Below are 60,948 nucleotides of genomic sequence, written 5' to 3'. Positions count from 1 at the left end.
TATAGTTGTAATTTAGCATATATTTTTATTGTAAATACCATCCAGATTTTCCTGGACTTTTACTTTTGGCCAGAAAGGAGTGGCCTCCTGTCTGTTTGAGATGCGCCCGAGTCAATTACACTTTTATAGAGTTCGACTCGTAACCGGGAAGAAGAAGAAGAAGAAGAAAGAAAAGAAGAAGAAGAAGAAGAAGAAGAAAGAAAAGAAGAAGAAGAAGAAGAAAACGGCAAAATTTCCTTAAAATTACCAGTTCAGGGGTTGTCCCATTCATCTGAAAATTTCAGGGCAGATAGATTTTTACCTTCTACCCCATGTCATATTTGCTCTTTCGGCTTTGGTTCAGAGATAAAAGTCAAAATCTACATTTTTTTTATCCATTGGTTGGTTGGCTTGGTCACCGGACACATTTTTAAAACTAGATATCCAAAATGCTGATTGTTGCCAATATTGGTTAAATTTGGCCTAGTAGTTTCAGAGAAGAAGATTTTTGTATAGTGAACGACGGATGGTCAGGTTAGGTTAAAAGCACGACCCATGAAAACAAACCTAAACCAAAAATATTCCCTACTTTGGACAGGCACACCATCATGCATTGCACTAAAAAATCTATTGAGATCTAAAGACAATAACAATCAAGGCCAAGGAGTAAACAAAGACTCATAAAACCAAAAGACATTTACATCAACAGTTATAAATAATAAATAAGAAGAAACAACACGAACTCCACTAAAAACAGGGAGTGAAATCAGGTGCTTCGGAAGGGTAAGCATTTCCTGGAAGAATATCAGATATGATTTCTGACACACTTTTGCCATAATGGCCAATCAGCTCATGATGGCGACCGTAAAATTTCTTGAGTAATGACCTTAATTTGATTGATTCATAGCCCTGTCTAAGCAACTTTTGAGAAAGCAGTATTCCTCGTTCAACAAAATCAACGTACTTTGAGCTAGCTCTTGAGTAACGTATCAATTGAGACACATATACTCCATATGCTGGTGCGGCTGGGATGTTGCTACACAGAAATGGAAAGTTGACTATAGGAAAATTAAAATCATCGCGTTTGTCATAAATTTTGGTATTCAACCTACCATCAGTAGTCATTTCGAGAACAAGGTCTAAATATGAAGCAGATTTATCTGTGTCGGTATTATCTTTAATTTCAAGTTAACTTGGATATATTAAATGTAAGTGATCACTGAATCTATTATTATTAAGAGACAGTACATCATCAATATACCGAAAGGTGAAATTAAAAGACTGGGCTAATTTCTTTTCTCATTTCTGTACAAGCCCTTGGAAAAATTCTGCTTCATAAGAATACAAAAACAAATCTGCAAGTAGAAGAGTGCAATAGGTACCCACTAAGATTTCAATAGTCTGTTGAAAGACCAAACCTCCAAATATGTTGTCAATTAAAAAGTCCAGCATGGCAGTGATATCCTCTTTGGTTTATTTTTTGCTTGAATCTGTATGATCTTTTACAAAGTAAGCTGAATTCCTGCCCAAAACTAGATATTTAAATTGTCTAGTGCCTTTTTTTGTTAAAGAAACATAAGCTGACGAGTTCTTTCAGTCGAGCTTTAAGTTTAGTATGTGGAATAGTGGTATAAAGAGTTGAAGAATGAAAGGTTTTAATGTTGGTACAATGTTTTAGTGATTGAGATTGTAAATTCACAGACAACTCTTTTGAATTTTTCAGTATCCACATCTGATTAACACCACTTCTTGAATATGTTGTTTCGGAATATTTCTGAAGTCCTTCTTTAACTGCAGTGAGTATGGCAGTAAGAACTTTAGAAAGGGGTTTAGTAGAACACGTGGAAGAACCTGCAATATACCTTTCCTTATAAGGATTCTTATGAAGCTTAGGAATCCAATATAAGGATGGAAGCCCTGGTCTTCATCCTTTGGATTAACACCAAAGGAGATTAGAACCAATTTGTGGTTTTCCAGGATTTCCTGCTTCGTAAGCGTACAGTGTATATGTAGGATTTCCAAGAGTGTTATTTATCCTGAGTTCCTTAATTAGGCAGTCAGTGAAGTGTTTCTTGCACACAAAAACAATATTGTTAGAGGCTTTGTCAGCTGATACGACAACATATTTGTCATGGAGGGAAGACAACTCCTCTATGACCTGAGGGTCTTTAAAGATGGAAGCAGCTTTGGTGCTTATTGACACTTTAAGCTTACTAGCACTTATCTGAATCAATGACCTCACTGATTTTACCCACTTGGAAAGGGTGTCAACCTCAACCTTTTCTCTTTTTGCCCAGTCTTTTGCATAATCCTCAACAGAATCCATTAGTAGTTTAACATACTGCTTCCAATTGATTGGCTGTGGCTCTCTGTATTTCAGACCCTTGGACAAAAGTTGTCTCAACTTGTAGTTATTGACTATGTGTAGGTCTCCAGAAATTAAACCTCTCTACTTGAATTAGAGAAAAATAGTTAAAAATAAAGATTTGAGATTAATTAGGTGCTACAATAAAAAGAAAAAGAGACTAAACTTCAGAGCATAAAATGGCAATCAATGGCAAAAAAAAAAAGAATACAAAATTGAAATAAAATTGAGAATGGAAATGGGGAATGTGTCAGAGACATCAACATGACCATAAAACATTCTTTTACAAAAATGTAGGAAGTATAAGGAATAACAAAGTACAGAAAAAATACATAATGCAAATCAGTGAAGAAAGCAACTTAAATTTATAAATTTGGTCCTATAACTGGTCAAAAAAGATAAAACATTATTTTTGGTGAATTATGTTTAAATAAAATAGGAACAATGGTTGTCACATTCAGACAAACCCAAACTAGATGTTGGATGAGTGAAGCCATGAATTTTAAAGAAGTTATCACTGTTTTTGTTATTGGGTTGCTGTCTCATTGGTGTATACAACACATTTCCTTTTCTTCATTCTCAAAACTTTCATATAATATATTTTGGATAAAAAAAAATCAGTGAATGAGCAAGCCAGCACATAGTCCTATATCTTTGTTGTATAAATTACACAAAAGTAATATATTTACACAATTTTAATAGTCAAGTACTTAATCATTGTAATTGCATATTCTGTATAACAATCAAGTTTCATAGAATTTTGATTTGATCATACAATTCTACTAATAATAAATTATAACCTGTAAAATATAATATAATGTACAGTAAGCTTGCAATTGGTTTCCAATATTGTCAATCTAACCTGTATCATGTGTATAGGCCAGAAATTACGAGGGTAATCTCAATTTGTATTAGAATGTTAATTTTTAATAGGGTTACAGTGAACATAACACAAATATCGAAGAAAACTAAACCTTTTGAAGGATCATGAGCAAGCTTGAATTACAGCTGTGAAATACTTCAGACTGGACCTTGGGAATGTGTCAAAGAGATAACAACTTGAACTAAATGCAGAAAACATAATTCTACTTTGAAGTTAATTTAATTATTAAATATCGCCATTATTATAATAAAATTATTATTTTGTGTCACTCACAACAATGGTCAATGGCAGGGATTTCTGGAAAAACCAGTCAATTGTTTTTGTTCATTTAGTTAATTGTGTACCATCATTTACCAAAGAATATTAAAAGTCTAGATCTGGTAAGTGCCAGAAAATGTGTCATGAGAAGGCAGACAGTGAACCAGAATGAAACTTATAGTATGCAATGTTTCTGACATTATTTACAAGTAATAAAAGATGGATTATTATGTACACATTTTCTATAGGATTTCAACTAGACATTCATGCTTATTTGAATTAATGAGAATCTGAAAAACCATTCAGATAGTTTTTATTTTACACATGATAACTGTTACCCTTTAAATTTTTAGTCAAAGCCTCCAAAATATTATGGTGTACCTACACGTTGACATTAATTGAAAGGTTTAGCCCACATTTGGATAGCACTGAACATTTAGTAACTGTCAATCAATCAATCACATTTGGATATGATCCAGCAAATCCTATCCCACTTCCTTTACCCATCACAACCATGCTGTGTTAGCCTAATTGCTATCAGTAAGAATACCTTGCATAATACGGCATTTGTGAAAACAATGTACACCAGTTACCTTCATATATTTGATATTTTTATCTTCATTCCTCTCAGTTGACATTTTGAACAAAAATCAAGCTTCGTATAAAACTGGTGACAAAATTGATGATATGTTGTAACTCTTAATGTATTAGAAATAAAATTCAACATGTGTACAAAATAAATGTTTCTGTTTAATACACAATTTAAAAATTTGTCAATAATTATGTTGACCACAAGTAGAAATAGACTTTCTGCCAGGCAGGTAGGTACTGTGCCAATGGACCTGAAACAAAAGTAAAATATTTAGTAAAAGTGTGTCAAAAACATTCAACACTAATCCTGCATATTCACAATTTCTCATAGCTGAATGGCCTAAGTAAATCATCTTGAATGGTGACATCCTAGTCTTGTCTAACTTCTGTCCTCTTGAACAGATTTACTTACAACTTGCCTAAACTGAGCTTCTGACATTGTACTTGATCATTATTGGAGACAGTATGATGACCCCCAGCTGAAAATATTTCGGTCACTGTTGTTGGGATGCTGTCCAATTGACATTTAACCAACATGATCCTTTTTCATATCGCATGCTACATAAATTGTACAATACTTTGTTAATTCCATAGTAAAATCAGGGTTTTAAAGCAGAATGCACTGGTCATTCAATTGTTTTTTTAGTCATTTAAATACAGCTGTTATTACACTTTTACTGCAGACCTCGCTCCTAAGTTGTACATGCTTTTGTTTTACATATTTGTACCCACATGTGACTGTTATTTTCAGATATTAATTAAACGAGGAATGCTATTTCTGTGCATCAGATGTTAACTTCAAATTTCTTAAATAAAATCATAGCTCTTATTTCTACAAAAATCCATAATACTTACGTAGAATTAAGCCAGTTAATGGAACATGGTCAGATATAAACTGTAATGTGGACAATATTTTGACTCTGAAATTAACAAGAAAATGTTATAGACATTGACATGATAAAACATTATAACTTTTATATTCTGACTTTTGTTAACCCTTTGGGGCAGGGTTAAAATTATTCAATTTAGCTTCTAATTAAATATTGTAGATGTTTTGATTTGCAGGTTTGATTTTTAATAATCATATCCAAATCATATACATTTTTGTACAACAAAGTTTGTTTTTTTCATTTAATTTCCTTACGTTTACTTTATCAGAGTGCAACTATTTAACTTTAAGGGAGAGGGTATGGTTTTTTTTGACTCAGAAAAAAATTTCACAAACATTTTTTGTAGTTTTTGAAGCTATCAATAAAATCATTTTTTTGTTTGTTATCTGCTCAACCACAATATATTTTCCCATCAAATTGGGCATCAGGATATATATTTACCCCCCTTGATTATCAATGGCCGTTCCCTATAGAAGTAAAAACATAATGAAGTCTAAAATATAATAATAGAATTTAACAAACTATTTTTTTTTGGAGAGAGGTCTTCTCTTCTACAAAAATTATTATCATGATAAATGTTAGTCCCATAAAAAGGACTCCAAGCTTAAATAAGTACATAAATCTGACCAAATGGATGAATATTCAACAGATTGATGCAGCTGCCTAAGTCAAAGCAAACAAGTTCTTATTGATCATGGTAATTCAAATAAAGCACTTATGAAAAAGCTGTTGTTTTGTCATCATTCTGACTGGTTTGTATCATTTTAACTTCAAATTCCTTCACTAATTTCACTTACTTGGTATGTCTATCATACATAGGAGACTTCAATAAATATAATAATAACATGTATGTCCTTTTCTTTATCTCCTGTTTTTCTTCTTGGTTAAGGTCTTGAGGGTCACCAATCATACATAAACTGTAATAAAAGAAATGTTTACTTCATGTATCAAAATGGTGAACCGAAAATTACAGGTATTTCAAATATTAGATAATTTAATAAAAGATTTCAAGCTGGAAACAAAATAGGGCATTTCCTTTTCAAGTAAATATTTTTGATTTCTTTTGTTTGCAGAACATGAGACCGATTTAAATTCTTCTAGATTATTAATTAAATCATCCCAATTGAATGAGAAAAAATGTATAAAGTTATTTAATCTGTGAATGGTTAAAACAGATGGAAAACTAAGATCAAATGCAATTATTTTGAAAAAAAAATGCTCCTGACTTGATATATAGATCTTTTTAAATATGTAAGAAAGTCATCAAACTATAAATTATGTTTTAAAAAAAAGACGATTTAGACTGTCTTATCTCTCAAACAGTAAGCATTTGATTGTCTTCTATGCTTTCTCAAATGCATACAAATATGTGTGATTTGAAAGTGATTGATGAAAAAAAAATATCAATATACCGGGAACAGTGTTCTCCCCAGAATTTTTAAATAGCACCATGGCATCTGAAATAGAAATTATTCCTTAAAATAATAAAACCATAATCACAATATTTTCTATCATAAAACCTTTCCAGATAGCATCATCTGAGGAGAACACTGTATAATATAATGCAATCATTAATACAAAATGTACCTTGAAACATCAGCAAATCCAGATAACAAGTAAGGCTTCCAAGACTCTATTCCAAATAGACGCATGCTACATACTACAGATATTTAAGGAAAAACTACAATGAACAACAATATTTTCCTGTAACTTAAAACAAGTGTTCATAATTTCTAATCATGTAAAATGCATCAACTTTGCGATCTTAATGTCAACAGTATGTACCAATAATCATGGCTGAAGTAAGTACAGGTAGAGGTGTTCCCAAAAACTAAACAAAATTGTTAAAACTGAAAGACACATTTTTCTCACAAAAATAATGCGAATTTAAGCTGCATATTAGCATCAAACAATACATTTTTGAAGGTAAGAACATGCTTTATAATTAAAGGATTATCACATGTTTTTTTGTTTTTTTTTATCTACAGCATCATTTACAGTACAGACAAATGTCTACTGCCAAAAAATGTAAGTTAAACTTAACATTTGCAAAAATAAAAATAAATCTTATGGTAGACCATATCAGAGGGGGGATATGACCTTTATCGGCACTCCGGGATCGTGTGTTTTTAAGCTTGGGATTTCGGGATAGACCCTTTTGTGATCCAGGAATTCTTTTTTCGAATTTCGGGATGTCAGGATTTAAATTTATTTAAATTCGGGACCTCAGGATTTCGTGTTTTTAAGCCTGGGATTTCGGGATCAGGACCCCTCCTACCACCCGTCATATCAGAGAAAGAAAAGTATTTCAGAGAGTATTCAATCTTTGACAAGATATATCAACTTGTTAGGGGATCTCCTTCAAAGCTTGGAGGTTTATACTACAGGCTGAATAGCATTAGCAGTGGTAACTTGAACTGCAAGGATTCACTTTGTACAATGTAAATCGTTTTTTACTATTATATAACATTTTGAAGGCAATGATGTAGTGAAAAGGATACAGTGTAACAATGGTTTGATTATATAAAAAGTTTCTGCATATAGTCTCTGCTTCGACAATGACGTCGGTGAAATTCCGTATGGTAATTTTTTGCTTTTGGAATAACTGGATTTTTCTTCTGAAGGTAACTTCCATGTTCTGAAGTTGATTGGAGGTGCTGACAAAAAAAAAGAAGATAATTAGGTATAGTGAGATTATAAATAAAATTCATGTACATTTATAGACAGAGTAACATCATTTAAGTATTAACAACTATCTTGGATTTTTACATTATACCATTTTATTAATTGTCCTTCTTTGGAGAGCAAATGAAGTCATAAAAATGTCTACAGGTTTTGGTGGATGGCTTATGTAATTTCTGCCTATCACAATTTCTCTTATTTATATAATGTAAGGTATGTTCATGATGAATAAGCTGATGCAAAAATGAGATCAGAAATAAGATGTAGAAAACACTGATATATTTAGTATTTAGTTATTTGTTGCATATGGTTTTATTTGCTCAAAGCCAATTTATCACTATACAATTATCTGTGTCACTTAGTAAGTTGCAGGTGCCCTTGACTCTCTATCTTAATTAAATAGGATTGTCAGTTTTCAAACCAAAGATTGGTGGTTTTCTCAAAGCACTCCAGCTTCCTCCATTAATAAAAACTGACTGCCACAAAATAGCTGCTGAAAGGGGCGTCAAACAAAAATCAATCAATCTATCAATAGCACAATCTTCAACTTACATGTTGAAAGACGTCTCATTACTTTGCCTGAACTTTTCAATGTAAAAGTAGGACTTTCATTTTCACCATCTAAATTTTCTTCCAAATCAAGTAGTTCCTACAAAAATATAAAAAATGTATAATACATGTAATACAATGTTTATACTAATCGAGGAATGATACATCACCCCTGGTTCAACCATCTCAGGCAATTTTTCAAGGGAAATTTTCAGGATTGGATTTTGAAATGGTGAATATTCCAAGATACCTGTTTTTTCTCTTACAAATAGCAATACATGGCTATAAATGTATTATAAACCCCATTGCTACCAATAGGCATTCTAACAAAGTTTTATAGATAAGATTGAATGTAAGTGATAATGATCTTGGAGATTGCATCTTAGGGAAATAATATAAATTATAGTTAATTTCTTTTTATCATGTTTATTTCGACAATACCAGATGCTTTTTTTCAAGACAAAACAAACAAGAGGCTGTCACAACAACAGCAAACCGGATTTATTAATATTTATTTGTGTCCTGGCAATATCACAAGAACCATTACTGATGAATGGTGAAAGTGAAAATCGTCAATATCAAATTTGACATCCATTTTGTCATCAGTATCAACATATTAAAATTTGAAAAGCTTAGATTGAATGGTTCATGAGTAAACGCAACAACGTGAATGGAAACACCATTTTACAATCTTTCAAGAACCGTAACGCCTGAACGGTAAAAGTCAAAATCGTCATTATTGAACTTGACCTCTATTTTGTCATCAGTAACAACATATAAAAATTTCAAAAGCTTTGGTTGAATGGTTCATGAGAAAATGCACGGACACGACTGGAAACACCATTTTTCAATCTTTCAAGAACCATAACTCCTGAACGGTGAAAGTCAAAATCGTCATTATTTAACTTGACCTCTATTTTGTCATCAGTTACAACATATTAAAATTTGGGAAGCTTTGGTAGAACAGTTCATGCGTAAATGCACGGACACGACTGAAAACTCCATTTTTCAATCTTTCAAGAACCATAACTCCTGAACGGTAAGGTCAAAATCGCCATTATTGAACTTGACCTTCATTTAGTTGTCAGTAACAACATATTAAAATTTTAAAAGCTTTGGCTGAACGGTTCATGAGTTAATGCACGGACAACATTTGATTGCCGCCCGCCCGGCAGCCTGACTGCTTGACCACCCGGCCGCCCGCCGTACATCCCCAAATCAATAACCGACATTTTTGTCACAAAAATCCGGTTAAAAACTTGAAAATCTCAGGGAAATCTTCAAATGATCAAAATTTAATCTTCTTATATTTAAAATACCCCCCCCCCCCCCCCAAAAAAAAAAAAACCAACAAAAAAACCAACAAAAAAACAAAACAAAATAAAACAAACTCTTTTGGTCTCTTTTTAAATTGCTGCTAAGAAAACAAAAGAATGTGATGGTAAAATCTTATCAGGATATCTATTGTTGATGTGGACTTCATGAGTAAAAACATCACAATATGGTTGTATTCATGCTGAATTTGGAATGTAGTGCATCTGTTCTTGTATTAACATAATTCAAGCATCAGTTAACGTTACTACTGTTTACCTTTGAAACACTTCTCTTTAACTTGGGTAAAAGTTGGTCCCTATCAAGTGGAGGCTGAGGAGGATTTGTCTGAAACCCTCCTTTATGTTTCCAAAGCAGCATCATCCTTATAACTGTCCTAAAATAAAATGAAAGAATATATAAGAATTTGAAAATCAGGGCTCACACTACTTCAGAATTATAGGGAGAAGTGACTTCTCTTTTTGAAACTGATAGGGAGAAGTGGTGAGATTTGAAAGAGAAGTGCTCATTCGCGCGGGTGGGCTACAATGTTTGGATTTTACAATAGTACAAAGGGCCATATGTAAATAATGTTCTTTTTATGTTGTTCAATTCATATGAGTAAAAAATTACAATTAAAGTAACATTTGAAATTAAAAGTTGTTTAAGTTTTACTAAGGTTCTTGTGAGAAACTACCAACTAAATATCTAGCACTAAAAAAAATAATTTTATTTTAAAAAATGTAAAGAAATTATATCAATTACAATTTAATTAAAAATTATCTTGTGTATGAAATTCAGTGTTTCTCATAAAAAAAATATAAAAGTTATTAAGCTGGGCCATAATATATTGATATTAGTATAATAGTCTCAGAGTTAAGCAACTTTAATCAATAGTTTGAAACATTCATAAAAAATATAGGGAATTATATACACCAATCAATTAGATGTAACCAAAAGTCTCTTAATGCGTGTGGGATGCGTAATTTTTCCCTTTGGGATCAATATTCTTCTGTCAGCTGTTCCATCCGTGCGTCTGTAGTAATTATTGTAAAAGTACGGATTTCGGTCATAGCTGGTCCGGTTCAGATCCGTAGTTTAGAAATCGGTCAATGGCGGAAGAATGCAAGAAAATTTACAAAAATAAACGATGTTTGACAAGTTATTTGGAAAGGAACATGACGGTTTTAATGCAATAAATGGATTAAACATTTACTGGAGGCAACTTTTATCACCTTTAAATGAAGTAACAAACTTATTTTGCCGCCAAAATTTAGGTTGATGTACGTTTTCGAGTAACAAGCACCGGAACTTGCGAAAATGCACGAAGTGATAAAAAGTTGTATTTTTATCAAATAACCTGATACACACTGCGAAGACAATGCTTCAACCTCTTTTCTAAAGATAATGAATAGTTTATGTCTGAATTTCTTTAATTATCAGTTAAAAATTAATGTTTCATCAACTTGGTAAAAATTGAAAATGTCTGATGATGGAAGCGACTGAAAGCGACTTTCGTCAAGAACAAGGCGACTTGTTTTCGCTTTTGGGGGTCGGGGAAAGCGAAGTGAAGGTCGGGAGGGCGACTTCTTCGCCCAAGTCGCCTGGTAGCGTGAGCCCTGAAAATCAACTGTTTTTTTAAATCTTCCAAATAATATATAGGGAAATGACATCAGTATTTTAATAACATTGTTCAATTTTGTTGTAAAATATAACAATGGGGCTTTAAAATTTTTACATTTAATGCAAAAAATCTAACTGTCAAATACTAGTAGTCAAATTAATATTCAAGAGCTTTACCTAGCTCAAAGTGACATCAATAAAATTAATATTATTCTGAAAGGCTTGAATAAGTTTACTATTATTGCATGGTAAGGGGCAATTACAATATATACCAATTATGTCACTTTTCATATCAAAGTTTTAACATACCAGGCCATACTACTTTTTTCTATGGAAATTTGGTCATTCTATATATATATCTACATAAAGCCGAAAAATGAGTAGAGAGATTGCCTGTTTACTTTGTGAGCTGTACAACTAATATAATGAACCATCTTCCTGTTTCTCCCCATGCTCTCTGTGCTGCCATCTCTAGAAAAACTTCTGCATACTGTAAAACTGTTAAAAATCTTTTCCATCTTTCTACTGGAACAGACTGAAATAAGAAAGAGCATACTTGTACATGTAAAACATTGATTTAATAGTTTAGCATTTACAAAAGTCAGTCATTTACTTTGCATAAACTTGAAAGTTGTAAACATATGACACTGTTTGACTCAGATTTATACATCCAATATCTGTCCAAAATTATTTTTTTTTCTCAATCTGGCCAAAAAAAATGGTATGTGTGTTTCATATTGCATCTTTAATAAAAATAGGGAAGATAGCTATAGGTCATGTAGGTAGGGATTTTTTTTTTTATTTTACCATTTGTTTTTACATTGAGTCTAAAGGAGAGGCATTCTGAACAGTGCGTATTAAAAAAATGGAAAAAAACAACAACTTAAGGGTAAGCTATTTCTTTAGCTTAAAAATATGGAGGGTAGGGTAATAAGAAAACCACATCTTTTTTTATTTGGCCTATAAGACTAGGATGTTATTCGCTACTTCTCAGTATTCAACTATGACGACCAACCACAACTTACTTCTAAAATCTTGATGAAGTAGTTAGTTACAATTTGACTAAATGATAAATACCAGTATAAAAAATTATATTCGATTAATTGTTTAGTTGGAAGCCCAGAGTGGACAGCATGTTTTGCTCTGGTTTGTGATACTTTCATTGGTTATTGAAGATAAAATGTATTACTTTGACATCACAGATTTTAATTGCTTGTTCAAATTCAGTATTACTATTAGCTTCAACTTTAAACATTAATATAAATACAAATGTACATGTTGAATATAAATTTGACAGACTTACTATGTTTTTTAAAACTTTGGCTGTCTGTCTGAAGATGGTATCATTTAGTAAAATCAGTAAATTGGATGCCAAGTAGACAAGCTCTGACAAAACCTGGGAATCTTCAAATCTACCTGAAAGACAAAAAGACTTAATTGGTTAAAAATGTATAAAAGACATGAAAGAGATCATAAATGACTATTTTTAACCTAATCACATTTAGGTGACTTTTTATTGTTCTATTTGGCATTTTAAGTGTCTGTCTCTTTTCATTCATCAAATGTTCATACATACACATATCTGATTCCATACATACATGCATTTATTATGTAAAAGTCCCCCAAAAAGAAAGGTTGCCCAGTAGCAACTATCAGATTTGGACCACACCAACTTACACTTCAATTCAGCCGATTAAGAGAGGGGCCCTCCCCCCTTTTTTGGAAAAAAATTGGTTGCTTATATAGTGAATCACTGAAGCATGACAATAGCAAGCCCCCTCTTAGGCAGTCAGTGTGCCCCCACTTATGAAATTTCTAGATCCGCCAGTGGTTGTTGTTCCAGTATTTTTTATGTTGGTAAAATTATCTTTCTACTGTTTCTTTTTAAAGCCCTCACAATTAATGCATGTAAAATAATTGATCTTAGTTCAAAAACAGTTTCAATGGTTCCAGGATCATCCTACGAACATGATGAATGTGACTTATAAGATATTTTTTGTTTGTGGGGGTTAAAATATGATTGTAGGTCTATTTTCCATATGCAAAGTGACCTTAGAGTGACCCCTCATAAAAATCAGGTGATGGCAATACGCATGGATCTGTCACTGAAATAAACTATTATCTTATTGTACATGTTAAACATGTTTCCATTATCCATGCTTCTTTGTTGATTGTTTACTATAAGGTGACAATCGGTAAACTTTGGCTTCAAAAACGACAAGTAATGAGCAGCTATATTTTCACATCATAACAAACAGAGAGAAAAAAAATGACAATTATACGATACATAATGTCATTTGTATAAATGATAAAATCATGCACAGAAGTAGTCCAAATAATTATGACGTCTTGAAAGGCTATTCTAATTTTTTTCTCTGACGCCGAAGGAAGGCGTCAAAGAAAAAAATTATAATAGCCTTTCAAGACGTCATAATTATTTGGACTAGCACAGAAGACTAACATGACTAAGTTGATGATATATACATGCATGGGTTCAAGAATTGGATAAATATTAATTTTCACCAATCTGATTAAATCACTCGTTTCAGATGACTTTAAAGTTGGAAACCAAGAAATGTAACAATGATAAAATCTGAACCATGACCTTTGGCTTGTTTAAAAAAAAAGCAGAATCATTCAATAAGAGTATTGTTTCATCCCTATTTTTAAGATGATATATATGAGAAGAATAAACCATTAAATAAATTATGTATGCATGATGTTGCCTATCAAAGAGGATTTTGTTGATCATATGAAACTGAAAGTAGGATTAAAATCTGAGTTATCCACCCCTTTTTAAGATTTCTTGTAAACATTCTTCATTAACAAGATATTTTACCTGCTATAACATATGACACAACTTTGAATGTGGATTCTAGTTGACTGACAGTTTCGGGATTTTCCCTCACTATCTTCTGATAGCGTTCCCATACTTCTCTCACAAAATCTGATGCAGCTGAGGCCATGGTCAACACAAATATTGGCAAAATGAATCTGAATACCAAAAAGTATGATCTTTTTATTAAAAAAATGTTAAATTTTCAATGTCTTGGCATCAACTGTAAGGTAAACGAATTGTTATAAAAATAGAAAGCATCTATAAAAGAGAATGACAGCTGTGTTTATAGACGGTAAAAAACTATAACCGTTTCGTCTTTTTTTTTGGTGATTGGTGATTTTCTTTTTACTGGTTACCTGTTTGTTGTTTTCCTTCTCCTTTGCCATAAATCTCAGAAAGAAGGTCCAGTTGAAAATACATTGAAAAAAAGTTATCTATAATTTTTCATAATGAACACATAGGTTTTATAAAGGTATTGAAACTGTAATCTAATCCTACAAAATTGAAGCCACTATGTACAGTAGAATATATTTGTATCTGCAAAGTTCTTCTTTATACGTTTTTTTTTGCAAAATGAATCACATTTGAAATTTTTGATTTTGTTATTCGACAGTTCGAGCGAAACATTTTCTAGGTTCTAAAATATTAATTCTCTATACCATTTCCCTTCTGTAGCATCAGTACAAGTTTCACATTTGTTTATGTGTAATAATCTAAGGGACAAAATTACATATGCAATACATATAGAAGACGAAAAACATTTTATCTTGCATTGCACAAAATTTTTGTGCAATATTATATCACAGGAGGTTGAAATCCTATCAATGAGGGTCTATAATTATGTCAACTCGACTATCACAGTAGAGCTTCTCTCGTAGAGAGAAGCGAAGAGAAGCTCTACTGTGATAGTCGAGTTGACATATTTATAGACCCTCATTGATAGGATTTCAACCTCCTGTGATTATATGAATCACAAAGAAATGTTCTTATATCAAAATTGTCCAAATTTAAAAATTATGACAAACAATCTAAAACTGAGGATGAATATATCAAACTATTACTTAATAACAAGTGTAGAAAAACACTTTGATTAATATCATCTTTTATTAATCAATCATTTGAATTAAGGAAAAATGTACTTATAAAGCTACAGTACGCCCAGAGAGTATGTAATCGCAAACTCTAATCACGGATTTCCGAGTGTAGCGGTGTGACACGGCGAATCAGGGATTATACTCCCAATTTCCTCCAAAGATTCTCTCCCAACACCGCGTGGCTGTTTATTGGTTTATTGCCCATCGGATGTACTGAAAATTAATGACGCGTGACAACATCATCGGATTAGCCAGATTTATTACCTTTGTAATAAGTTCAAGTTCAAGTTCAACTACGCACTGTTGATCACTGAGATGCGTATCGTCTTCCCACGGCAATTAATTGCTTTAAAAATATTTAAAGATCACTGTTCTAAATACAACACAAAAGTTTACATTCATTGTGCGTAAATAAATATTATGCAACGACGAGTTGATGCAGCTATAGAAGTATTCCTGTTGTAGCCGAAATGTATTATTTATCCTAAAGTAAAGCTAACAAATCGTGAAGAGAAAATGCTGTAGACTTATTAAGCATAAAGAATGGTGAAAAGTATTTTCTTTTTTTCTTGCATATACAAGTTTTAAGACACGTAATTTTCTTTCTTTCTCACATTTTATACCTTCAGCGTTAATTTCCGTTTATTTTCACGCAAGTATGTCTCTTTTCGTAAGTTATATAAATTACCGATAAAAAAAAACCCGAGGTCATAATCAAGTATAGATTTTTTTTTTATAAAACTTTAATGCAATTGAAAGCATTTAATAACAACAACCTTTTCCTTTTTAAAACTTTTATTTTGTAATTGTAAAATGGAAATGGCTTACTTATTAGCATAACAGATAGTGAATAATATTTTCATTTTTACTTGTATAAAAAACTTTGAGACGTGTCACTTTTCTTTAAACTACCCTAATTTATTCAGCGTTAGTCTCCATTTATTGTTACACAATTATATCTCTTTTAGTAAATTAAATAGTTATTTACTGATAAAAAATGGAAGTCAAAATCAAATATAGTTGTTTTTAAAAATTGATTTAGATGTACAGAGTAATTAAAAGAATTAACAACGTTTTTATTTTTATTTTAATCTTTCATTTGTTTCAAGCAATCAGATATAAACTGATAATCAATAGACAGGAAATACAATTGTTTAATTACATTAGAAATCTGGCATACCTTGACTGTCGCGTGCCGGCATAGATCAGAAGGATTAGGGCAATTAATTACCTGGTGTGACACCGCGTCACTCCAGACTGGGAGAGATGTCGCTAATACAATAAACAAAAGGTAACAGATTTACGCGGAAGTCGGAGGGAATACTCCCAAATTTCTCCGAGAATTTAGGGAGTGATGTCGGAGTTTCCTGGTGTCACACCAGGAAAAAACTCGGTGTATGGAGTTTGGGATGGCTTTCGCGAAAATTGTACTGTATAACATACAATATACTTATGTCAGTAGTCTATTCTTACAAATTAACCTATATATATTGATATTTATAACTGCACATTTCATTGTTCGAAATGTGCAAAATGATATGCTATGTAGTATTGTTTAATTGCTGCATCATTACTATTAGTATACTAGTTGTATGGGCCGTTGCCAATTATTGTAATTGAGTGTGTGCCAATAAATAAATATTTGTAAAATAAATATTTGTATCCAGATAATAACATTAGTATAAGTACATTTGGAAATAGAAATTAATAAAATTTTAATACAATGTTTATAACCTAAAAAGGAAGTTTGGGATTGATTTTGTGGGTTATGTTCCCTAAGGTTTAGGAAATTGTACACCATTGTTTAATACCATAAGTAGAAGGTTGGGATATATTTTAAGGGTTATGGGGCAAACAGTCTAGGAATAAAGGGCCAAAAAGGGGCCAAAAACAATAATTTTTGTAGTTTCAAGACAATAAATTGGAGTTATCTTTCTTTAGCCAGAATGGTATTTGAATCAACAACAACAACAACAACAACAACAACAATACTTTATTTTAAGAGGGTTACACAGTTAGCTATATAACTAATCTTCCCTGAGGCCCTCGTAATGAAAAATCAAACAAAACACAAACATATACTAGTACATTGCATACATACATTAGCATAAAAAGTCAAGTGTGATAATAATGTTCAATACAACTTGATAAAATGTGATGAAAAAATAAACATGATGACATGATCAGTTTTTTATATTATTTATACAGTTAGGTTGATTTCAATAAATGATCTGCTATTTTGTATTTGAAAGAATTAATATTTGTAATATTTCTTAACTGTATTGGCAAATTATTCCACAAGTATGGTCCAGAATACATAAAAGATTTTTTGAATAATTCTGTTTTTGGTTTAGGGAGTATGAGGTTTCCTTGAACAGCATTTCTCAAGGGGTACGGATTTCTGTCTGAAACATAATGAAACTTGTTAGTAAGATATGATGGGGCATCATTATTAATACACTTAAATGTCATCACTAACTTATGATATTTTATTCTCTGTTCAACTGTCATCCAGTTTAAGTGTTTGAATAAGGGTGCAGAAGGAGCGAATGGGTCTGTTTCTAGTATTAATCTAGCAGCCCTCTTTTGTAATTTTAATATCCTTTTTAAACCCTCACTGCTACAACTACTCCACACTATACAACAATAATCAATAAGTGGCAAGATATAACCATTATAGAATAATTTTCTGCAGTCTAGATTTAGAAATTTTTTAATCTTTAATAGTAGATATAGTCTAGATGATATTTTTGAGCAGATCAAGTCAATTTGGGTTGTCCATGTGAGGGAAGGGTCAATTTTAATGCCTAAAAGACTTTCGCATGTGGAAGATTGTATCACTTGATTGTTAATAGTTAAACAACTCTCATTGTAATGTGGCATTGCTCTTTGCTTCGTTCCAATAATCATATATTTTGTTTTATTTTTATTGATGAACATATTGTTATCATTGCACCATGCCTCTACACCATGTAAATCTTCTTGTACCTTTGACTGAAGAGTTTGATAACAATTACCAGAAAGATGTAAGGTTGAATCATCGGCATATAAATCAGTGCAACAATTTTTCATATAAATAGGAAGGTCGTTGATGTATAATATAAACAGAAGGGGGCCTAATATGGAGCCTTGGGGAACACCATACTTGATATGAAGTTTTTCAGAATGAGCATTACCAATTTGTACTTGTTGAGTTCTTTCATTCAAATACGATTGAAAAAAAGAAACAGCAGTATTATCAAATCCATAAATTTCAAGTTTTTTACAGAGGATATCATGATCTACTACATCAAAAGCTTTCTTAAAATCCAACAGGACTGCTAAGTTGATATTACCATCATTCATATCCTGTATCCATTTATCTATGATATTGATAAGGGCAGTTTGGCAAGAGTGTTCTTGTCGAAACCCAGACTGTGCTGGGTGTAAAAGATCTAATCTTTTAAGATAGTCAAACAAATGTTTTGAAACATGCTTTTCTAAAAGTTTTGATAAAACTGGAAGTACAGAAATTGGTCTATAATTTGTTGCCATGAATTTTTCACCAGCTTTAAAAACAGGGGTTACTCTTGCATTCTTTAAAACACAGGGAAATGTACTTGTATCTATTATTCTGTTAAAAATGTAAGTTAAAGATGAAGTTATGACAACTTAAACCAATGCTTTATGAAATCTTTGAAAATTGGAGTTATCTTTCTTTGTCAAGAATAATAGCTGAATCAACTTAAATCAATGCTATATATACAATATACAGTGCAATATTCACTTTTACTACCAACTGATAAATTAAAGCAATCTTTACCATTTAGTGATTACAAGCACTTTGATTATTATTCTAGGGTTATGCTCCTTTACAAGTTTTAAGTTCAATTTTTGGCAGCTTCACTTTTACAGTTCTTGAGCTATGTCCCTTTATAACATTATATGCTAGCAGAGGCATCATCTGTGTCCCTTTGGACATATTCCCCATTTATTTTTTTAGAAGTTACTATTAATTAATATTAATTTTAACCATGGCTGTATGACATTTTTTATTTAAATACTTTATGATGTATTTAAATGAGTAGTTATTGTTGTAAACTCCATTAGAAATTTGAATTGAGATCATTTTTGGAATAAGGGGAAGGGGGAGGTGAACAAAAAAATTGGGGGAGGGGGGGTTCAATTTTTCTCAGTTCAGATAAATTAAAAAGAAAATTTCTTCAAACATTTTTTTTTGAGAGGATTAATATTTAACAGCATAGTGAATTGCTCAAAAGCAAAAAAAAAATTTGAGTTCATTAGACAACATTCATTCTGTGTCAGAAACCTATGCTGTGTCAAGTATTTAATCACAATCCAAATTCAGAGCTGTATCCAGCTTGAATGTTGTGTCCATACTTGACCCAACCGTTCAGGGTTCGACCTCTGCGGTCGTATAAAGCTGCACCCTGTGGAGCATCTGGTTAGATTTATATTACTGAAATTATTTTGTAAAGCAAGTATGCAGTACTTTTTCAAGTTTATCTTCATGAATTACAACTTAATACAAGGGGTTTTTGTGACATCACTTTTTCTTGTCAAAACATTTAGAATACATTTCAATATTTTGTAAACAAAATGAATTTGCCTTTCTTCTGAAAACTGTTCTGATTTTCAGAAATGCCCTACGTTACAACTTTATGACGGTGATATTCGAAAAGTGTTTTGTATCCTTGCCATCCATCGATGAGCAAAAATACTGTTCTGTTTATACCTGCATCTATTATTAATTTGTGTTTATTTGTTATTATCAATCAAATAAACTATTTTAATGATATCATCATTGATCATTATCCAAATTCATATATATGTTGTAACCTCTCCTTCATGATACAAAATTCATGATAATCTGTCTATGAAATATTGTCTCAATACAATGAAATATTACCTCCCTTTAACAGGACAAAATTTCATACATTTTACTAAGTATTAATCTGTGAAATATTGTCTATATAAAAACCAAATTTCACAATGAAACTGTGTCCTTCTCTGGAATTTTTTTCATAGATATGGACAATATTTTATGGTACATATATTGTAGTTATGAAATATTTTTATGATTGTCTTGGTGCAGATGACAAAATTTTGCTTTACATGTACATATGAACATAATTATCAAATTAATGCATTTTTCGTAAAAGAAAATGAATGATGTCACAAAGCAAAGGTCTTTAGGCATGTTAGGTCTAAATGTCCAATATCATGTTTTCCTCAAATTACCTCAGGTCAACCAGGGCAGTTCATTCATTTAATAGTAATTAAAAGCTTATTTATCTATTAATAATCTATAACAAAGAAAAAAAGAAAAAGAAAACATGCTAATCATGCTAATAAAGTAAATTGTTAATTGATCATCAATGGTACACACATGTTGAATGTTTAAAACACATTTATAAATTAATGTAATCTTTATCCATCAAAATCAAATTAAGTTCAAAATTTTAACTTGTGAAAGGTTTCTGAATAAAAAATGTCCAAATATTACTTCAACAAGCATGACACATTATTTTGTTTGAGAAAACTCTATTATACATGTTATACTTCCAGGGGCGTAGCTAGATAGAAACCATGTGCAAGCAAATTCTGCCGAGCGGAGCGAGGCGAAAAATTTTTGGGACCTTTTTATGCAGAAAAATGTTTTCTTTTTCGGTTTTCGGTCATAGGACGGTTAAAAGAGGAGTTATCTGTAGATAGGACTTATAAAAAAATTATGAATGTAAAACTATTAATAAATCTTCTGAATAGAGTAATACATAAACAACAAAATTGAGAATGGAAATTGGGAATGTGCCAAAGAGACAACAACCCGACCACAGAGCAGACAACAGCAGAAGGTCACCAACAGGTCTTCAATGCAACGAGAAATTCCCGCACCCGGAGGTGTCCTTCAGCTGGCCCCTAAACAAATGTATACTAGTTTAGTGATAATGAACGCCATACTAAATTCCAAATTGTACACAAGAAACTAAAAGTTAAAATGATACAAGACTAACAAAGGCCAGAGGCTCCTGACTTGGGACAGGCGCAAAAATGCGGCGGGTTAAACATGTTTGTGAGATCTCAACCCTCCCCCTATACCTCTAGCCAATGCAGAAAAGTAAACGCATAACAATACGCACATTAAAATTCACATATTTATGATACAGAATTTACTCAAAATTGTCCAAAATCTGCTTTTCGTGTCTAGGCAGAAACAAACTTCTCTATTACTTTAACTGTCAATATTCACACTGAAATGCCGATGAATATGCAGTAATGCTAGTAACTGTCGTCGTTCATTGTTGATCGTACATTTGTTTTCAACATACGCAAAAAATAATGAGACTTTCCAATACTGTTTTGGCGTGTTTGCAGGATGATTGGCTCTGGTAGTCTGTCGACCACATCGCCTCGGCATATTTTCAACGATATCGAAGGGTTCTGATAATTCTAATGCCGATTGGTACATTTCATTCCAAACTGATGAACCGTAAACTGTAAAATGTGCTCCAAAAACTACATAGACTGAGTGCTGCCTGCCGAGTCATTGAAGCAACTCTGGCGGATCGCTAGTTGGCATCGTTTATGGTCAGAGCTACGACGGTATCTGATCGTCTTCGAACCTCTGACTTTCGTTCTTGACTAATGAAAACATGCTTGGCAAATGCTTTCGCAGTAGTTCGTCTTACGGCGATCCAAGAATTTCACCTCTAACACCGTAATACGAATGCCCCCGTCAGTCCCTCTTAATCATTACCTCGAGCTCCGAAAACCAGCAAAATAGAACCGAGGTCCTATTCCATTATTCCATGCACCATTATTCAGGCGATATTGCCTGCTTTGAACACTCTAATTTTTTCAAAGTAAACGTTCCGGCCACCCGAGACACTCAATCAAGAGCACCAAGGGCGAAAAACCGGGAGGTAGGTCAGGAGCAGGCAGTAACCAATAGGCGTCGGACCGCCAACCTGGACCCGAGATCCAATTACGAGCTTTTTAACTGCAACAACTTTAATATACGAATAAAAGTGTTATTGGAGATTATAACAAAATCGGACAGTAACTTGTATCTTTTACAAGTTACTGTCCGATTTTGTCACAATCTCCAATAACACTTTTATTTTGAAACCAAATGCCGTTATTTAATGATATTTCATCAATTTAAAAAGTGACAAAATAGGTGTTTCCTTTAACATTCAATCTATAAATTTTTATTTTGCCATTTTTTTTTTTGCATGCCGAATCGATGTGCACGCAACTGCGTGTTAGCGTATAGGGAGCTACGCGCCTGACTTCATTTTCAATCTGTTTGAATGAACAAGATGGACATGTCAATGATATTTACAATTTACAAAAGCAATTATTTAAGAATATTTCAACATACAAGACATAACTTGTTTAGGTTATTCTGCAAAGTTATTTGTTTATTGAATTCCTCTGAATGCTGATGAAAAGGCTGAAGATACAATCACTGACAATAATCATGACAATGTTTTCTTCCCAAAGAATGAAACATTAGTTTGTTGTATTTTTTTTCTTCACTTTTTCTAAAGTGATGAAAGTATGGAAATATCTAGACCAGAAAACATGGAGAAGATTAATAAAGCTTCATATTTTTATTTCTTCATTTTTCAGAATAGTATGCAATGTAGTGAGAGAGACCATGGGTTATCACTATGCTGATAAGAATGAGAAAGCAGACTTTGGCTGTGTTAGTGATAATAGGAGCATTTCCAACATGTATTTTGGTTTACTTAGCTTTAACTACTGATGGTAATTATCAATGTTATCTGTAGAGTGAATTAGAAAGACAAATAATAGATTTTGTACAAATTGCCATTACATGTATCAAAATGTTTCCCAAACGCAAAATGTTTGCTATTCATAAATTTTAGATTTCTTCATCTCTCATTTGTGTCCGCTGCCTGATTATTTTCAACATGGTATATAAAAAAACTAGGAAAAGTATACAACTACAGTTATATATTGAAATGAATAAATTTGGTCATAAACTAATGATCTGGAATGTAATGATCATGATGATTGTGTATCATGTAAAATGTAGGTAAAACATATTGACATATTTATCAATTGAATACATTTACTGTAAAATTCAAATATGAATATAAATTACTCAAAAGGTCAATTTTTCAGAAGACTTATGAAGTGAACATAGAACACTAATACATCAATGCAAATTCTTAATGATACATATTTATTATTTTCATTTTTATTATAGAAATCCCAAAATATGACGGTCAAGCTGGGCAAATTTTGGAGTCCAGACTTGCACAGAGATTGAAAGAAGCAGATCAAGAAAACAAAGTCCTCAGGAAGCAACTGAGGTACAAATGATAATAAGGACCTTACATGTACAATGAATCCTATAATCTTGCACAAATAGGTTAATTTGAACAATATAAAAATAAAACTGCCTATGCCATACATGTATGAGACAACTATCCACCAAAGTTCAAATGAAGTGAATGTATGTAATTATAAGCAAATGTACTGCCTTAAACAATGAGAAAAACCCATACCCTATGGTTGGCTATAAAATGATCTGACAAGCAAAATATGAAACAAATTTTTCATGTGTATTGTTGTCAAATTTTAAACACAAACACTAACTAACCTCTTTCTTCTAAACGTTAATCATGTTAATATGTCATGTTTATGTGTTCTGTTCAAAATATGAATAAACTACATTTTATACCAAATTAAATGTTTGATAATTAAAAATTCTTGTTTTTTGAGGATAAAAACTAATTAATTCATTGTAATTTATATACTTTAAATCTATGCATCTTGCTACCATAGTACACGTATAATTCAATAGATATACACGGAGCCTTGGCTCACGCCAAACAGACAAGCCATAAAGGGCCTAAAAAAATACAAATGTAAAACCATTCAAATGGGAAAACCAATGGTCTAATATATATGCAAAATGAGAATAGAGAAACATGTTTTAACCACATCAACAAATAACAACTACTGAACATCAGATTCCTGACTTAGGATAGGTGCAAACAATTGTAGCTTTTTTTTTTTTTTTATCTTTCATAAGTTTCATCTATAATTGTATCTTTTTAATATAACAGTAAAACAAGAAATAAACTAATGGGCCTACAGATGAGTATTGCTGTACAGAATGGTACAACATATAATGGCAATAAAACTTTAATAAGATGTCTTAACGCTGAACTGGAAATACCCAAGTGTGAGGTAGGTGGGCAATAAAAACTATTTAGATAGGTAAACTCTGAACAAGAAATATCAAAATGCGAATAAGAAATATAAAATTGGGAAGTGTGATACACAATAATTTTCCACTAAAATATATGAATGCAATAAAACTTTGTACGAAAGATTTGTACAGGACAGTTGATAATCTTCATTCCTTATGTCCTTTCTAAAAATAATAATGTAGATTGAGTAGAAATATCAGCAACGAAACTTTGATATTATTCGTTACAGGTAATACACATAGCCATTGTTTGTGCTGGACACAGTGCCACAAGGAGTGTTGTCACATTAATTAAAAGTGTATTGTTCTACAGAAAGAACCCTCTCCACTTCCACTTTATATCAGATCATATAGCAGAACTTATTTTGACACAGCTGTTTGAAACATGGAATGTTCCTGAAGGTATTTACATTTATTTATATGAGTAATTTGTAAGGATTTTAGTCCTTATTAGGGTAAAATTTTGTCAAAATGTTATTCATCCGCTTGAACTTAATTGAATCTGATAACTTGAAATTATTTCTGTGACACAGGAAAAAGTATATTACAGGAATACATTTATCCATAAAAAAAAATCTCTGAACAAAAATTACAAAAGGAGTAGGTCCGGTAAGGGCTGATTTTGGCCTCAAATTTCAGGTTCATCTAACGAAAGATTTTGGACACTTTTTAAACACTTAAGTGTCTATTTCAATTGATTCAATTAGTATGTGAAAGATTTTAGCTGATTAAGTCATTAAAAACCCTCCGATTCAAGCAAAAATATGAAAAATCTATCAAATATGCAAAAAATCGTAATTTTTCAGATGGTTTTTGTCAAAAATGAATGTGAAACATCCGTGTTCATCCTCAACCTTTATATATGTCATGTATTATCATTAAATATAACTTACATTTCAATATTATGCATGAACACGAATGCAGCCACTTTCATTTGAGACGGAAACCGTCTAAAATTTAAACCAAAATGCTAAAATTGTGAAGATTTCAGTAATTTAGCATGACTTAATGATGTTAGTACCCGATATATGTGCATTGTATTGTCAAAAACAGACCATATTTGTGTAGCAGAAGCATTTTACTTTCCAATAAATAGCTAAAGGATTACATTTTCACAATTTTGCAAAACTTCTATATTTTGGGGCCAAAATGGGGTCTTACTGAACCTACTCCTTTGTCTATAAAGAGCCATATCTTTTCACACACATTTATCCTTCTTTTACATTGGTATGAGCTCTGGCTGAAAGTCATCAGTTTAGAAAACTGAAGGAACATAATTAGTTGGGGAGAGTGCACAGTCATATGGGTGCAAAAAGAACAGTGATTTTGTACATGTACATAGGAAAAATGATTTGGTATTAGTTAAGGTGTTTTAATTGTGGCAAATATCCATGCATATTCAGGATAAGAACCAATTAAACTATTTTTCCATCTGGCATCCATACACTGCCTGAAACATGTGAAAGAAAAGCACTATTAATGATTTTCACCATTTTTAAGCTTTCAGCGTTGTTGATTTGTAGACCTTTTAGTAGAGAAAAGTGATACTGATTTTGACCTTTCCATTAATGAACCGTACAAGTATTCATTTCTTTTTTATGTTTGATCCTATTTGAGGGTTTAGATTAGCAAATATCATATTCATGAAAAACATCTGGTTGCTGTTAATCTTTTGTATTTAATTCTGGTTGCTGTCAATCTCTTGTATTTAAGTCTGGTTGCTGTCAATTCATTGTATTTAAGTATTTCATAAAATGAGTTTCATTGAAAACACAATTTTTCTTAATTTCAGTAAATTTCAGTTTTTACTCAACAGACAAAGTACAGGTAATTCTAATTTATATTTTCTTATATCATGTATATGCTGTGAAATAAAAAGATAATTATGCTGTGTTTTTTTAAAGTAAGAATACAGATAATGATAACTTATTTAAGCATTTTCTGAGTTTATTTCAGCATTTTCTGAGTTTATTTCAGCATTTTCTGAGTTTATTTCAGCATTTTCTGAGTTTATTTAATCATGATCTGAGTTTTGAGCTGACATATAGTCTAATTGTGATTTTTTTTAGTTTTAAAACATATATGTGTGCATGTTGTATTGTAGGAGGATGTAGTATGGATATCCAATAAACATTACTCAGGAGTATTTGGTTTGATGAAGTTAACATTACCAAAAACTTTACCACAAAATCTCACCAAGGTAGGTATTAAGAAATTCAAAATGATCATACTTTGTCAAAGATTACCTATAAATTTATTTATATGATCACCTTATTTGAGGTAAAACTTTAATAATAGACAAAAAAAAGATCCTTTAAAATTTACAATCAAAACATGATTTGTTGGATTTTTGACCAACAAAAAATGTTTAATGAATCTGGCGTGTCAGATGTCCTTCATGCAATGCCAAATTTTGTTAGTTTTAATTAGCTAGCAAAATTTAAACAATGGTTATTTATGTGAAGGAAAACTAACAGGTTTCTAGTGAAATTGATGTAACCATACACATGATACATATTGTATTGATTCTACTTCATTGCAACATTAATTGTTTATGCTTAACACTTCCCTATTAAAAATTAGATTAATAAATTTTGGATTGTAAGTTGCACCAACTTTGAGTCATGGGCTTGAAAATTATTGCCATAAACTTGGGCCATTTGATAAAATGATGCTTACTAAACAACTATTATTGGTCGATGCAGTGGAAAGTTTTTCTGTTTTGACATATTATAATTAAAAGGAAAATGTTTTATTCATTTCACTAGGTTATAGTATTAGATACAGATGTGACATTTGCTACAGATATTGCTGAACTGTGGAAGATATTCAGCATTCTAAAGGGCAAGAAGGTTAATATTTATTATTGTTTGTATACATGTAATTCTTATGCAATTTATATATTTATGTCACTTATTTTTATTACTAATATTCAATAGACAACACTATAGAAAGAAAAACACCTACTTCAAAATTACTGTTATTTATGGGATTACATTCCCAGTGAAATTATTTGTAAATGTCATATCGCCAATTGTTGAAGGCAAATCTTTAACTACAATATTTTTATTCTAATTTTTTTGTTTGTTTAACCAAATTACAATATTTCCATACCGTTAAACAATGAAAAATAGTAAATAAGGTCATTGAAAATAAGGGAATCGAATAAATGAAATGTTCCAAGGTAAAGCTTTAAGTGAACAGAAGTACAATGGTTTTCCAAGTCTAAATGAAAATAATGCAGTTGTACATTCAAATCTATATGATAATGGTTATAACAGCCTTTATCAAAGAAGGAACAGACAAGAGATTGATATTTGAAAAAAAATGAACAATAAAAATACACCCTAATCTGAACAAGAGAAAACACAAGTTTAAGTAATGCAAAAAAAAAAAAAAACCAATAGAAAACTCAGATAATTTATTAAGGTTAATTGTTACCTTCTACATATATATCCAACATTTTCTATTTTTATTACTATGTAAAACAAGTTGACCAGTAAATCTACTTGAAAGAGTGCAGTTAAAATAGATATTCTGACATGAACAAATAGTAAAAAAAATGTAACTTCAATAAATAATATAAGGAGCTTAAGGATAACAAGTTTTATTTTTGACAATTTTTTTTATTGTGTATTTGAGATAATATATTCTTACTATTTATTGTCAGGTTGATATTAAGCTATGAATTATGAATGTTGATCCTGTTTATTTTAGGCAATAGGATTGGTAGAAAACCAAAGTGACTGGTACCTAGGTAAACTTTGGAAGAATCACAGACCATGGCGAGCTCTGGTACAGATTATATATTTTGTGTGGATTAGTTTTAATTAATATATGCCAAATATACGAAAATATGCTTGAACATACATGTAAAATATGTCATCATGATTTTCAGTATACATGTTTTTATAAGAAAAATCACAGTTTTAAGAAAAGTACTAAAATGAACTTCTGAAAGGGATATATTTTGAAAAGACAAATGGCCATCAATTTTAACAAAAAAAGGTATATAAAGTAAAGTTCAAATAAAGATTGAGGAGAAATAATATAAAGTGCATATTCATTGATATTATCAACACAGGTCACAGAGAATACATTTCAGGTTGTAAAACTGATTTGACTATGAAAGTTATTATTCCCTATTAGGTCTTTGTTAATTTCTCTGAATATTGCTCTTAATGTATCTAAATATGGGCAGAATCAATTTGCGCCAATTGCAGTTTTGAAAAGGTATTAATTGCGCCACTCTCTTTTATTTTGATGGTATTAATTGCGCCAATAAATGAAATGGAATTGCGCCACATTTACCTGTTAATATGTTTTACCTAAATCAAGACAAGACAAGACAAATACTTTATTAAAGTCTCGCCACTTGTTACATATAAAATATACAGCTTTTTGAAATACAAGTTAACAAGAGCCACTCTATAAAGAGTTTTGAGAGACTATAAAACAATTTTTCTTAAAATTATAATGCAAATACAAGTCAACTGTCACGAGTATAAAATACATTTTCGCTTTATTAAAATTTCATAGCAGATTTTGGCAGTATAAAATACCATATTTTCATTTTTAAAAAGAAATATAATATTTTCATTATCAGTGTCCAGAAATTAGAACGTCAATTTTTCAGAACTGCGTGTAAAAGAAAAGCAACCAATGTGTTGTCAGAGCCACCTTCAAAAATAATAAATTCAGAGATCTTCAAAATTGAAGAAGAGAATTTAGAAAAGAAAGATTTAAAATATGTGTGTCAGTCTGTGTATAGAGAGAGAAGAAAACTGCGTCCGGCTTAATTTAAAAATCGAGCAGAATTATTGGATGATATTGGTATTGTTACAAACAAAGATGATGAGTTTGTATTGTGTAACGATCCAGCAAGCAGTATTATTTTATTAGGATGCGAGGCTAATTTGAAATTTCAGTGTACAATGTCAGAGAATTTTTTTGCTGTTGGTACCTAGTCAATCATTTAGTTGTTATATATAAATTAAAAAATATAAAATTGGCGCAATTAGATGATTATTGTATTGGCGCAAATGATACCTATAGTTTTGAAAATTAGGTGGCGCAAAAGAGGTATTGGCGCAATTAAGTTGTGGCGCAAATGAGTTACTTTTTGGCGCAAAAAGATATCGCCCCTAAATATAAGGGCGATTAGATAACAAGACCATACATTGACATGTTTCAGGGTAGAGGTTTCAATACTGGAGTTATCTTACTTGATTTACAAAAGTTACGTGATATGGGATGGATGGAATTATGGAATAAAATAGCACAAGAAGAATTACAAACCATGTTATATACTTCATTAGCAGATCAGGTAATATAAGAAAAGTAGGAGTCTGTGGCTTATTTCAAAGTACATACACACCGGTACATAGTGGTTTTAGGTCATTATGTTTTAGTCTTTGTCTCTTTCCTATATCAGCTTTAAGTTTCCATTTTACCATGACACTAGAAAGTAGTAACAATTTTAAAATTATTTAATGCCAAATAAGGATTTTGCCCAAATTTTGTGTTAATTTTAACTGAACACGCAATGGGTAAGTGTGCAAGCATATTCATGTTTTCATGTTGATATTTATCAACAAATGAGAAGAGGGGAAAAAAATGAAGATCTGCTACTTGCTGACAATACATGAAGTTTGAATAAAATTTCTGAGATGAATACTGGTTATAAAAATTAATTACAGCAAATTTTCCTCATAGTTTGTTTTACATGAGGGTTGCTCGAATAATATTTGAAAAAAGACAGTATTTTATGTACATGTATTTAAAATAGAGGGTATAATCATTTGAAGATGTAACTTAAGTAATATAACTGTAGAAAAAAATTATGAAATTAACTCTCTTAGCTGTGCCTTGCTTAAGTGCAATTGGCATTCCATTTTTCATTTCTGAAAACTTAGAAATTATTGCAATGTGTTTATTATTGTAAAAAATGCAACAGGGTTATAATCGCAATAATTTAAAGTCGTATTTAGAATTTTTTTATGCTAATAAAACAATCTTTTTCACATTATCACAAAAATCAAAATTGTATTTTAGTCAAAGATGACAAAATTGTAATAATAAATGCACACAATAATTTCTGAATAACAGTATCACCAAAATTATAAATTTTATTTTCACCATTATAACTTCATTAGTATAAATAATATATCTATATTTGATGATAGGGTACATCGATAAGATCCATTTGTTCTTGTTTTTCAACATACAATATAAAAATACGAGAATGTAGTATGATGGCCAATGAGACCACTCTGCATCTGAGACCAAACGATGTAGAAGGTTATCAGCTATAGGTCACTGTATGGCCTTCAACAATGTATAAACCTCATGCTTTATTGTAAGCTATAGAATGACCCCTGATTTTTAGCCTTGTATTCAGGATAAAAATTATATTGAAATGGTTCCAATTATAATTGACCTGTAATTTGGGGCAAAAGCAGTATTAATATATAGCGCCAATGATCTACAATGAACTACATTTTTCAAAAATGCAGCAATTGCAATACATATAAAGGACAATTGTTGCTTAGAAATTTGATTATCCATATTTTGTGTTCTAAACCATGTCTTAATTGAAACCAATTGTTATTTTCAGGACATATTTAATACAGTTTTAAAACTTCATCCCTATTTGCTGTATCAGTTACCATGTCAGTGGAATGTACAACTAAGTGATAACACTCGTAGTGAACAATGTTACAGTGAAATCTCGGATCTCAAGGTAAGGCACAATTAAAAGATAATACTTGCATGCAATATTAAAAGTTTAGTTAAATTTGAATGAATGACTTTTACATTGGAATTGTTATATTTTGTTTTCTGAACTTATCATAAGATATTCATGACCAAATAATTACAAAGATATTTCATTACATATAACTCTCCATTGAGGTAATATTCTCAGGCAAGAATAATTTCTTACTAATTAATTATATCGATAAAACCTATTTATGTTTTCTTTTAGATAATCCACTGGAATTCACCAAAGAAATTAAAAGTCAAAATTAAACATTTAGAATTTTTTCACAACTTATATCTTACATTCCTGGAGTATGATGCTAATCTATTGAGACGTGAATTGTTTGGATGTGACAACACTCAAGAAAACCCTATTGAACAACAGGTAACATATCTGATGATTAGCATTTTAATAGAAAGTGATTAAATAAGTAAAATTTTATGCATCATGGAATGAAATTTAAAGTGTCTTAAGACACTCCCACCTAATTATCTACTTTAATGAGCAATTTTAAATGATAATAGTCAGATGAAATATTAGAAAGTCTGCTTTATATATTGAAATGCAATCAAAACCCTATGTTACTGACTTGATATCTAAATCTTCCAAGGCTTATCACTACCTTTTTTGATACACAAAAGATAGTGCATTGATCTTAACATTCTATACATGCTATCAATGAACATTGCCAGAATTTTATCAATGTAATAGCTATTAAGATATTCAAGTCATAACACAATGTTACATCTGTCAAGAAAACTACAACTTTTGCAAGGTGCAGGAATCTAATATCTGTTCTAAAAATATAAACGATGTCATTGTTTAAGTCATCTTTAAAAATTGGAGTTATCTCCCATTGTCCAGAATTTTTAGTTAAAGTAACTACAACCAATGATTTATTCAATACAATATTTAATTTTACTTCCCACTGATAAATTAATACAATCTTTACCCGTCTTTGCTTACAACAACTTTGATTTTTATGAACTAAGTTTAAACAAGTTTTATTTTACAGTTGAGTGCTTTGAATGAAGATGATGAGTGTTATGATTTTCGTAGAGAGCGTATACTTGTACACCGTACACATTTGTATTACCTTGACTATGATTACCAACCAACAGAATGGGATGTGACATTAGTGGCACAACTAAGTATGGACAGGCTTCAGATGTTAGAGACAATCTGTAGACATTGGGAAGGTCCTATCAGTCTAGCTCTTCACATGTCTGACGCAGAGGCTCAACAATTCTTACGTTATGCTCAGGAATCAGAAGTATTGATGCAGAGAAAGAATATAGGATATCATGTAGTTTATAGGGATGGGGTAAGATCACCATCAACTTATGGCCATTGTCAAATAGTGACCTGTGTGCCAAAAGTCTACACTTTCTGTGTAACACAATAATTCCAATGTTATTTTATGGATTTCACAAATATTGTACATTGTTCTTGGTTGGAGTGGAAAAATAAAGTTCTTTTTGAAATTGAAGGATTTTAGATTTGTTGTTTTAGTTTCATCTGACTTGATGCAAAAAAAGCTAGAATATATTTCTGTTTCTAGGATTACTTAAGTTTCCATTTTATAATTTTCTCATATTTTTATAAAAATCATTTGACAGTATTTCTAACCCACAACAAACAAACATAAAAGAATTGTCTAGAGGTCAGTATATCGTCATTAAGTATCTATACTATGTAATTAGTTTTAAACCTTACAGACCTTGAACAACTCACAAATAAATTTAGCAGTAATTACCCAGGATTTCCTTTACAAAAATTCCTTATTGGTCAATAACATTGAAATATAAACAAATACAACCATGAATTTAATCCTGACTATTGACTGACTTATAAATATTTAGTAAGTTAAATTGATTTATGCAGTTCACAACTCTTGCCTGTGTTTAATACTTCTTATGTAATTTTAATATTATATTTTTGTTACAGCAATATTACCCAGTAAACTATTTACGTAATGTAGCTTTAAAACAAGTCAATACACCATATGTGTTCCTGTCAGATGTGGATTTCCTACCCATGCATGGATTGTATGAATATTTAAAGAAGGCTTTACCATTGATGGATATGGAAAACAGCAAAAAAGTAAGTTCTAGTTTGTATACTACTGTGGGTTCATTTATTTTCTTGGATACCAATTTACTTGGATGAAGGAAAACATGCATGTTTGTGGATATTTAATTTCATCTAATTCACAATACACACCAAAACTATTATATTGTCTTTGAAGTCCAAGTTCTGAACTATCTGTTATTACAAGGCATTTTCGAAATAAAAGTTCAATATTTGGCCTGTCTTCTGCTTAAAGTCAAAATTAGAAATGATGTGTTGACAATGGGACTTTTATATTATTCATTAATGTTGAAGCATTCTCTTGTCTACATGGTTTTGTTGTTTAATAATTTGATTGTAATGGTCTTTAATTATTCCATCAATTGATGTTACTTACATGCTTTTATTGTTCAAGCAGTTTCAAATTGTTCCATTATTCAATGTTCTTTACATTTTTAAATTTTTTTCCAGCACTTGATATGCATTTTATTGTTTAAAGATTTTAAATTAAATGTTTTTTACTGGCATTTTATAATTATTCCAGCATTTTTTCTTTAAATTGTTTTAAGATTTTATATTTTTTTAACATTGTATCTTAATTTGCAGTCTTTTATTGTATCTGCATTATATATCCTACACAGGCATTCAATTATTCCAATACGTGATGTTTTATAAATGCATTAATTGTTTAAAAGTTTGATATTCTTAACATATTCAAGAATTTGATTTTGTTTACAGGCATTAATTGTTCCAGCATTTGAAACACAAAGATACAGAATAGACTTCCCTAAATCTAAAGCAGAATTACTGACACAGCTAGACATGGGTGATCTTTTCACATTTAGGTAAGTCCACACACACATTAGCCATTAACGCCAACACATAATTACCAGGTAACAGTGGTATTACAGAGAATGTACATTGTTCTGCTAATAGATACCTGGGGTTAAATAGTATTTATGCCCCATTTATGGCCATTATGTTTTTTGGTCTGAACGTCCTTTTGTTAGTTCGTTGGTTTGTTCATCTGTTCGTACGTTTGCCCGTTTGTCCCGCTTCAGGTTAAAGTTTTTGGTCAAGGTAGGCTTTGATGAAGTTGAAGTCCAATGAACTCGAAACTCAGTAAACATGTTTCCTATGATATGATCTTTCCAATTTTAATGCCAAATTAGAATTTTTGTCTCAATTTCATGGTTCACTGAACATAGAAAATGATAGCGCAAGTTTCAGGTTTAAGTTTTTAGTCAAGGTAGTTTTTGATGAAGCTGAAGTCCAATCAACTTGAAACTTAGTAAACATGTTCCCTATTATAAAATCTTTCTAATTTTAATCCCAAAGTAGAAATTTTATCCCATTTTCTCAGTCCACTGAACATGGAAAATAATAGTGTGAATTGGGCATCCATGTACTTGGGACACATTCTTGTTTGTTCATGATATGGAAAAGAAGGTTTTATAGCCAGAGACCAATGATCACCTGCACAACATTTAATACTAAAATGATAAATGCTCATAAGTCCACTCCATGATGACAATTAGAGAATTATTATTAGAGTTCAAAGATCAAATGAATTTATTTGAACCTAAAAATTCAGATAAATTAAATATATTTGATTAGATAATTTTACTTGAAGCCTCATGTATTGGGCCTGCTATTTTTGATATTAATGAAGTCTCTGAATTATATACAGTGCTATTATGCCATCCAATTATTGAAATATTAAGAACTTTTGAAGGATGAATATTTTACAATTTAAAAGGTGTTACAGATTTTCATTTTTGTTGAGCCTTCGATTTTTGTTGAAAAAGTGAGACATAGTGATCTTACTTTCTGTAGTCGAATGGTTGACGTCAGCGGCGTCATCCACAAATATTCACTCTGTGGTTTAAGTTTTTGAAATTTTAATAACTTTCTTGATCTATCCTGGATTTCTACCAAACTTGGACAGAAGCTTGTTTATGATCATAAGATAGTATCCAGAAGTAAATTTTTAAAAAAATCCTGTTTTTCCGTATTTTACATTAAATGGACTTACATTCAATCTGTGTTTAATGTTTTAAAAATTTAAATAATTTTCTTAAACTATCCTGGATTTGTACCAAACTTGGACAGGAGCTTGTTTATGATCAAAAGCTAAGTAGTATCTAGAAGGAAGTTTTGTTAAAACTTTGTTCCTGTTTATCTGTATTTTACTCATAAATGGACTCAGGTTTTCTTCCTGTTAACATTACTTACACTCTGCATTTAAAGTTTTTTAAACATTTATTATATTCATAATCTATCCTGGATTTTTACCAAAATTGGACAGAAGCTTCTTATAATCAAAAGATATAGTAGCATCAAGAGGAATATTTTTTTCCTCATTTTTGTTGAGCCGTCGAGATTTTTTGGTTGTACATGTATATTGGTATCACGTTGGCGTCCTCGTCGTTGTCGTTGTCGTCGTCTGATGACATTTGATTTTCGCACTCTAACTTTAGTAAAAGTTAATAGAAATCTATGAAATTTAAACACAAGGTTTATGACCATAAAAGGAAGATTGGGATTGATTTTGGGTGTTTTGGTCCCAACAGTTTAGGAATTAGGGGCCAACAAGGGCCAAAATAAGCATTTTTCTTGGGTTTCGCACAATAAATTTAGTATAAGTAAAAAGAAATCTATGAAATTTTAACATAAGGTCTATGACCACAAAAGGAAGGCTGAGATTGATTTTGGGAGTTTTAGTCCCAACATTAATGTCCAAAGGGTAAAAATTTAAACTTTGTTTGATTTCAACAAAAATTGAATATATGGGGTTCTTCAATATGCTGAATCCAACTATGTATTTAGATTTTTAGTATTTGGGCCCAGTTATCAAATTGGTCCTCATTGAGGTCTAAAGGGTCTAAAATTGAACATTATTTGATTTCATCAAAAATTGAATTCTTGGGGTTCTATGATATGCTGAATCTAACCATGTATTTAGATTTTGGATGTTGGACCATATATAATAGGTAAATGTCCAATTTAAAATTTTTAAGATTTTAGGTTTTTAAGTTTAAGTTCTTAGACCACATTCATTCTGTGTCAGAAACCTATGTTGTGTTAACTATTTAATCACAATCCAAATTCAGAGCTGTATCAAGCTTAAATGTTGTGTCCATACATGCCTAAACTGTTCAGGGTTCGACCTCTGCGGTCGTATAAAGCTGCACCCTGCGGAGCATCTGGTTTCATGTAATTTACTTTTTATTTTATAGATTTCATGTGTGGCCAAAAGGACATGCACAGACTAATTATGCCAAATGGAGGATTTCTACACAACCTTACAAGGTAATATAACTGGTCAATGTAGAAATAATTTTTCTATATCATAATGTCAGTCTATTATGTATTTTTACTATAAATGATTATTTTATGAAAATTCTTCAATATTCCAGTTTTATGAAATAATGAATTACAGATATTAATTATGTTGTAGTATTATCTCTTGTTATAATTACAGGTGGAATGGAACCATGATTTTGAACCTTATATAGTTGTTGGTAAAGACATTCCAAAATTTGACCAAAGATTTGTTGGGTTTGGATGGAACAAAGTCTCACATATAATGGAGTTAGATGTTTTAGGGTATGTTGTAAAGGAATTCCATCCTAAAAAATCCAAGATTCGCTCTACAAAAATGATTTGTTACTAGGTTTAAGTAGTATTTCTTTTTCTTTTGATTCTCATACAACCTTGTTAAAGCCAAACTTTTCTATATTTTGACATGAACAGTGATAAGGTGCACTATTTTAAGTGTCTTATATCATCATGAATCAGCACCTTCATGTGACCTTAACCTCTGACCTCAAAGTTGTTTATTAGGCTGTTTTTATGTTGAGAACCAATTTTATAAATAAATACATTATTTACTATTGCATATGCATGTACGGTTTCATCATCTGTCCGGTGCAAGACAAATTAGCTAGCTATATATATAGGTGCACAATTTCTTGAGACCAAATCAATAACTTTGAATTTTCCCGTTTTTTTTCCTGATTGCTGTAGTTATGTTTTCCTAATTTTGTTTGGAAATGAAGGAACAAAAAAGCTCTAGAGACTTAAAAAATATATTTGTTTTTACAGATATGAGTATTATGTCTTACCGAATGCTTTTATGATCCACATGCCTCATGCTCCTAGTTTTGACATTGCTAAATTTAGATCAAGTTCTAACTACAGAAGGTAAGTGACAGATTATAACTGAATTGGCAATTTAAAATGCATTAACCCACAATAAGGATTAAGTTTAGAATTAAAACAAAATCTGAAGTTTTTGCCTATCAACAAACATAGCAATTATGACTACGAATAGAACATAGACATAGTGGTACAATCAATAAAAATGAATAAAAAAAATATTTAAAAAAATATATTAAAAGGTTGTAGTGCTCTCAAAAGTTTTTGAAGAAACTGGCAAACAAGAGTTACCACTGGCCCTTATCTAAGGTATCCAGAAAAATCATGATAATTTGAAAAAAAATGTAATTTTTTTGCAAAGCGAATATCATAACTTAGACAGAGATAGAAAAAGTGCAGAAACTTCAGACTTACAGAATAGTGACTAACTAAGAAAGTTGAATTACATGCCTATTTTGAAGGTTTTATTTAGAGCCTCACTGATGAAAAGCAAAGTTTTCAAAATGTGCAACAAATTAGTTTGGGTATCTGGAAATTTTTCTATCTTTATATTGTATTTATATAAATGTTATTTATAAGTTATATACCTACACAATGCTGAAACTTTGTTATGCTTTTAATTGCAGATGTCTTAAATTGCTGAAAGCTGAATTCAAACGAGATTTATCACTGAAGCATGGACTGAAAGCTTTAAAATATCTGTCAAATGATTGACCTGATAAGAAGTAGAAGCCAATGTGAAATAGAAAGAAAAAAATGGAAAGATGTGGAAGAATATATACATAGTTTCAGTTTTATTAATACAGTCCAACATTAGTTTATACTGTAACAAGAGGCAGCTTTTAAAAAAACCTTTTCAAAGGCAGACCAGACAAATATCATTTATAAAGTTTTGAATATGAAGTAGGTGTAACTAATAATAGAGGAGGTCAATAAGAAAAATACATTTTTTGTATAACTGATCATTTTTTGAGAACTGCATACTTCTGAAAAAATTAGTTGCAAGTAGCTGCGACATCTACAACGAAGAGGTAATACTAAAAACTTAGTAGAAAAGTGTAACATCGAGCATTAATTGATACAAATCATATTCCATTGATTCATAGGAGAGAAGTGATTGCAGCATTTGATTAAAAGTTGATTAATGTGAAGGTTGTTCATTATATAAATAGATTGAATATAAAAGTGCAATAAGTGTTTGTGAAAAAGACTATCTATTATATAGATAAAGAGAAAGCATTTATGAATGATAAATGTGTAATTTTAACTGTGTTTTTGCATTAAATTCTGCATTTTAGTCATTTTACTGATATTTCTGTGTTTTTGACTCTTTTTCTGTGTTTATTTATATTATATGTTATATTTGATATTACTAAGTGCTTTGTATGCATATCAATAGGTATAGATCTGTACAATTGATTCTGAAGGATGTTTTAGGTGAGGTTTAGGAATTTGTGTCAGATGTTCAGACTCCATGTTTTTTTTTACCTACGATACAGGGTAAAATATTTTGCACTATAACACCCATTTTTCTTTTCAAATAGGACTTCAATAGCCCATAAAAGGTACATTACCAAAATTTAAGCAGGTTCTTTTGATTTGAGACCCAAATAATATTAATGCAAATATAAGATAAAAGCTAGAGTCAGCCTTTTCCCGCCATTTTTTAAAACTCAAACATCTTGGACAGTAGCTCCATAACCTATCAACATTTTTAGCTTATTTTGTTCTTTAACTTATGCTCTTCTGATTTATAGTATTAATTTTAGATTCTTGATATTTTAAAATTCCATCTAAGGTCATCCATAAAACTGTTGTATGAAGAAAAGAAATTCATAATTGAGGTAGGAACACAGCAGGTATTATTAAATTAAAGGAAACCTTGATGAAGCAAATAAATACAGAACACAAAGTTGTGTACAAGATGATTAACATTCTTTCTTCTACTTCCGAGTAACCTCCCACTGGACATTATGCTATCATAATTCTGAGTAATATATGTTTTGTTTAGATTTTGTAACTTGCATCTACAATGTAATGCTGCGCCATTGTTGTTAACCCCACATCTTTTAAATAGTAGTCATAGTTAATATCCAGTCAGATGTTTTATTGACATTTGATAATAAATGATTGACAAGATAAAATTATAATCTGCCAAAATGGTACTCTATACAAACCAAACTGATTATAATTCTCATTTTGATGTTATACTAACTCTGTTCCAAATGAGTCAGTCCTACCTTAGATCTGTCAGCAATACATTTGTCTAAGCAACTACATATAAGATTTCTTTATATTTTTAACAAAGCTTCATACCTTTAAGGTTTGTTGGGCTTCCAAATTGTTTGGCATATTTATTACTTTTCACTAAAAAAGAAAGGGTTTAAATTATTGAAACGTAGCTCATGTTACATTTTGTTTAAAACAAACAGTGCTATTATGGATGTAAATTGAGTTTTCTTGGAGCTGTAGAAAAACCAAAAGTTTGTGTAGAAAAAGGTTGTTTATATTTCTGTGATATAATGTTATGTACAATTTGTCTGATTTTGTATTAGACATTTTTTTAATTTTTATTTGCATGTATGAATCTTTCATTCATTTTCATATCAAGTTGAACCAGTTACAAATGTAGTAGAACAGTTATCTTATCAGTTTCTCTTCACATAATACAAAGATCTTATAAAATAATTGAAATAGAATTGTGTGTCTCATCAACTTGATTAAACAAGTTTTAGTTTATGTCTTAGGTTGTGTTAAGTAATTATCAATGGCTGTTTTACAAAAAAACAAAATTTCGTGAGCTATACTGAATTGTTTATAACCTACAAACATGTTTTCTCCTAAAGTATTATGAAATGAGGTCCGTTCTCCAAGCTGATTTTATGGACTCATTTTTATACAACCCCAAAAAAATTTTGGGATAGTATATTGGTATGATGTCGTGGTCTGCGTCGTCGTCGTCCAAAGACACATTGGTTTCCGGATAATAACTTTAGTTTAAGTAAATAGATCTTCATGAAATTTTTTTCAGAAAGTTCAATACCTCAAAAGGAAGGTTGGGATTGATTTTGGGGATGATGGTCCCAACTGATTAGGAATTAGGGGCCCAAAACAAGCATTTTTCTAGTTTCAGGATAATAACTTGTGTAGAAGTATTTCAATTGCTCTAAAATCATACCGCAATGTTTAAAACCACAAGTAGAAGGTTTGGATTCATTTTAGGGGTTATGGAGCCAAAGTTTAGGAATTAAGGGCAAAAAAGGGGTAAAAACAAGCTTTTTTCTAGTTTCAAGACAATAACTTATGTGTAATTGTATGAATCTCTCTGAAATTGTACCACAATGTACCATATAACAAAGGGGAGGCTGGGATTAAGTTTTGGGTTAATTGCCCAAAATATGTAGGAATTAGGGGCCAAAAAAGGGCCAAAAAGAAGCATGATTCTAGTTTCCAAACAATCATGACAATAACTTGTGTTTAAGGGTATGGATCTCTCTGAAATTGTACTACAAGGTTCAATACTGCAATGGAAAGCATGGGATTGAGTTTAAGGGTTATTGCTCCAAGGGGGGTTCAAAAAGTTTGGGGGATTTTTTGTTAACCATTTTTTGAAGGGCTTCCTTTTTTTTCAAAGAAGTTTCAAGAAGAAATCTTCAATTGCACAGTATTGTGCAATGGATTTGTTAGATCTTTGACCACATTAATTTTGTGACAAAAACCTATATTATGTCAAAAATTTGATCACAATCCAAATTCAGACAGAATCAAGCTTGAATATTGTGACCAAATTTGCCCCAACTATTCAGGGTTCAACCACTGGGGTCGTATAAAGCTGCGCCCTGCGGAGCACCTAGTTTAGTTTATAATATAGTGATTCAAGCAAACATAAGCATTTAGTGTTTAACAATAACATAAGATCATGAACACAACCAATTTACAGTATTTCATTCTGTAGTCTACTAAACATGACAAGTACAGTCAACAAAAATATTAAGTGTTGTTTTTATTTTTTTCATTTGAAAAATATCTAAGAAACCTTAAAAACATAAAAGTTATTTATTAAATTACTTTGGAGTAAATTTCCAAAATTGATACTACATTCAAATAAGCTAGCTAGAAAAAAAATGTTTCAACAGGAGTTTAAGCTACCTAGAGATTGAAATTGATTGTGAAATGCTCTATACAATAAATGGCAATGCGATTGTAACGTCATAAACATAATTAAGGTATCATGTAATCTTATTTATTGCAGCATCACTTTTGAAAACATTTTTAACCTTCATGGTTATAACTAATAAAAACATAGTTCTTGAGATGTGAACCTTATAATGTGGCTAACATATACATGTATATTATTTCAGCATTATTATGACAGAAATATATCAATATTTTAAATCATTCAGTGACATCTGAGATGTATCTGATTTGTAGATACACTAATTTTATAATCTGTCATAATTGGGTAATCATTACTTTTACCAATAAATGGTGCTATTGAACACTTTGTATTGTTTTGTTGGGATCCAACTTTGCATGTTTCTTGTAGTGGGACAAAGCAAGATATGAACAGTAAAAAAGATAAGATTGGTAAAGGATGAAAATCGTTCATATCAGAAATTCATACAGTTTCATTTTGTATTATGATTTTGATGGTATTGTAGAACATGATGAGAACTATATATCATAACAAAACATTGCTAGCTAAGTATATTAGAACTCAATATAATCAGTTTAAAGTTAAATAACAAAATTACCCAACTTCTAAGAAAGTTTAAAAATGAAAATTTCCTAATGAAATAGCAAACTGAAAAACTCAAACACATCAAAAGAATGGATAACAACTGTATCATATTCCTGATTTGGTAAATGGATTTTCTTATGTAAAATGGTGGATTGAACCTGGTTTTATAGCTAGTTTAACCTCTCAGTTGTATGACATTAGCATAAAATTCCATTATATTGACAACAATGGGTGAACAAAACAAACAGACATAATAGGTAAAAAATGTCAAAAATAGGGGTACACCATGTACAGCAGTCAACTTTGTGATATCATATTAATCACTATAAAAACAGAAAAAGGCATATAGACAAAGCACATAAGCAATAATGAAAGACGAAAAAATTACAAATTCACCATATCACAATAACACAGTAATGGGATGCATAAATACCTAGCCATTCAAATGGATATTAGCAAAAAATAGACTTAAAAGTAAAAGTAATAATTTAAAAAGATGATATTCATGATTTTCAGATGTATTGTAGAATATGATTAGAACTATAAATCATTTCAGACTAAAACATTGCTTCTTCATTAGAAGATAAATGAAGATTGAGGATCACGATTTCATTATTTTTTTTATTTTACTGCAAAACAATTTTTTGGAAATTTGGAATCTTTTGCTAAGAGTTTTTACTCATCCTAATTGAGCATTTCTGTCTTAAAACATTTTATAAACTTTCAGTTGACACATGTATAAGTAATTGACACTTATGTTCATCTCTTTTGTGGTCATGCAACTCCTCCAGTATTTATTAGTTCCCTATTGACGAAGTCAAACAGGACTTTAGGTTTGCATTCTGTCTGTCTGTCTGTCTGTCCATCCATAAGTCCGGCAAATCAGTTTTCCACTTTTTTCTTCATGCTTGAAGATATAGATTTGATATTTTGTGTATTGTTTTATCATGACAAGTTGCTGATCAAAATTTCGAATTTTGTTGCGGTCTGATGATTTTGTGCAAAGTTATGAAAAATCAGTTTTCCATGTTTATTTTGGTCATTCATGAAGATATTGGTTTTATAATTTGTATATATAGAATAATACATGGCAAAATCCGTATCACATGCTGTATCACCACGAGGAACCAATATCAGTCCTGAGTGCCGAAGGTCCCGAGCGTTGATATTGGTCGAGTGGTGATAATGCATGTGATACCGATTTTGCCATGAATTATTCTGTTTATCGTATATTTTAACAGAATCAGAATCAATGGATATTCTTTTTTAAATCGTCTAAAAAAAAAAGCAACACAAGAAATTATGATTTTCCTGTAATTTTCAAGCTGACTTTTTTATTTTATTTATAGACTTCCTCATTTGCTTAATATCCTCTTTCATGATAGTCATTCCAAAATTCGGGATCGTTCATACTGGACGAGACATCCACATCGTAATGTACCATATAACCTTATTACATGCTCATTATAGGGCTATGAAACTGGCAAAGAAAAGATTTTTAGACCATTTATTTTAAAAATGCGTTCACAAATGATACTGTCAGCTGTTCCTTCCTGTAGAATGCAACCCAACTTCACAATAGTGTAAGGTGGAAAGACCTTCAATTGTTCTCTGAACAATTGGTTTTTAATTTTTTTTTTTCTTCCGCCAAATTTTGTTCTTGCGATAAACATTTGTTTCGCAATATGTCGCTTAGATATTTGGTATATGATATCGAACAGTTTATGCACTTTTGAAATTTACCCTGCGTAACCGAATACTTTTCTTTGTAGAAGTTATCTCCCCAAACACTGTTTTCCTTGTGTCCACAACTCCTTCGCAACCGTAAAAGATTACGACAAATTTATTTTATAAAATTGCTCGTTATATCCTTCGCATGATTTGTCCAATTTCGACCGAAGCAATATGAACGCTCCATATGAGAGTTATTTCCCTTTTTATACGACCGCAAAATTTGAAAAATTTTTCGTCGTATATTGCTATCACGTTGGCGTCGTCGTCCGAATACTTTTAGTTTTCGCACTCTAACTTTAGTAAAAGTGAATGGAAATCTATGAAATTTTAACACAAGGTTTATGACCACAAAAGGAAGGTTGGTATTGATTTTGGGAGTTTTGGTCCCAACATTTTAGGAATTAGGGGCAAAAAGGGCCCAAATAAGCATTTTCTTGGTTTTCGCACTATAACTTTAGTTTAAGTTAATAGAAATCTATGAAATTTTGACAAAAGGTTTATGACCACAAAAGAACGGTTGGGATTGATTTTGGGAGTTTTGGTTTCAACAGTTTAGGAATTAGGGGCCAAAAAAGGGCCCAAATAAGCATTATTCTTGGTTTTCGCACAATAACTTTAGTTTAAGTAAATAGAAATCAATGAAATTTAAACACAAGGTTTATGACCATAAAAGGAAGGTTGGTATTGATTTTGGGAGTTTTGGTCCCAACAGAATAAGGGGCCTAAAGGGTCCAAAATTAAACTTTGTTTGATTTCATCAAAATTGAATAATTGGGGTTCTTTGATATGCCGAATCTAACTGTCATGACTGTGTATGTAGATTCTTAACTTTTGGTCCAGTTTTCAAATTGGTCTACATTAAGGTCCAAAGGGTCCAAAATTAAACTTTAGTTTGATTTTGACAAAAAATGAATCAGTTAGGTTCTTTGATATGCTGAATCTAAAAATGTACTTAGATTCTTGATTATTGGCCCAGTTTCCAAGTTGGTCCAAATCGGGGTCCAAAATTAAACTTTGTTTGATTTCATCAAAAATTGAATAAATGGGGTTCTTTGATATACCAAATCTAACTGTGTATGTAGATTCTTCATTTTTGGTCCTGTTTTCAAATTGGTCTACACTAAAGTCCAAAGGGTCCAAAATTAAACTTAGTCTGATTTTAACAAAAATTGAAATCTTGGGGTTCTTTGATATGCTGAATCCAAAAATGTACTTAGATTTTTTATTATGGGCCCAGTTTTCAAGTTGGTCCAAATCAGGATCTAAAATTATTATATTAAGTATTGTGCAATAGCAAGTCTTTTCAATTGCACAGTATTGCGCAATGGCAAGAAATATCTAATTGCACAATATTGTGAAATAGCAATTTTTTTTTTAATTTGAGTTATCTTTCTTTGTTCAGAATAGTAAGCAAGAAATATCTAATTGCAAAATATTGTGCAATAGCAAGATTTTTTTTTAATTGGAGTTATCTTTCTTTGTCCAGAATCAACTTAAATCTTTGTTATATACAATATACAATGTATATAATTATTTTCTGTGACTGTATCTTACATTAATTTGTAGGATCCTTTACTATAGATAATTTAGCTGATCTGTAACAATAACATCTTCATGCCTTATATATCATGTACTGTAGTACGCCGCTAGATTAAAACTGACGTGGAAAGGTAACACATGCCCACCGAAAGCTCTTTTTTTGAGAGCCCAGGTGGTCGTGTGGTCTAGCGGGACGGCTGCAGTGCAGGCGATTTGGTGTCACGATATCACAGTAGCATGGGTTCGAATCCCGGCGAGAGAAGAACCAAAAATTTGCGAAAGCAAATTTACAGATCTAACATTGTTGGGTTGATGTTTAGACGAGTTGTATATACATTATGTACACAGCCATGTATCACCATCATTGATGGCGATCCGATGGATACATCTGTTGTAGGGTTGTCACTGACTCAGACGTACTTATGAATATAATTATTTTCTGTGACTGTATCTTACATTAATTTGTAGGATCCTTTACTATAGATAATTTAGCTGATCTGTAACAATAACATCTTCATGCCTTATATATCATGTACTGTAGTACGCCGCTAGATTAAAACTGACGTGGAAAGGTAACACATGCCCACCGAAAGCTCTTTTTTTGAGAGCCCAGGTGGTCGTGTGGTCTAGCGGGACGGCTGCAGTGCAGGCGATTTGGTGTCACGATATCACAGTAGCATGGGTTCGAATCCCGGCGAGAGAAGAACCAAAAATTTGCGAAAGCAAATTTACAGATCTAACATTGTTGGGTTGATGTTTAGACGAGTTCAATATACAATGTATATTCACTTTTTACTACCAACTGATAAATTAAAATAATCTTTACCATTCAGTGATAACAAGCAGTTTTTTTACATCTTAATATTTTATGATGTATTTAAATGAGTAGTTATTGTTGCAAACTCCATTAGAAATTTTAATTGAGATTAGTTTTGGAATAAGGGAAAGGGGGATGTGATTAAAAAAATTGGGTTCAATTTTTCTCATTTGAAATTTCATAAATAAAAAAGAAAATTTCTTCAAACATTTTTTTGAGAGGATTAATATTCAACAGCATAGTGAATTGCTCTAAGACAAAACAAAAAATTTAAGTTCATTAGAACACATTCATTCTGTGTCAGAAACCTATGCTGTGTCAACTATTTAATCACAATCCAAATTTAGAGCTGAATCCAGCTTGAATGTTGTGTCCATACTTGCCCCAACCGTTCAGGGTTCAACCTCTGCGGTCGTATAAAGCTACGCCCTGCGGAGCATCTGGTTGTATTTGAAATTTTGAAATGTATTTCAAACTGGAACACCATAAGTGATACAGACCTAGGATCTTTTGATTTGAGGTCCTTGGTCCAAAAAAATGAAAATTAGGTCAAGGTCAAAGGTCAAGGTCGTATTTTAGATTTTTATTTGTTTTTGATTTCCCTATAACTTTGGAATGGTTATAGATACAGAAAATTTAAGTAGTGAAAAATGCTTGGTACTTCAAGGGGCAACTTTGTTACGTTATGACTGTATTGGTTTTACCATTATGTAAGGGACATAACCCCCTTTTATGGTTTATAAAAAGCCATTATTAGGCAAAACTCTTAAACAAAAGGTCCTTGACTCATAGGGTCTTTTGCAATGACATTGTGGAGCAAAGACCTTGACGAAGGTCGAAACGTCAAGGTCATGTACTAAGAGGCAAATTATGTGATTTTGGCACTATTTAAAGAGTTTTATGTGTGTTTGAATTCCAACCAACCAACCAATCAATTAATCAATCAATCAATCAGTGCATGCATGTTTCCGTCTCATGTGTTTAATATGGAGTTCCAAGATCTCATTTATTTCTTTTCCGCTTGTTTCAAGAAACACTATCCAACGTGTTTAACCAACCAACGTGTTTAATCAACCAATCAACGTGTTTAACCAACCAATCAATCAATCAGTGCATGTTTCCGTCTCATGTGTTTAATATGTAGTCCAAGATCTCATTTGTTTCTTTTTCGCTTGTTTCAAAAACCCTATCCAACGTGTTTAACCAACCAACCAACCAACCAACGTGTTTAATCAACCAACCGTTGTGTTTAATCAACCAATAAACATGTTTAACCAACCAATCAATATGTATGACAGTTTATTTATTACAGTATATTTAAAACAATATGGAAAGAAAAAACTCTCAATTATTCAAGATTTTGAATTTAAATATTTTTCTTACATCTCTTCTGAAAAAAAAAATCTACATGTACTCTGAAACTACAAGTCCAATCGACCCCAAAATTTGCAGTCAGCAGGGCATACATGTACTTAAGGTTCATAAAACAACGTGGTGCCGATATCTCTCAAGACTTTTCCTAGAGAAAAAAATGGCAATGTCGTAAAAATCGCTTGCTAGGTCCGTAAATCTCAGTGAAAACCTACATTAAAATGTCCGCTCCTAGATTGAAATACTAATCTGTGTTACAAACAGGTGCTGAAAAATGTACATTATCAGAAAAATAATCCTTAAATGTGTATTAAAGTTACACCGGATCAATTAAATCCAAAACATGCACTGCTGGTGAACTGTGATCAAAATGTCAATTTCCTACAATGACAAAAGAAATTACATTGTGTACATTCTGTCTCCATACATGTTGTCTGTTCAACGTCCCCACCTGAAAAGAAATAAAAATAAGTTTTCGTTATTATAAACCCGCGTCACGTGATGTCTCCTCAATCTGGCGCGCGAGCTGTACCTAAAATAAAATAAAAACTTTCCAAACTAAACATGAAACTTCTCCGGTAGCAATAATATAGACCCCATACAGAAACAAACAAACAAACAAACAAACAAACAAACAAACAAACAACCCCACAACCCCCCATTCAATCAATTTCAAAGGGGGAAAGACCGCCTCCAATTCACAGTGTTACTGTAGATACTATTCTGTACGCTATCCGGAAGTCGCGATTTTCGAAGCGAGAACTTTTTTGATCACATTTTAAATTTGATGGTTATACTGAATTAAACGGTAAGTTGATCATCTGTACATTGCTTAATGATTAATTCAGCCGACATCGATATTCTCAAATGGTTTAGAATTAAATTCCGCACATTCAATATCCGTGTCTTTGCCTTAATCAAGAGATTTTCAAGTGCATCACAAAGAAAAATCTGTCGGCGAACCTAAACACAATCTTTTTACCCTCTGAGTGTACAAATTAACGTAAAAACCAGACTTAACTAGATATCATTGAGATGGGAGCCATCTCTGTGGGCCCCGCTGTCAATAACGTGGGGTAAATAAGTTGTATGGATAATCTGATATGAAGCATTATTTGAAGTTTGTTAAGAACAACGAACGGATGGACAGACCGACAGACTGACCTTAGACCTAGGATGCATACATTATGACACATTCTCTGGTGTTGGTTAATATATATGTTAAGTTGAAAATGTTTGTCAGGTATAAAGTATGAAATAATAACAGCTGTCCTCTCAAAATATAGTGTGGATCAAATTTGTTAGCAATGGACAGACCAACAGACAGACCTTTGACCTAGGAAGTGGTACATACATCATGACACACCCTCTGGTGTTGGTTGAAATGGATGTCAAGTATAATATTTGAAATCATAACGGTTCTCAAGATATAGAGCGGACACAATCTTCACCACAGGACACACAGGGTTGTCAACTGAAACCAAAGTTTTTTTGACGTTGACCTTTGACCTAGGAAGTTGTACATACATCATGACATGCCCTCTGGTGGTGGTTAAAATGGATGTCAAGTATAAACTTTGAAATCATAACGGTTATTTAGATATGGAGCGGACACGATCTTCACCACAGGACACGGGGTTGTCAACTCGAAACCAAAGTTTTTGACCTTGACCTTTGACCTAGGAAGTTGTACATACATCATGACACGCCCTCTGGTGGTTGTTAAAATGGATGTCAAGTATAAACTTTGAAATCATTATGGTTATTTAGATATGGAGCGGACACAATCTTCACCACAGGACACGGGGTTGTCAACTGAAACCAAAGTTTTTGACCTTGACCTTTGACCTAGGAAGTTGTACATACAACATGACACACCCTCTGGTGTTGGTTAATAATCATGTTAAGTATTAAGTATGAAATCATAATGGTTCTTTAGATATGGAGCGGACACGAAAGTGTTACGGACGGACGGACGGACGGACGGACAGACAGACTGATCACTATAGGGCGACACGCCTTTGGCGGGGCCCTAATTATCTCAATGAAGTATATTTCAAGTGGTGGTAAAAGTTTCAACCAGATCTTTGAAGCCAGAAATAAGAAAATTACACTTGTTTGAATTTCTCACTGTACGATCAGTCTCGCTTGTTTATTTTAAAACTGTATGATCAGTCTTTATGTCACTGTATTCTAGTGGTGATTTCAAAGTTATTTACGATACATTAGAAGGTGGCATTTTTCTAAATAATACAAATATATTTCAATACATTCACATCCTGAAAACTTATGAAACATGTTTTAGCTTGATAGGGTGTACTCGACTTACTACATTAAGGATTATGTACCCTTGTGTTGCTTCAATGCTAAACATATGGAAATTTTATAGAAAATCCACAGCCTTCATCCTTGTTCTATCATATTTGGCAATTTGATGACCGATAAATATAGGATTATTGCATGCAGTGCTAGCATTGATTTCCTTAAAACAAGTTTATTAATGTAGTTATTGGTTAGAACAAATAAAAATATGGACCAAATCAAGTATATCTTTTAGGGTGCGCTCGACTTTAGTTACTCTGCACGAGGTATTTTGGAATTTACAGGTTGGTTAGAACTTTTTGTAAAAAATAAACACTAGCACATCATAGAAAAGTAAGTGAGTAATCTATGTTTCAAATTTTATAACAAAAATCTCTTTATTAAAGGCTGTGGATTTTCTATAAAAATCTTGGTTTATTTGCCAGAAAGTACTCTTTTTCTATTAAATGCAATGCATCAGTAAAGAATAATGCTTTGCATCAAGTTTCCCCCTAGTATATGTTCAAAATGGCCTGTCTCTAATATTCATTATATCTGTAGTTTTGATACAATTGATGTTTAAAAAATTCGTACAAAAATGGCTACAGAAGGGTACATAAACCTTAAGTATAAGGATGTTTAAATGTTGCTAAAATAAGAGGAAGGTTTGATGTATACTAGTATATAAGTTTCAGAAATGTCCTCCGTTATACTTAAAATTGTACAAACACACAGATTTAGTTGTTATATAAAAATGCATGTATTTACACACATTCGAGGCCTTACTGAAGCCTATAATTGATCACAGTTCCTTCACTTTGTTTAAGATGTAGAGCTATATAAAAAAGAAGATGTGGTATGATTGCCAATGAGACAACTATCCACAAAAGACCAAAATGACACAGACATAAACAACTAAAGGTCACCGTACGGCCTTCAACAATGAGCAAAGCCCATACCGCATAGTGAGCTATAAAAGGCCCCGATAAGACAATGTAAAACAATTCAAACGAGAAAACTGTCTCTTTGGCACTCAATTGTACACCACTTTGTCAAGCGGGGGGTTATAGTGATAAAGAAGTCCGTCTTTCCGTTCGTCTGTTGGACCGGTACAATATGTTTCGCCGGTTTTGTAAGCGCATCTCCTCATAAACCACTTAATATACATTGGGGGTTCCGGCCATTTTTAAATGGAGAGGGGTCCAATCCAGGAGAAAAGGGGATTCCAAATATATGTTCCCATACAAATGAATTGATAGTTAAAAAAGGGTTTCAAACTGCCGGATCCCCTTTTTTTGAATCCGTCACTGATATAACTATTAATTAATCTTATTCGGATTCCTTATCATAAATGATAATGACTGTATTGTGTACCGTCTATTTCGAATTTTAGTAAAAATCTTTTATGGGGTTACTTTATATAAGATACGGACTTGAACATTACATTATATGGGGGCACCCATCAGGTATTTCCAACACCTCCTAAACCAATCATTAAAGTTTTCTGAAATTGCTCCATTTTTACTCGATTAATGCATTATGGACCTTCTATTTTTGTAAACTTACCAAATTATATCACATGAATTATCCCCATACGCAAAGCTGTCTTTATCCAATTTTTGTTATTTTAAAAGACAAGCTTGATTTATGTTATCATCAATTGGTCAACGGCGGACGGTGTAAATAACCTTTAAAAATGTAATAGCTAAACAGATAACTGTAATGATACATGCACTATTACAAAGTCCACAAGCGAATCATGTATTACCTTTTAGGCATTTGATTTTAAATAAGACTGATGGAACAAAATACAATTATTTTGCCGTCTAAAAAATTCATCAGAAATATATTTGTATTGTCTGATAAAAGTAATTACACGTTATAGTTCCCTAGATAGTTCATAATATCACATATACACGTATATACCTTCAAATTGCTGTTGCTTTTTCTTCAAAATCAAGACTGGTCATACAGTCAAAAAATCTGAAATCGCTTCTAGAATACAGTCAGTTCTAGACTGATCGTACAGTAATTTATTTTGGGATCCTCAAGGAAAACATATTTTTTTATGGGAAATACGAATATTCTACTTAAATACGAAAAGAATATTGAAACAGTATATAATTAACTGTAAACTGATGCAAATATTTGCAATACAAGATTATTTGCTTTGTACTACGAGAGCAAAATTGTCCGTCGATTTCACTTTTTTCTACCAAGTTGATGTGATGCACACGTATATTTTATATTCTAATGCATGTTTTTGTTACAGTTACTCATATTTATGATGCTATATATACCTTGAAGATGTTCAAAGCAATTTGTAGATATAGAAGTAAACAAATGATGAGAAAAGTTACCGTAGGCAAAACCGTCCTGTTAGCCAGTTGGAAATCGTCGCTTCGAAAATCGCGACTTCCGTATAACGTACAGAATAGTATCTACACTGTGACTGTGACATCATTAAAAACTGATTAAGGAAATGAAAATTAAATAACGAAATAGAAAACGAATCAGGAAACCGAAACCGAATAAGAAAATGAAAATCGAATAAGGATATAGAAACTGAATAAGGAATTGAAAATCGAATAAAGAAACAGAAACAGAATAAGGAAACAGAAACCGAATAAGGAAATGAAAATCGAATAAGGAAACAGAAACCGAGGAAGGAAATGAAAACCCAATAAGGAAATAGAAACCGAATAAGGAAATGAAAATCGAATAAGGAAACAGAAACCGAATAAGAAAACGAAACCGTATAAGGAAATGAAAATCGAATAAGGAAATAGAAGCCAAATAAGGAAATTAAACTCGAATAAGGAAACTGAAACTGTATAAGGAAATGAAAATCGAATAAGGAAAAAGAAACCTAACAAGGAAATGAAAATCAAATAAGGAAATAGAAACCGAATAGGGAAATAGAAACCGAAACAGGAAATAGAAAATGAACAAGGAATGAAAATCAAATAAGGAAATAGAAACCGAATAAGGAAATGAAAATCGTATAAGGAAATAGAAACCCAATAAGGAAATGAAAATCGAATAAGGAAACGGGAAAAAAAATTTGAGGTGAAAAAAGAATTGAGAAAAAAAAATTTGAGGTGAAAAAAAATTTGAGAAATTTTTTTTTTAGTACGCCAGACATTATAATCCTGGTACCTTTGATAACTATTTGAGGAAAAAAAATGTTGAGGAAAAAAAAATTGGGGGAAATAATTTTTGAGGGAAAACAAATTTTGGGGAATAATTTATTTTGTGTGTTTCAGTTAGGACTTATAATATTTTCAAAAGGAGTAGGTCCGGTAAGGGCCGATTTTGGCCTCAAATTTCAGGTCCATCTTACGAAAGTTTTTCGTCACTTTTTAAACACTTAAGTGTCTATTTCAATTGATTCGATTAGTTCATGTAAAAGATTTTAACTGATTTAGTCATTTAAAACGCTCTGATTTAAGCTTAAATATGAAAAATCTACCAAATATGCCAAAACACGTCACTTTTCAAATGGTTTTTGTAAAAAATGAAATTGGCCGCATCCGTGTTCATCCTCGACCCTTATATATGTTTTGTATTATCATTAAATACAACTTACATTTCAATATTATGAATGAACACGAATGCGGCCACTTTCATTTGAGACGAAAACCATCTAAAAATTAACCAAAATGCTAAAATTTTTAAGATTTTAGTAATTTAACATGACTTAATGATGCTAGTACGCGATAGCTGTACATTGTATTGTCAATAACAGCCCATTTTTATGTAGCATAAGCATTTTACTTTCCAAAATATAGCTTAAAGATTACATTTTCACAATTTTGTTAAACTGCTATATGTTGGGGCCAAAAAGAGGTCTTACTGAACCTAGTACTTTGAAAATCGTATCAGGAAAGAGAAACGGAATAAGGAAATGAAAATCGAATAAGGAAATAGAAACCGAACAAGGAAATGAAAATCAAATCAGGAAATAGAAACCCGAATAAGGAAATAGAAACTGAACAAGGAAATGAAAATCGTATAAGGAAATAGAAACCGAATAAGGAAATAGAAACCGATTAAGGAAATGAAAATCGAAAATAAGGAAATACAAACCGAAAAAGGAAATAGAAAATGAACAAGGAATGAAAATGAAATAAGGAAATAGAAACCAAATAAGGAAACAGAAAAAAATTTTGAGGGGGAAAAAATGAGAAAAAAAAGTTTGAGGAAAAAAAAATTTGAAGAAATTTTTTTTTGTGTTTCAGTTAGGACTAAAAATATTTTTCAAACTTTGAAAATGGAATCAGGAAAAAGGAACTGAAATAAGGAAATGAAAATCGAATAAGGAAATAGAAACCGAACAAGGAAATGAAAATCAAATTAAACAGCAATTGTTCAGAGAACAATTGAAGGCCTTTCCACATCAAAGAAACTTCGAAAAGAAGCTAGTTTCTTCAGACTGATGCGATAAATAATGGTTTTGATATATTTGAAAGTGAACTAAAGTAGATAATATGCTACTTCCGGTTAGGTAAATGTTACCTTTGGTCTCATATGATAGCTTCTTTCACACTGATTCCAAAAATATATAGTTTCTATATACTTTTGCCTGTAAACCGGAATATAATTGACCACTTCCGGTTTACAGAAAGTCACTTCTAGTCTTTAGTGATTAGTAAATGTCTTTAAATTACAAAATATATGGATTCTGAGTACTTTGATATGAAAAAAGTGCAAAAATTGCTATTTGCGGTTTTCTCAAGGTCACTTGCGGTTGTCATTTTTCAAGGTCATATGTCACCTAACCTTTTGTACAAGGTCATATGGATTTATAATGAACTTAGTTGAAGTTATAATAAAATAACTATATATTGAGACATTTCAGGGGCACTAACTCCTAAAAGATGCACTTTAATTGTATCAGAACAAATGTAACATATCTTCATTACAATAAAGCAAACATTTTTGCACTTGTTCTTTAATGCATATGTTTAAAAGTGTCGGAGAAAATCTCAAAACAAGAAAAAGTCAAAATTTAGAACTTGACCTTGACCTAATTTTCTAAGTTAGGACCTAGGGGCCTCAAATAAATAAAATTCCACGGTTATATGGTTAATATTTGATGAGTTGAAAACACAAACCGACAAATTTAGTTTGTAAAGGTAGATAACTTCTATAGAACTTGTAGAAAAAAACCTGAGTAACATTTTGTCTTGGAAGTTTCACATGCTATTTTTGGATATGGAATGTTTTATTCTAATTTTAGGTCCACGCGCGCGAGGGTGTTTTGAGGTCACGTGACGTTCAAATATATATGTCTGGAGTTGGCATGGAACCCCTTAAACCATGACATGTACTATTTCCACAAAAACTTACCATTAATATCAGGTCGCGACTAACATTTTGGTTCAATTTTATTCGTATGGCTTACCGTTTACGTCTTTCAAAGATAATACTACAAATTTATTTGCTGAAGGCAGATAACTCATTTAAAATTTGGAGGAATCACTTCGAACCAAATTAGCCAAATATTCCAGAGGATGTAACGAACAATTTGTAAAAAGAATTTTGTCGCTATCTTTTTTTTGTTTCGTAGGAGATGCACTCTGACGATAAACAGTGAATAGGGAGATAACTCTTACAAAGAAAATGATTCGGCTTAGCAGGGTGAAATTTAAAAGCGTATAAACTGTATGATACAATATGAGAAATATCTAAGCGACATCTTGCGAAACAAACATTTATCGCTAGATCAAAATTTGGCGGGAAAAAAAAATAATAATTAAAAACCAATTGTTCAAAGAACACCTGAACAATTGAAGGTCTTTCCACCAAAAACAATGTATTTTAATATGAAAGTTGTAAAATTATGTTTAAAATGTCATTTTAATTGTCAAATGATAGCGTATTGTACGCTGATTCCAAAACTATATGGTTTCTATACAATATTTTTTAAATAAGGGAGATCATTTGTTACTTCCGGTTTGAAAAATGTTACTTCCGATAATATTAAAATATTTAGTTGACACTGATTCCAAAAATATCTGGTTCTATATACTTTTATATTAATTCAGTACCAAAAATAGCTACTTCCGGTTTACACAAGGTCACTTCCGGTTGTTTTTTTCAAGGTTAAATGGTTTGATACCTTTTGCCAAAAGTCTCATGGCTTTATCATGTATACATGTGAGGTAAAAGCAAAGGTCAAAATCTAGAACGTCAAATTAAGCTATGACCTTGCGATCAATTTCAAGGTCATAAACCAAGGACCTCAAATCAAAAGACCATAGGTCTTAATTATATTTGGTTAATCAGTTATATCACCATACCCGTATTTTTAAAAACAAGAGGGGAGAAAACTCACATTTAAGTTCAATGTACCCTTGCAATCAAAATTTACGTGTTACGACATGTCGCAACTTACAATTTAGAAAAATAATTTGTTGATATCTTATACGGTTTCTGGAAATCAGTGGAAATAAGCCAAATTCAAATATTAGAATATGACCTTGACCTAATTTTCATTTTTTGGACCAATGACCTCAAATCAAAAGATCCTAGGTCTCTATCACTTATGGTTTACAAGATAGAAATGCATATCACTTTTATCAAATGCATAAGGGGAAATAACTCTCATATGGAGCGTTCATATCACTTTGGTCAAAATAGGACAAATCATGCCAAGGATATAAGGAGCAATTTTGTAAAATAAATTTGTTGTAAACTTTTACGGTTGCGAAGGAGTCGTGGACACAAGGAAAACAGTGTTTTGGGAGATAACTCCTACAACGAAAAGTATTCAGTTACGCAGGGTAAATTTCAAAAGCGCATAAACTGTTCGATATCATATACCAAATATCTAACTGACATATTGCGAAACAAATATTTATTGCAAGAACAAAATTAGGCTGAAGAAAAAAAGAAAAAAAAAAGAAAAAAATAGAAATCAATTGCTTTTAAAAAGCAATTGCACAGTGTAGATACTATTCTGTACGTTATACGGAAGTCGCGATTTTCGAAGCGACGATTTCCAACTGGCTAACAGGACGGTTTTGCCTACGGTAACTTTTCTCATCATTTGTTTACTTCTATATCTACAAAGTGCTTTGAACATCTTCAAGGTATATATAGCATCATAAATATGAGTAACTGTAACAAAAACATGCATTAGAATATAAAATATACGTGTGCATCACATCAACTTGGTAGAAAAAAGTGAAATCGACGGACAATTTTGCTCTCGTAGTACAAAGCAAATAATCTTTTATTGCAAATATTTGCATCAGTTTACAGTAAACTATATACTGTTTCAATATTCTTTTCGTATTTAAGTAGAATATTCGTATTTCCCATAAAAAAATATGTTTTCCTTGAGGATCCCAAAATAAATTACTGTACGATCAGTCTAGAACTGACTGTATTCTAGAAGCGATTTCAGATTTTTTGACTGTATGACCAGTCTTGATTTTGAAGAAAAAGCAACAGCAATTTGAAGGTATATACGTGTATATGTGATATTATGAACTATCTAGGGAACTATAACGTGTAATTACTTTTATCAGACAATACAAATATATTTCTGATGAATTTTTTAGACGGCAAAATAATTGTATTTTGTTCCATCAGTCTTATTTAAAATCAAATGCCTAAAAGGTAATACATGATTCGCTTGTGGACTTTGTAATAGTGCATGTATCGTTACAGTTATCTGTTGAGGACCCTCATGGGGTTTTTGATTATGTGATTACTTGGCCGTTTTTTTAATGATTATTTGATTATTAAGCCAAATATTTCATGATTATTTGATTATCTAGGACTGTATTTTTAGTTTATGATTATTTGATTACTAAAGATAAGCAAATATTTAATGATTATGTGATTATATTGGCAAAAAAATGGTGATTATGTGATTACTAGGACCCCCCCATGAGGGGCCTCTCTGTTTAGCTATTACATTTTTAAAGGTTATTTACACCGTCCGCCGTTGACCAATTGATGATAACATAAATCAAGCTTGTCTTTTAAAATAACAAAAAATGGATAAAGACAGCTTTGCGTATGGGGATAATTCATGTGATATAATTTGGTAAGTTTACAAAAATAGAAGGTCCATAATGCATTAATCGAGTAAAAATGGAGCAATTTCAGAAAACTTTAATGATTGGTTTAGGAGGTGTTGGAAATACCTGATGGGTGCCCCCATATAATGTAATGTTCAAGTCCGTATCTTATATAAAGTAACCCCATAAAAGATTTTTACTAAAATTCGAAATAGACGGTACACAATACAGTCATTATCATTTATGATAAGGAATCCGAATAAGATTAATTAATAGTTATATCAGTGACGGATTCAAAAAAAGGGGATCCGGCAGTTTGAAACCCTTTTTTAACTATCAATTCATTTTATGGGAACATATATTTGGAATCCCCTTTTCTCCTGGATTGGACCCCTCTCCATTTAAAAATGGCCGGAACCCCCAATGTATATTAAGTGGTTTATGAGGAGATGCGCTTACAAAACCGGCGAAACATATTGTACCGGTCCAACGGACGAACTGAAAGACGGACTTCTTTATCACTATAACCCCCCGCTTGACAAAGTGGTATACAATTGAGTGTCAAAGAGACAGTTTTCTCGTTTGAATTGTTTTACATTGTCTTATCGGGGCCTTTTATAGCTCACTATGCGGTATGGGCTTTGCTCATTGTTGAAGGCCGTACGGTGACCTTTAGTTGTTTATGTCTGTGTCATTTTGGTCTTTTGTGGATAGTTGTCTCATTGGCAATCATACCACATCTTCTTTTTTATATAGCTCTACATCTTAAACAAAGTGAAGGAACTGTGATCAATTATAGGCTTCAGTAAGGCCTCGAATGTGTGTAAATACATGCATTTTTATATAACAACTAAATCTGTGTGTTTGTACAATTTTAAGTATAACGGAGGACATTTCTGAAACTTATATACTAGTATACATCAAACCTTCCTCTTATTTTAGCAACATTTAAACATCCTTATACTTAAGGTTTATGTACCCTTCTGTAGCCATTTTTGTACGAATTTTTTAAACATCAATTGTATCAAAACTACAGATATAATGAATATTAGAGACAGGCCATTTTGAACATATACTAGGGGGAAACTTGATGCAAAGCATTATTCTTTACTGATGCATTGCATTTAATAGAAAAAGAGTACTTTCTGGCAAATAAACCAAGATTTTTATAGAAAATCCACAGCCTTTAATAAAGAGATTTTTGTTATAAAATTTGAAACATAGATTACTCACTTACTTTTCTATGATGTGCTAGTGTTTATTTTTTACAAAAAGTTCTAACCAACCTGTAAATTCCAAAATACCTCGTGCAGAGTAACTAAAGTCGAGCGCACCCTAAAAGATATACTTGATTTGGTCCATATTTTTATTTGTTCTAACCAATAACTACATTAATAAACTTGTTTTAAGGAAATCAATGCTAGCACTGCATGCAATAATCCTATATTTATCGGTCATCAAATTGCCAAATATGATAGAACAAGGATGAAGGCTGTGGATTTTCTATAAAATTTCCATATGTTTAGCATTGAAGCAACACAAGGGTACATAATCCTTAATGTAGTAAGTCGAGTACACCCTATCAAGCTAAAACATGTTTCATAAGTTTTCAGGATGTGAATGTATTGAAATATATTTGTATTATTTAGAAAAATGCCACCTTCTAATGTATCGTAAATAACTTTGAAATCACCACTAGAATACAGTGACATAAAGACTGATCATACAGTTTTAAAATAAACAAGCGAGACTGATCGTACAGTGAGAAATTCAAACAAGTGTAATTTTCTTATTTCTGGCTTCAAAGATCTGGTTGAAACTTTTACCACCACTTGAAATATACTTCATTGAGATAATTAAGTCTGGTTTTTACGTTAATTTGTACACTCAGAGGGTAAAAAGATTGTTTTTAGGTTCGCCGACAGATTTTTCTTTGTGATGCACTTGAAAATCTCTTGATTAAGGCAAAGACACGGATATTGAATGTGCGGAATTTAATTCTAAACCATTTGAGAATATCGATGTCGGCTGAATTAATCATTAAGCAATGTCCAGATGATCAACTTACCGTTTAATTCAGTATAACCATCAAATTTAAAATGTGATCCAAAAAGTTCTCGCTTCGAAAATCGCGACTTCCGGATAGCGTACAGAATAGTATCTACACTGTGACAGTGTAATATACTGTCAGGTTACTTACTAAAGTTAGTCTTATGTCGTACTAGCCGTCGTATCCTGTTTATGTAACAGCTACTATATATATGTTCCGTCAATTACTTTGTTCCGGTGGAACTTTTCAACTAGTTATTTTCGTTCCGATGGAACTTTCAAACTAGTTGTTTTCTTCCGAGTGCAGTCGAAAAGTTCCGGAAAAAAGTAGCTAGTTGAAAAGTCCCGGAACACTGTAGCTAGTTGAATAGTTCTGGCGGAACAATACAACTAGTTAATTCGGTCAGAATGTTGTCTTCATACCGGTTTTGACTAATTTGCCAAAGAGGAACTTTGTGACTAGTTGATAAGTTCCTTTTGACTTTTGGAATCAGTATCTTGGTTCCCATTGAAAGGTTCAAATATAATATGTTGCGCTTTTACTTTGCATCAATTCTCCAAATGGAACTTTGTGACTGGTTGATAAGTTCCGTTGGAACTTTTGGGCTAGTTTGATAGTTCCGGTTATGAATAATTTGTCAAAAAGGAACTTTCTAACTAGTTGATTTGTTCCGTTGGAACTTTTCAACTAGTCACTTTGTTCCGGTGGAACTTTTAAACCAGAGGAAGAACAGAGTAACTAGTTAATACGTTCCTCCTGAACTTTTCGGCTAGTAAGTTCCTTCCGTCCGGGACTTTCCAACGTCGGAACAAAAGAGCATTTACATTTATACATAAGGGATAGTCAACCGTGTTATATGAGTTTTTTTTACTGAGAACAAGTGTTGTACAGTATATTTCTGTGTAGAACATACTGCCAGGTTACCGAAGTTAGTATTATGCCTGTACTAACATCCATAAACTGTTTATACATAAGCGATAGTCAACCATGTAAAGTGAGTTTTTTTTTACTGAGAACAAGTGTTGTAGCAGTACAGTTATATTTCTGTGTAGAA

The 60,948-nt window shown here is 31.6% G+C and overlaps 2 protein-coding genes across 3 annotated transcripts; one reads left to right on the top strand and one right to left on the bottom strand.

Moving 5' to 3' along the window:
* Positions 1–3,024: 3,024 nt before the first annotated feature.
* LOC139481338 (peroxisomal membrane protein PEX16-like) lies at positions 3,025–14,138 on the bottom strand. The gene is made up of 10 exons (XM_071264581.1): positions 13,971–14,138; positions 12,435–12,547; positions 11,533–11,666; positions 9,788–9,905; positions 8,201–8,297; positions 7,468–7,623; positions 6,554–6,626; positions 5,764–5,883; positions 4,932–4,996; positions 3,025–4,327 (listed from the first exon to the last, which is right to left on the bottom strand). The coding sequence occupies exons 1-10, from the start codon at positions 14,095–14,097 to the stop codon at positions 4,266–4,268; spliced, it is 1,065 nt and encodes a 354-aa protein (XP_071120682.1). The 5' UTR covers positions 14,098–14,138; the 3' UTR covers positions 3,025–4,265.
* Positions 14,139–14,328: 190 nt separating this feature from the next.
* LOC139481337 (xylosyl- and glucuronyltransferase LARGE2s-like) lies at positions 14,329–41,804 on the top strand. Of its 2 annotated transcripts, XR_011654597.1 has the most exons (20): positions 14,329–14,442; positions 22,700–22,837; positions 23,304–23,409; positions 24,169–24,292; positions 24,545–24,716; positions 26,107–26,141; positions 26,419–26,514; positions 27,083–27,166; positions 28,032–28,109; positions 29,509–29,640; positions 30,931–31,056; positions 31,300–31,458; positions 32,090–32,398; positions 33,022–33,177; positions 33,883–33,989; positions 36,384–36,456; positions 36,629–36,753; positions 37,252–37,350; positions 37,932–40,165; positions 41,160–41,804. XR_011654597.1 is itself a non-coding variant. In XM_071264580.1 (19 exons), the coding sequence occupies exons 2-19, from the start codon at positions 22,741–22,743 to the stop codon at positions 38,017–38,019; spliced, it is 2,166 nt and encodes a 721-aa protein (XP_071120681.1). In that variant the 5' UTR covers positions 14,329–14,442; positions 22,700–22,740; the 3' UTR covers positions 38,020–41,804. The 2 variants fall into 2 exon arrangements, 1 of the variants encoding a protein (XP_071120681.1); XM_071264580.1 differs by having other exon boundaries at positions 37,932–41,804.
* The last annotated feature ends 19,144 nt before the right edge of the window (positions 41,805–60,948 follow it).

This window comes from Mytilus edulis, chromosome 7 (genome assembly GCF_963676685.1).
Source record: "Mytilus edulis chromosome 7, xbMytEdul2.2, whole genome shotgun sequence".
Classification (NCBI taxonomy): domain Eukaryota; kingdom Metazoa; phylum Mollusca; class Bivalvia; order Mytilida; family Mytilidae; genus Mytilus; species Mytilus edulis.
Note: the sequence above shows the minus strand (reverse complement) of the source record. Positions and strands in the feature narration are given on the sequence as shown.

Bases quoted from the DNA above. Each gene is read 5' to 3' on its own strand.
- LOC139481338 (XM_071264581.1), bottom strand. From the start codon at position 14,097: ATGGCCTCAGCTGCATCAGATTTTGTGAGAGAAGTATGGGAACGCTAT. The intron at 12,548-13,970 runs GTAAAATATCTT...TTTGTCTTTCAG, and splicing joins TGTGTCATATGTTATAGCAG to GTAGATTTGAAGATTCCCAG. The intron at 4,997-5,763 runs GTAAGTGAAATT...TGTTAATTTCAG, and splicing joins ATGTATGATAGACATACCAA to AGTCAAAATATTGTCCACAT.
- LOC139481337 (XM_071264580.1), top strand. From the start codon at position 22,741: ATGCTGATAAGAATGAGAAAGCAGACTTTGGCTGTGTTAGTGATAATA. The intron at 26,515-27,082 runs GTAGGTATTAAG...TCATTTCACTAG, and splicing joins TACCACAAAATCTCACCAAG to GTTATAGTATTAGATACAGA. The intron at 31,057-31,299 runs GTAAGGCACAAT...GTTTTCTTTTAG, and splicing joins GTGAAATCTCGGATCTCAAG to ATAATCCACTGGAATTCACC.